Source organism: Gopherus evgoodei, chromosome 9 (genome assembly GCF_007399415.2).
Source record: "Gopherus evgoodei ecotype Sinaloan lineage chromosome 9, rGopEvg1_v1.p, whole genome shotgun sequence".
NCBI lineage: Eukaryota > Metazoa > Chordata > Testudines > Testudinidae > Gopherus > Gopherus evgoodei.
The window spans coordinates 21,817,527-21,889,615 of NC_044330.1; the positions used below are offsets into that span (position 1 = coordinate 21,817,527).

Consider the following 72,089-nt stretch of genomic DNA (forward strand, 5'->3'; position numbering starts at 1 on the left):
CAGGCTCCCCGCCCTCAGGTTGGGGTTCCTATGGGTAGGGTACCTGAAGTGGGGGGAGGGATAGTTCAGTGGTTTGAGCACTGGCCTGCTAAACCTAGGGTTGTGAATTCAATCCTTGAGAGGCCCATTTAGGGATCTGGGGCAAAAATCTGTCTGGTGATTGGTCCTGTTTTGAGCAGGGGGTTGAACTAGATGACCTCCTGATATTCTATGAGGGTTAAGGTTCTATGGGTAGGGTACTGGGAGCTAGATTCCTATGGGTAGGGCTCTCTCCATCCATTGTATAGGGAGCCTAAGCCCCAAATTCAGCTGTGTGTATCCTAGTGTTGTTCCTGGACTTTCTAGGTGCCGCGACACTCAGCGTTGCAACTCCGGTGCCTTTGTGGGTCCCACCTCTTCTTATATTTCTCATTAAATTGTCTACCCCCTAGTAAGTGCTATGTATATTATCTAGAAACAATGTGGATAGAAAGACAACTCAGCACCATGTTGTAACTATGTATTAGAGGGTGTTTGGAGGACATGATTTTTAACTGTGAATTTCCATCCATTTGTGAATGCAAGATGAATTTTCTTTTAAACAATAGCTTATCTCACCAACTCTACTTTTATACAAATTTCCCAGTATTACTTTTGCTAGGACACAATCCCAGTCTAAAGGTATGAAGAAACCAGATCAGTGAGCAAAGCTCTCTTAAATTCTCTTAAATGTACTGTGGTTTACAACTGGATTCATTAAAATCAGCTCATTGATTTCAAGCAGAAGCAAACTGTAGGTTCCTTTGAAAACCGAAATGTTCCTTTAATTTCAATAGTTCTCAGCTGCACATTTCCTAAAATCATAGGGACAGACATTCAGCTGGTGTAAACCATGGTAGCGCAGTTGGCTTCAATGGCGCTATGACAATTTACACCAGCCGAGGAGCCAGTCTATAATTTTGTTAGAACCCTGGAAGGTAGAGAGAGACATAAGAATGAATTAGGGCATTTTTTTAAAAAGTCATTCAGTTTTTATTTCCTGTTTCTGTGCTCCTAGGTAAGTAAAAGCAGCCATTTGTATCTCCAAGATAATAGCTATGTTTGTATAGAAATATTGATTATTGCATTGCTCACAGTGAGAAACTGAGTTAGTTTAGCTGTCTGGCAGGCTATAAGACCCCGGTGTTCAAAAAAATGTGCCTAAGCGTGTGTGCCAAAGTTAGGCATATCAGTCACTCCTTCCCCCATGAGACACACAATTGCATGTGTGTATTTAGGACCTGATATAAAACCACTGAAACCAATAGAAGATTCCTGTGCACTTCTGTGAAAATGTGGGCATCATTCTGCAGGAGAGAATGGATCCCTCCCCCACTCCTTAGTTGGTTTTAAGCTATTAGGGGTGGGAATTTCAGAAGTACTCAGCATTAGTCTAAATCTGCTATCATTGGCAATAATTTCAACAGGGACAGAGTGAGCCTGTTGCTGAACACTGAGGTTAGAGATTTTAGAATTTCTATTTGCTATCATTTTTCATGCAAATGTTTTTTTAAAAAATTAGTTGGCCTGATGTAAATAATTTTATACAGAAAGCTACTCTCTTGCTGAACACAGATGCATTTCATTGTAGTAAATAGGAATGTTTTCTCATTATATTGCTTCATTTTGGTTTTTAATGTTATTGAAAGTGTTCAACAGCTTGCTTTTAAATAATGTTCACCCAGCTTATCAAAACATAGAATAAGTAGTTCAAATACCATTTCATGCTAGGAATAATATTATAATGCATGAGGTGGGGGAGGGAAGAAATCATTAAAAGAAGATATTTGGACCAAACGTTGTTTCTGTCCAACAGTACGTTTTAGCATGTGGCTTTATTGGTCCAGTGGTGTATTTAAATATGAAGATTTGTCATTTGAATTCCAGCTAATCATTTTCTAATTACCCAGTTAAGCCCATACTATAATACAAGACCTACTGCATTAGATCAGGAAGTCAATCCCCTAACTGCAAATGAAAGATATCGTCTCCGCTAGAAGGTTTATTCAATATTAAATTGATACCACACTGGAATTTCGCTAAAGGCCAAGATGTTGCCAAATAGTAAGTGCTTTTCATGCAACAGCTCACAGGTATTTTAGGGTTTGGTATCTTTATATTATCCCTTCCATCAGTTCAGACATAGAAAAATCTGTTGTTACCATATCAGCATTACTAGCTGAATTTGCAGGAAAGGTCTTACTATCTAGATTAACACACCATCTCGCACCGGACAATGCAAGAGCAAAGAGAGTTTCAGTAGAGTCTTGCACAAACTCGTGCCTACAGTTCCCCCACCTGCCACGCTCAATAATATAGGGCTATGTGCTCAACAGCCACAGCCCTGAGTAATGGATGGTGAATAGTCACATGCAGGGAGATATTCCCATAATTTATTTCTAGTCCAATCCACTAGAAATGGAAAGTCCCAGGTATCGTGAAGAACAATGAAGTGGATCCTGTGGACCCTGATAAGTGAGGCACTTTGACCAGAGACCACATCAGAAAAGTTTCCCATCAAAATGAAAAGATACTATTTTAACCTTTGGGTCAATGTTTTATAGCCTTCCACACTTGATCTGACAGCATCATCTCCACAAGCCAGTATCAAGGGCTATGATTCTTTAGCCACCGCTGTCTCTCACTTTCTCATATATAAATATGCTTATTTAGAGAGAGAAACCCTAGATGTGTCAGGATTAGGACTATTAAGCCATTTTCTCCATATCTTCCCATGCTGGGAGTTGAGCTAGGCAAGGACAGATTTAAACTGACCCTGATTTTGGTTTTGCAAAACTCAACCAAATGACAAGGATTAGCTAAAAGAAAACAAGTTGAGTGTCTGCTCATCTCCAATTTTATGTTTAATTAATTTGTATGTGAAGAGTGGGCAATACACATTGCTGAATTATGTGAGTGGGGCTTTAAGAAATTCTGCAGGAAGTCTGGCTGCCATAGCATATTCAGCCTAGTTCTCCTCTCACACTTTAAAAAAAACACCAAGCTAATTTCACTTTCCCTATTTACATGCATTGCATTTTTTCAGACTGCTTGACTTCTCTAGTTTAATATTGCATTAACATTCCTATTTTGAAGAGTAGAGATGTAGACACATTGCTAAAGTATTTTGGGTCTCCTCTGGAATAAAGGTGACAGATATATGTACGTAAGAACATAAAAATGGCCATATTAGGTCAGACCAAAGGTCCATCAAGCCCAGTATCCTGTCCTCTGACAGTGGCCAGTGGCAGGTGCTCCAAAGGGAATGAACAGACAGGTTGTCATCAAGTGATCCATGCCCTGTCACTCAATCTCAGCTTTTTGCAAACAGAGGCTAGGGACACCATTCCTGCCCATCCTGGTTAATAGCCATTGATGGATCTCTCTTCCATAAATCTATCTAGCTCTCTTTTGAACCCCACTATAGTACTGGCCTTCTCAACACCCTCTGGCAAGGAGTTCCAGAGGTTGACAGTACATTGCATGAAAAAATACTTTGTGTTTGTTTTAAACCTGCTACCTATTAATTTCATTTGGTGGCCCCTTGTTCTTGAATTATGAGAAGGAGTAAATAACACTTCCTTATTTACTTTCTCCATACCACTCATGATTGTATAGACCTCTATCATATCCTCCCTTAGTCACCTCTTTTCCAAGCTGAAAAGTCCCAGTCTTATTAATCTCTCCTCACACGGAAGCCGTTCTATACCCCTAATCATTTTTGTTGCCCTTTTCTGAACCTTTTCCAAGTCCAGTATATCTTTTTGAGATGGGGTGACCATATCTGCATGCAGTGTTCAAGATGCGGGCATACCATGGAGTTATATAGAAGCAATATGATATTTTCTGTCTTATTATCTATCCTTTTCTTGATGATTCCCAACATTCAGTTCACTTTTTTGACTGCCGCTGAACATTCAGTGGATGATTTCAGAGAATTAGCCACAATGATTCCAAGATCTCTTTCTTGAGTGGTAACAGCTAATTTAGACCCCATCATTGTATATGTATAGTTAGGATTATATTTTCCAATGTGCATTACTTTGCATTTATCAACATTGAATTTCATCTGCCATTTTGTTGCCCAGTCACCCAGTTTGGTGAGATCCTTTTGTAGCTCTTCACAGTCTGCCTGGGACTTAACTGTCTTGACTAGTTTTGTATCTGCAAATTTGGTCACTTCACCGTTTACCCATTTTTCCAGATCATTTATGAATGTGTTAAATAGGACTGGACCCAGTACAGACCCCTGGGGGACGCCACTATTTACTTCTCTCCGTTCTGAAAACTGACCATTTATTCCTACCCTTTGTTTCCTTCTTTTAACCAGTTACCGATCCATGAAAGAACCTTCCCTCTTATCTCATGACTGCTTATTTTGCTTACATGTATATTCACTACCAGAGAGCTCTTGTGTCGTAACAACCTTCCATATCAGCCTTCACTGCACACTGTTGAACCAACGATCTAGAAGGAAACATTTTATGCCCTATTACCGATAACCTCAGCCATCCTCCTCCCAGCTTCATCTGTACAACTCCTATTTAAGTAAAAACATATCATTGAAATTGTTAAAGTATGTTGTTGGCAAATTAAAATGTTTACCATGCAAGGTCACGATTTTGCAAAAACTTATGTATGTGCCAACTTTCAAGCTTGTGAGCAGTCCTACTCAGGTTCCATTTTTATAAGTAATATTGAGCATTATGAACTTTAGCATTTTTCCAGAGAAAGCAACAGATCTCAGTAAGACAAAACAAAGAAGCATTTCCAGCTCACAAGCAAGTCATGTTTGCACAAACTTTCCAATCACAATGTATAAAATTAACTAAATTTTTTTCCGGCAGGAATATAGGATGAGAGAGCCACTTACCCAGGGATAAATTTCCCCCAGTTTTAGCTATGGGCTGAAACCAAATATGGAAAATTTCAGCCCGAAAGGAATTAGCTGAATGAAGTTAGAAGCAACTCAAAAAGGAGAATAAAATGGAAACAGTTTTCTAACTTGCCCAAAGTGGCCACTGCCACACCAAGTATAAACATGCAATGCAGGCACCTCTGGATAAAGGACACAGCAGTTGTTAAACTGAACCCAGCTATACATCAGTATGCACAGGAGTATTCTGAAATGACACATAAGATTATAGCAGTGCTCTGACCATGAACAAAGAATAGTGAATATAGCAAAACAACGTCAGCCTCCCCACCATTTGATAAATATTCCCTATTAAGAATCTTCTCCATTTCACAGACACATCTGATTAACTGAAAGTGATAGCCCTTGAACACATTTTAATTCACATTGAAAGATTCTCCCCACCCCCCAAAGACTGTTTTTGTCCACACAATTGACATTATAGCAAAGCTACAAATGTTTATGACATGTCTCAGTCCTTAAAGTGAGATAGTTTTATGGTATCTTCGAAACCATTATGAATTTATTTCATGAAATCACTGTGCTTTCACTGAAACACATTCATTTTTGTTCAAGCTGGTCTACAGCACTGGAGCTGCTTGCTTACCTGACTGCTTCCTATGCACCTGCAGTTTAGTCATGCCCTCCCCGATATACCTAGAAGAAAGAATGAAAAAAGAGGCCCCACTGAGCATGAATGTCTTGCTGATTTGCAGCTTAATGACAAATGGTATCTCCCAAAGGAGCGCGTGGTTGGTGAGAGATTACATCAGCTAGTCTATTAAGGCAACACCAGCAGTCAAACACCAGCTTTGCAGGTGGCCTTGGTCCCAGTGCATATCAGCTGATCAGGCTAGTGGGATGCCATGTCTGAACACAAACCATATTACCCACAAATACAACCCCCTGAATTGTATACACAAATCCAATCCCCCTGAACAGAGGATAAATGAGTAGCAAGGAACACAAGCAGAACCAAATTATTCAGTATCATCCGTGAAGCCTCCCTCATTGTGCAGAACAGACATTACAATATTGCAGACAGGATATGGCATAAACTGTGGGGGAAAGCTGCATAAGGTTTGGGATCGATTTCCCCCCTCATCAAACCCCACTGAAGCTAAAGGAGTCGAACCAGGGGTTAATTTATCTCTTTGTATGGTGACAATATTTGTATTGTATTGTATTGTATTGTATGGGGGGAGGGATAGCTCAGTGGTTTGAGCATTAATCTGCTAAACCCAGGGTTATGAGCTCAACCCTTGAGGGGACCATTTAGGGAACTAGAGTCAAAATCTGGGGATTGATCCTGCTTTGAGCAGGGGATTAGACTAGATGACCTCCTGAGGTCCCTTCCAATTCTATGAAGTCATTAGGAATAATAACTGATGGTGGGAAACTGAGAAGCATAAGCAAGTTAGAAGTAAAACATTTTCAAGTAAGAACTGAAAGACTTTGATAATCTCAGTATAGTGGATTGCAAGATGACTCATCAGCCTCAAGGGGTGGCATAATCAGGCCCTAACCTGTACACCATGTTTATTTTGGGCTGATGTGAAAGACATTGTATAAAATGAAACTGTTGCAAAGAGGTCTGATCCCACAGACACATGAATAAATACAGTAAATGGAAAACTGAACAGTGACATGAAATATTAACAAGATTCCTGGGGCACAGATTCATTTCAAATGATTTAGGACATTATTAATAGAAGAGCACAGACAATACAACCTGATTTCCATTTATTTTTATAAGTTTCTCTTTTTTAATGATCCAGATGTGCCCTCACTGTGGTGATGGGACTACATGAGAACCCAGTTTAGTTAGTTTAATGGGTATGAATTGTATCTAGCAGGTCCTACAAAAACATGTTATGCCTAAGTCTCCCTTTCCTTGCACTTTGTGTGGTTATTCATATTAACACAAAGTGAGTGCAGAACACTCCCAATCAGATTTACTAGCCCTTGCCACTAGTATAAGTGACTGCACAAGGAGAATCAAGCTCACTGGTTTTTTCCCCCCTTCTACTGCAGCTTGTAGTAAAAGGGACAGTCATTTAAAAATAGAGACTGAGAAATTGAGGATGATTTTCTTTTAGGGGAGCTTGCTTTATACTGTGGGATGGTGGCAAATCTTTGTGGTAAAGAGACAGGAGTGGATGTCAGGGTATCTGGGTTGTATTCTCGGCTTGTCCTACCTGCCCTGGGATGAGCCATTTCACCACTCTCTGTCTGAGTTTACCTCCAGTAAAATAGAGGGGCTATTGATACCCACTTCACAAAAGTGGCTTGAGGACACATTCACTAGTGTCTCTAGAGAACAATGAGGTTCTCAGATGGAGGGCACTACAGAAATGCAAACTGTATCACAAGAGGTGGTCATAGCCCAGAATCATTTTTCTAGGCTACTGAAAACAACTGCTCCTATATCAGTATACTGAGTACCTATTTTATTTTCTAGGTCAAAGAGTCAAACAGGAACATTTTGACTTAGAAAATAAGATAAGATGTTTCAATCTGATTACATATCAGCTGTCCTTACTATTTAAAATATATAAAATAGAATATTTCACTAATAAAGGACAACTTGAGACATCATGATGCAATACTGCTGATGTCATGACATATTAAAATGAAACAAGTTTTTAAATGAAATTTTATTTTCCTAAATGAAATTTCAAAATAAAAAAAATTAATTTCAAGATTTATGCCATCAGAATTCTTATCAGTCTACTGATTTTGTAAAAAATTTTAAAAAAATCTGACATGGTATTTTCCAATGGAAAACTGTTTCAGCAAAAAAGTTTTCTAAGCAGCTCTACTTATTATATATCCAGCCAAAATTCAGCTCTTCATAGAACTCCTCACTCACCTTATCACAGAAGCAACAGATGTGAATGGGATTTATTTAAGAAACAGGCAACAAAAAGATAAAGCCTAGCTCTGCAGCAGGTGTAAACAGACCTGCCAAGTGTCACTCATTTGCAATGTGAAACACACAGCAAGACAGCAAATCTGTGTATTTCTTTCAATGTCAGTCCTCCTTCCACTTTGCTTGGTTTAAAGAAATTAAGCCTTTTGATTGGGAAAGTTTTGCATGGCCTCTCAGAGATAGGAAAATACTAACAGGGCGAGAGCCCTATGAATCTCTGCTTACAAAGAGGAAGGAGCTGGGTGTGGGGAAGGTTAATGTGCATATTTGCACAGAAAATTAAAACTAGTTTTGAGCAATTTATAAACTCAGCTGTAGGTTGATCTGATCAAAGGCATTTGGACTAATAAACAAAACTTTATATGGCCAAAAGACTGAACTAAGAAAGATACTAAATGTAGAACAATACTTTTTAGAACATTGTTATTAATGTCATTTTATATTAAATAAGATCATTCCTTTTCTCTCTGAAGACATGTTTATTTTTCTCATTGCCCCCCCGATGAACCCTGACTAAAATCTTGCAAGAATCCAGTTTAGTTTATTTGAATTAAATTAAGTTATATGAGGAAAAATAGAATGCACACAAACATACCTCACACTCACTTTTTAAAAGATCACCAAGCAGGCCAGAGGTTCTAAGTTACTTACAAGTACGAAATAGTATCTACCACCTGGCTGTAACGAATACCCAGCCTTTGAGAAAGCTGCTTGCTTCATCAGTGACCCATCCAGTGTTCCTCTCTCCCTTTCCAGGAAGTGGTTCATTATGAAATTCATTCCACCTTCATAAAACCTGAGGCTAAAGACTCTGACCAGGTGGAATGCAGAGGGAGTGGAGAGGTGAGATCCACTATCCTATCCACAGGTCAGCGAGCAAGGCTGCTGCACTGCCCCTCCCAATAACAGTAGCTACTATTGCCTACGAGCTGCAGTACCAATCACAACCCCTTCAATCCATTTGCACAGGGGTTTTGAGGGCCAATGGATTTGTGTTAATGTGCATCCTGCAGCCTGTCCCTTTGCTTGGCCCAGCCCTCCCACATACTGCCTTCTGTGCTAGTCCAGACCCTTTCCAGAGCATGTATGGGTGCACAACACTCCTGCACAAATCCTCTGCTTGCAGTATCCCTACATAGTACCTTCAGCACGGCTTAAATGTATTGAAGGACTTGTGCTGCCCCTATGCACCATAAGTGAGTTTTACCCACAGAGTTTTGTAAGGAAACAGAGGCTTTATCTTCCAAACCACTCACAGGCAACACTTGGCCTGCGTGAACAACAAGTCATTTGCCATTGCATCCCTGTTCTCTTCAAAACTTGCATATAGAATTACTGGCTGCTGTTCTCCACAGAGAGCCAACCAATTTCTAGTGAGGATTATGTGGGCAGTTTCTTCAGAGCCCCCAAACCCTGATGAGCTGTTTTCCCCAGAAACTGACATATAGTTTATTCATACAGAAGGTTCATAACAGTTCAGAGCAAGAACAGAAAATTGTTGGGTGTCCAGATACAGCCATCTGTTACATGGACCATGTGTGTTGCAGTGGGCATGCACAAGTAACTAAGCGGTATTGTGACAGCAGAAGTCCAAACTTATAATATTTTTTCCAAATATTTAACAGCTGTCAAAGAATTTATAGACCATACCCTGCATCCTTTATATGGCTAGCACTCAATTCAAACCATATACTAACATACTCAGAATAAGTACCAAATTAGGTTGCAACTACTTGATAAAGCTGGTACATGTTATATTTGAATTACCAGTGTTTAAACTGAGCTGTGAGGCTGATGAGTTGACAGACATTTTTAATTTTGCAGGTAGATAGAATCAGTCTTTTTAAATTGGCTTGTCTTTTATCTTAGAATTTAACAGAAGTTCTCTGAAGTTAATTTTCTCAGTGAATATAAGAAGCATTGCTATGCTTTAATCTTGAAACAATATTTTAAAAAAGTAGAAATGAAGCACATGATTTATGGTGGTATTTAAAGAAGATATTGAAGGTATGATGACAATTTAATTGAGAGAACCAAGTGTGAAAAGACCATTTAACCTCTCCGATTCACTGTATTTCTGTAAAGTCTGATCCAGCATCCATTGAAATCAATGGAAAGACTGCCATTGACTTCAATTAATATTGGATCAGGACCTTGATATTTATTATAATATCACAAGAAAACTTTAACCAACCACAGCAAATGTCCTTAGATCAGAAGGAGCATCATCCAGCAGATAGAGTACTGAACTGGGAGTCAGGAGACCTGGGTTCTATTTCTTGCTTTGCAACTGACAGGCTGCTTGGAAAATTCACTTCAACTCTCTGTGGGTGTTTCCTTCCTATCCTTTGTCTGTCTTGTCTATTTAGATTGTAAGGGGCAGGGACTGTCTCACTATATGTTTGTGCAATACCTAGCACCAGGGGGTCCCTATCTTGGTAGGGGCCTTGAAGTGCTGCTGTATTACAAATAATAACAGTGTTAAAATATATATACAAAGTAAAGTCATAACTCAAAACAAGTTGGCACACGTTATCAGCTGTGAACAGTGAAATAGATTCCCTGTTGGAGGATCATAGTGGAACTGTTTGGGCCAAAAAAGTGCCCTACCCGGAAATGATTGTAAATGGAATCAGCAAAAAGTGTGTGCAACATTCCATCTATTTAAAAGACAGTCATTTGCTCCACAGATAAGAAACACTATGGAAACAATTCTCCATTTAGAGGGCTTTGAGGTGTCATCATCCTGATTATATGTGCACCAAGATCTTGAGCACTGGCAAAAATGCAAGAGTATGGACAGCTGTGAAACCCTGGTTGTCCTGGCTACATTCCATCTTCAGTAGCAACACTACATTGCATTTCTCATCTTCTGGTCTAAAATGGGATGCTGTGTTGGTGTGTGCTGTTAAAAAGTTGCCATGTTTAGCCCCAGAGCTGGCCATATTTTAATTAGGGGTGAAGTGGTTAGTATGTATATAATTTGTATATCTGTATGTGAGACACTTTGGATATACGTGACTAGTGGAGTTGCACATCTCTCCCAGGAACATTACATGTACAATTCTATTGGAAAGCTGACGGGGCCTGTTGCTTTCTCTTGGTGAAATGCCATTATGGCAGTGTTAATGCTGTTGGATCTGATTTCATGCTCCAGAGAATGCCTGCCTTGGGCAGAGAGTGTAGCTAAATTAATGTTTTGAAATTCTGTTTAATTTCATTAAAGCTGTTAGTTTTAGTGGATCTTTGTATTATTCATAAAGGATCTGTTCTGAAACCCATAAAATTAGTGAGAGCTTTTCCATTGACTTCCATGGGTTTTGGAATCAGCACTTATGTCAAGGTTGATCTCTAGGGGATTTTATGTGGTTAAAGTGATATGGCAAGTACAGTTTTTACTACTACTTCTTATCTAAAATTCCCCTTTTTGATCATTGAAATAGTCATACTAAATCAGACCCAAGCTCCATCTAATTCTATGTCCCATCTCTGATAGTGGCCAAAACCAGATGCTTCAGAGGAAAGTGAAAGAAACCCACAGTAAGCAGATATAATCTGCCCCTTCTTCATATCCACTGGTCTCATGCCATGGAAAATATTTTCCACAGGTTTGTTTTTGATGTTTTCCAGCTTTAGGAGGTCAAATCATGTTGTTGAATCTCCAAGGGGTAGCCATGTTAGTCTGGATCTGTAAAAAGTGACAAAGAGTCCTGTGGCATCTTATAGACTTAGGACTCTTTGTCATTGTTGAATCTGTAATTCTAGATCCTTTCCAGATTTTTGGTCTGTATGTCCATAAAACATTTGCTGAAAAGTTCATAAGGCCCTGATCTGAGAGCCAGGCTTCTGCCTCCCAAACAGATTCAGCAAAACAAAGTCTATACCTTAGTCCAGCTAGTCATCAGGAGCCTGAGACAGACCTTCACTAATGATTGCCTCCTCCCTAACTAATCTGCTCTCTCCCCTCTGCATGTGTCTCTTTTTTGATTATATAGGCCAACCCCAGGCCGGAGCAGCGAGCCCCCTTAATTACACACAGTCTGTTTTTATTGTGAGCTCCTAGCCAGGGGTGGCTCCAGGCACCAGCACGCCAAGCACATGCCTGGGGCTGTAAGCCACAGGGGGCACTCTACCGGTTGCCCCGAGGGCAGCAGGCAGGTTGCCTTTGGCAGCTTGCCTGCAGAGGGTCCGCTGGTCCCACGGCTTTGGTGGACCTCCCACAGGCTGCAGCCAAATCTGCAGGAACTGGGGACCTCCCGCAGGCAAGCCACCGAAGGCAGCCTGCCTGCCATGCTTGAGGCGGCAAAATACCTAGAGCCACCCCTGCTCCTAGCTGTGCCTTAAAGGGGTAGATTGTGGCCCTCTGAATGGTTGCCTTGGAATCCTATCACTCAAGAACACGGATGCTTTCTTGGTCATTCTTTTTGAAGTGTAATTTTGTTTGTGAGTGCAGGTAGTTGTTGAATTGAGATTTCCTAAGAAGTGATGGTTCCAGTACCAAGAACTGGGAGAGAGTGATGTCACTTTCATCGTAGCAAGAAAGTGATCAGATTTTCAGAACCATTCCATTTATCATACTGAATATGCCCAATATTGTTCTGAAGTTCTAAAAGGAATTATGAAGTTAATAAATGTCAGAGAAGGCACTGAATGGCCTCTGATACAGCATTATCTAAGCACTATCTGATACAGCACTATCTGATATAGCGCTAATAAGGACCTGGATCAATTCTGGTATCCCAAGATTACTTCATTTCTTATTTTTACTTCCCTAAATTTACTTCCCTAAATTTGGCTTTGGCAAAGGAATTCTTAAAAAGTTGTCCAGGGGTTCATTAAACATTCACTGAGTTATAGGACTTTTCTGATCATACAATGATATGCCACAACCAAACACCATTTACAGAAGTACTTTTCCTCTAAATCATTTGAACTAATTGTTCCATCAGTTACAATGTTGTCAACCAGCACATTAATGTATTTTTCCCTGTGTGTCATAGGAAAAAATAAATTAGATTAGGGAATCATCTTATTTTATTCTTTACCATTCCAAAGATATTCAGTTCTTGTGAATACAACAATAATTTGATGAACAGAGATGTTTGCACTGATTGAGTGATTATAATACAATCGCTAAATCAACCTTTTATTCCATGCATTACCACATATAAAGTAACACATAATACTGGTTTGACAGCAGACATTTTTAAATCTGTGAACATGATTTGAAGAAACCTAGTACTTGCAATTGTATCTGATTAATCTCTGAGTCAAATCCTACAATCCTTAGCTAAAATTTGAAACTCCAACTAAATTCGACACTGACTCCCATGGACATTTTGACTTGTAATTATTGCAAGATTTGGCCTTATCTGAATTAAACTAATATATTGACTTTCTCTGTGTAATTTTAACGATTTGATTATCTAGCCTGGGTCTGAAGTGTAAATAAAATCTCTTTGGGATCTATATCTTCCTGAATGCATTTCTGTAATATTTCCTTATATGATCATGAAAATTAGGCATTATCACAGACGGTGGTTGCATCTTTTGGGGCTCTTTAGTTAAAATTAATCAGTTTATTACAAATATAAATATTTGTATAGAACGATTATGACATCTATTTCACTAAAGTGACACTTTCTTTCTCCTTCATCCTTCTCCCTCCACCCCCTACTGACAATCAGAGTGAAATAAATGTTTCATTTCTTAGTAGTGTGTTTATTACCATATACTTATGCTAGGGTCTCAAAAATATCATCTGGATACAAAAGAAACCCTGTAAATATGCTGTCATCTTCAGCACTGACATAGATCCCATTCCAATCCCGTCCAACCTCCAGCCAAACCTGATCCCCTGCATTTAATTTCAAAATGATCAGGAAAGAAGCCTGGTCTATCTCTTGACCATAAAGTGTTTCACGGGTTTTGACTATCTTCTTGTTTTGTGCCACAATGCTGATTCGAGCAGGCCGCCCTCTGATCGTCATGTGATAAGCAAAGACATACGCTCCAGGAATGCTGCAATTGAATTTGCCTGTAGAAGGATTATAATCTTCCTGATCATTGTACAAAATCTTGTCAAATTTAATAGGGATATTTGGTGGAGGGAAAGGCTTTGACAAGCCAGCACTGAAAGCTGATCTTCGGACTTTTGAGTTATCACCCTTGGATCCTTTGATACCTCTGGAGCCTTTCTTTCCACTAGCTCCTCGGGCCCCTTTACTACCAGGATTTCCCTTGGGCCCAAGAGGTCCCATCACACCAGCTGGTCCCAAGTCCCCTTTTTCACCCTTACTGCCTGGCTCACCCTTTTCTCCCTGTTTTCCATTCATCCCAGGAATACCCTCAACTCCAGTGTCTCCTTTGCTGCCTTTTTCCCCTTTTATTCCACCTTCCCCTTTTTCCCCTCTCTCTCCTCTCTCCCCTGGCACCCCACAATGCCCCTTTTCCCCTAGGTCTCCCTTTTCCCCTTTATCTCCATTTTCCCCATCTAGCCCCTGTAAGCCCAGCTCTCCCTTGTCTCCCTTCTCTCCTTTGGTCCCATTCTCACAAGTGTCCCCCTTCACACCCTTCTGTCCCTTCATTCCAGGAAGGCCAGAGTTTCCTTTGTCTCCTTTAACTCCAGCTTCACCTAGAAAAAAAAAAGATAGAAATAAAGAGTCACAAGAAAGAATAAAAACCATGCAGCACTACTAACCTTGGGCTGGTCACTGTGCTAGGTAGGGAGTAGCAGAAGCAGATGTAAATGCCAGGTGATTGGGACTAAAAAGAAGACTGCATGTTCCATTCTCAAAGTTTTCTCTCTGCTTTCCTCTGGAGCGGAGTGAGTGAGTGGAGGGAGTAATTTGCATTGTGAGTGAAGGGGGAAGTGGATTTGGGAGAGGGGAGTCATTATGGGCTGAGTGGATTTAATAGGAACAAGTGGAACTGAGGCAAGAGGAGACAGATGTTGAGAAGAGAGGTTAGAAAAGGGAAGAAGGAGGAGGAGTAAAGGGCTAAGAAGGCTTGGGAAGGAGATTAGAAAACAAGAGAGAATAGAAATAAAATACGAGGACAGAGAGAGAGACTGGGAACGTGAAGAAGACCAAAGAGAATGCAACACTGGGTATGTAGGGAGGAAGCTGGCTTGATGGAAAAAAGAGAAGTAATGACATTAAAAACAGTTCCAAGGTATATGGCAAGAAAGAGAATGTGGAATCAAAGAAGAAAAAAAGGCAGAAATTGTAAGTCAGTTTTTTAAATGCATTTACCATAAAGTTGAGGGGCAACATACAATTGAAAACACTAAATCAACCATATTAAAAGCAATTGATAAAATACATGTATTCTATATAGGGCAAGATTATCCAATGCCATCTATATGCTGGTGTGATCTGGCCTTAAAGCCATCTTAACCAAAGGAAGATTGCCCCAGTGTGAGGGTCATCCTCTGGTGGCATAGTGCTAGTGTAGCAACTCCTACACCACACACTCTCCTGGCTGCCAAGGCAGCAGAGAACAAAGGTTGTGGTTTCAAGAAAGCAGGTGGTCAGGACAACTTTACACTATGCTGATCCTTGGATTGTACCCCAAGACTCCTCTAATGCACCCGAAGATTCCTCTAATGGAGCCCACAGATGACACGCGAGCAGAGTTTTAAACCACTTTTGCACACACATCCCTGTGCATTCTGTGCCATTGGGTTGCACCAGAAGATCTAATCTGTCTCTGATGAGATTTTTCCCACTATCTAAATATGGCTGAAAATATCACTGCCAGGTGTGAATTTTATCTCCAGCTCATAAAGTTACTTTTCACTGAAGAATAACTTTTCTTGCTTTCAGAATGCAACAGATTGCAACAAATCCCATCTCCAATACATTTTCCAGGTGGAATATACTCCCCTACAGGAACTCTCTCTCTCTCTCTCTCAAACACACACACACACACACACACACACAGTCTCTCCCTTCCCCCGCCCCCGCCCACTCCAAAAATTATTAGTTTGGTTGGTTGCTCAAAGATATTGCCTGGATGGTTTGCATCTGTCAGTTGGGCCCTGTTTCTATCATACACTAGGACAAGCTAAAGTTTATAGTATCTACGCACTTCAAATTAAATGATTGAAACTGCACCATAGGTAGACAGAAAGATAGACAGATAAATAACATAATTCAGTATGTAGACTGTGATCTAAATACTGAAGTCCGCATTCAGTTCTTACTCACGCACAGCTCCCACGGACTGTAGTGAGTTTTTCCTGAATGTGGACTGAAGTCCAGATTGGGAAAAAACAGATTAAATATTAGAAAACCAGATTAAAGAGGAAGAGAGATCAATGTTCTTGAGTACTCTGGTGTAGCCTTACGTACCTTGTTCTCCAGGTTTACCCGGATACCCTGCAATTCCATTTGTTCCTTGGTCACCATGTTCTCCTTTATCTCCTAAGACATTGTTACCATTAATATGCTGCTAGGTATATTATTTGCAGCAAAATATTCTTTATGCAGCATGGGGCTTACATCATTTGTGTGTCTGTCACTCTCTCTTCTGTAGTAAAAATTAACTTAAAAAATGACAGTCCTAAGAAGGTTCTTTGGGACTCCTTACCTGAAAACTCCAAAACACCAGCACCCATCAAACTACCCATCACGTTGTACTTACGTAGTTATCTGATCCATCTTAATGCCTAAGAAATAAGTAACTGTATAAAATCAGTAATGTTGGATAGGGAGGGCATTTACTGTCATTTAATGGCCCAATAGAGAAGCTGATAGCCACTAGACTCAGTATTGTCATTCTAGTTTGACAGCCCTAGAAAGCATTAGGCAAGAGGGGACATCGTAGCAGAGGACATCAGTTGAATCATACTCTGATGTCATTTTTTCCCCCTGTTAAAATGTTCAAGTGTATTCAGTACTTATTGGCTTTAGCAAAGTATGATGCATGCATATGCTGTGCAAGCAACCACTTATAGCTCTGCCAATACAATTCAGTCCACATGCGCTATTCTAGTACACTAAACCCTTTGGACAGAAACAGGCAATTGAGCTGAATTGTGTCCAGTATGTGGTAGTTTAGTGACATGCAAAGTGAGAACTCTGCGATGACCATCAAACTCATTTTCACTTGAGATTTGAACACAGGTTTCCGGGGCAAATGATTAATAGAACCAATAACCACACAGACAACCTCTTCATCAGAGGATGGCTTAGAAGAGGATAAACAACTTGACTGGGTATCTGTGGTTATTGCAAATATTCCGAATGGGGTCATGCTTGACTTTGTTCTCACTTTTGTATTGCACACAACTCTCTAAGTTTGTTTCATCTACAGCAACAATCCCTGGGACAAGTGATTATTCAAGTGTAGGTGCTAAGTGTTTAGGGATACTGAAAATCACACAGGTGCAAACAGAGAAGCATCGCTCTAAATAACAGTTAGTTTAGTGGACCAACTTTTTAAACATTTTAAAAATATGTTTTCTCCATGAGCAAGAAACTTCTAGGCCGTACTTAGAGTGATACATAATAGCAAATTGACCACTGAGGGCCTGGTCCAAAGAATATTAAAGTGAATGGGAGTCTTTGCATGAAGTTACAGCTAATGAACTACATTCTACTCTCTTGCTGGGTGCAGTCAATTTGGTCTGAGAGATTTAACTTTTAAAAGCTGCCTCTATGTCTGCCTGTTGCTTTCATGAAGATCTTTACTACACATGGGCCTGATTCAAAGCCTACTGAGGTAGAACTCCAATGAACTTTGGATCAGGCTTTTGTGAATATCCATTTTTATTTTGTGCTGTTATAAGCTATTAATTTTCAGTATTACAGGCCATGGGAATTACAAGGTATCAATTTATACCAAGACATTTCAATTGCTTTAGAAAATAATTTCTCCTACAATTTTGCTATATTGGACTGAAAAACATATGAGCAAAAAAAAAAATCACATGTGCTTTTGAAATGAGCAGCTACTGTTCCTCACCCTTGTCTCCTTTGAAGCCCTTTGGACCTTGAAGTCCAGGAATTCCTGGTAGGCCCTGAGGGCCAGCATCTCCCAGCTCTCCTTTAGGACCTGGAAAATGAGCATTTGAAAATTCATTAGACAAAGGAACTCTATCTTCATAGTATCTGAAAAGAATGAACTTTATAAAGTGATCTATGAATGTTAGTTAGGTAATAAGCCACAAATGATGGGGGGTGCCACATACTGATGGGTGTTTTGTGAAAACAGCAAAGAACTGAGTATTTTCCTTTGCACCATGGGAGTGATACAAAAGAAGCAGAGCAGGGCTCAGGACTGAGTCATATTTCCTTCACAGATGAAAAACACTGCAATTGTTCAAAGCCAATTAGGGACTTTAGACATACAGCTGAAATTAATGGGAACTGTGTGGCTAAACGCTCTCGTCAGCTATGAAAATCCCAATTTATATTTCCTGCTATATCTATTGACTGGTTCATGGACCTTTGTCTTTCACCTGGTGCATAAATCCCCATGCCATCTTTAAGACCTTATTTTTTGAGTTTGGAGGTCTCTTAGCTAGAAAAAGCTGAAAAATAGCTTCCAACTGCTATACAGCTATAGAAGCCCAAACGCGTAGATTACATCCTAATTTGGGTGTCCAGTATTTAAATGCACCTGAAGACATCCTATATCTAATTAACTCCACCCTTTCTTTTTTTTTTTAAACTGCAAATTCAAGTATGGTTATCGGGCAGATCAGATCCACACATTGTCAGAAACATTAGAAAGACAAGCAAGCAAGATACTCAGTGGTTTAATTTTACAATAAGCTTTAAAAACTTGGGCTAGCTCATGCACATCTGGCCCTGTTCATTGTCACAATACAAACAACTTGACATGAGCTCTTCTTCCATCAGTCCTCGGGAGATGTATGCATAGAACTCCCTCTATAGCTAATACAATCTTGTCCCTTATTAACAATGGGAGACTAGAGTCCCTTGAATACAGTATATTTAAAAAGGCATGATTCTACCACCCTTACTCAGATGAAAAGTATCTCTCTTCAAAAGTAGTGCTATTAAAATAAATGTGAATATTTCAGATTAAGGTCCTGCTCAATGCACAGGTGTCAGAGTCAGGCCCTATCTGGGTGTGTATTTTAATAATAAAAAGTGAGGTTACATAATATACAATATATTGGGTTACAAAATATATAGCTCTTATAAAATATTTATAGGGTACTTATAGAGACTCTGTTGAGCAAATTAATCATATTTAAAATGTGGCGCCTTTATTGTCTTTTGCATTTAACTTTCCTGTTTCCAATAAAAGGTCAGGGATTTTATTATTAATTATTATATAACCCTGTAGAAAAACACAAAACTACTTGCAGGTAGCTTGAAGGGTCACAAAACCATGCTAAAAGGAATATGTAAAACAATCTGCAACTACTAGAAGACTGTAAACACAAAAGTGCAGGGAGAGGAAATGTCTGTGGGGTTCCATGAGAATATGACAAGGACTAAAGGGATCAACATGAGCAAAGGGAACTTCAGACTGAATATCAGGAACATTTTCCTGGCTACTAAATCATATTTTCCTGTAGAGTAGTCTCCTAAGAGGTGGTAAAAGTCTCACTGCTTGGCAGATGTAAAGTCAGACTGCAGACACCATGGAAGAAAATATTGCATCGGCTAGTGGAGGGATTGGGTAGACTATCAGGTTTTATATCTTTAAAATCTATGCTCTAAGAGTCTGACAAACCAGGGAAATAAGGAAAATTAAAATTGGGGGGAAGGTTAAAGCTTTTTGGGGTTATCTGTCCTTCTCCGAATGGCCACTCTTTCTCTTTTCAAATCCCAGGTACAACTCCATTGTAAAGCAATAAAGATGATGTAAGTACAACCGTCTTAGTGCACTTTTTGTATAGTCTGTCTGTTATCGATTGTAAGCTACCCTCAGTGCAAGGACATTGTTTTCTTCTGTGGGTTGCCTGGTGCCCAGTTGCTCTATTAACACTCAGTTAAAGAAAATAATAGAACATATTAATCATACCCTTCTCTCTGTAACAACATCATATATGAAGTGTAATATTGCACAGTTTTCTGGGATTTCTAAAATACAAAGGGAGAGAGAGGCTGAGGAATACGGAGTATTGTCCAGGAGTTTGTGTGCAACAGTAACTCTGATTCTCCTTAGATTTGAGTGCAAACCTGAGACCTTGTAGGTCCTCTATATGCAGAACACTGATTTTAACTGGAGTTCCATATGTGAGGGACTTACAGAGCTGGGCCCTAGGTTACCATTGTTTTAATGTAGCATTTAAGAATAATTAGATTTTTATCTGATATTATATGTAATACGAATCCATTACGGCCAGTCCTCAGCTGGTATAAATCACCATAGCATGATGTTCCAGCCTGCATGAGAATTTATTCAAGAATTAATAAAACTGGAGAATGATTGCCACTTTCTACTTAGTTCATATGCTACAGCTGACACTGCTTCTTGAGAAATGAATAATGATAATAATTGCTTTCCCCTACCTGGCAGTCCATGCTCTCCTGGTTCCCCTTTCTGACCTGACACAGGGGTACAGCAATCACAGCAATTAAAAAAGAAATCAGCTGTGTCAAGAGTAAAATTTTCAAAAGGAAACAGAGTGGTGGCCGTTCTGAAGGCCGGGTTCAGCGAGGATAACTCCACTGGCATTTCGCTTGTTTCCGATATTTCTGTGAACGGACTTTCTTCAGAGGGTGGCACAATGGATGTATCCAAGCCATCAGTGACCTCCATCTCTGGAGCCTTTATCTGAGTAAACTTTTCAGCCAGGGCAGCTTTCGCCTCTGTGCGTACAGCAGCAGCAATAAGTATAATGAAGGTGGCGCTCTGCCAAGGTAAACGCCACATTTTTGTAGCTGAAAGAAAAGATTAATGCAATTATAAAGCATTGCAGCAGGTTTCTGGTATTAGCAATTTTCCTGTAAGGTTCACTTGTTTTGCATCCTTTATTGCTTTTCCTGCACTTCTCACCGTTAGCCTTTTCTTTTTAAATCCAAGAGAAGCAGCTTAACGTATGAACAGCAAAGAGTAAAAATGCAAAAGTACAATTTTTATCAGTAAAGCAGGTTTCTTTATTAAAAACAGCTCACAGCTCTGATCTTGTCAGTTGATCTATGAGGAGAGGCCCTTGTGTCTGTACAGAGCCCCATTGATTTCAGTGGGGGCCCTATGCAGCTACAGTGGCCCTCTACCTAGGCCAATTTCTCAGATTGGCATTGAGTGACGTGTGGAAAGCAAAAGAAGTTAAGAGTTCCTGCTGTGCAACCCCGCATTTTATAATGAGTAGGTATGTTCCTGTTGTAAAGAGACACAAAAAGACAGTACTGCTAGCTGCCCAGCTCTTGGCAATAGTTCCAGAAAACTCAGAGGTTTCAAGTGGGACACACCGGGAGAAGGTAGGCTTTGCCCTAATGCAAGAATTACATTTGTAACACATGAAGAAAGCATAAATGCCACAAAGTTAGAGAGGGAAATCTTTGATGTCCTGTTAGACACTTTCTATGCCTCTCTAATTTGAAAAGAAAGTTTACAGAAGGTTTTTACATCTCATTATTTTTCTGCTTAGCAACCTAACTGAAGCAATTAGAACACAGTGAAACATCAGTAATTTGAAACTAGCAAAACCAGTCCTTTCTGCTTGAAATCTAGAGTGGTCACACTAACAAAGTTAATGTTGCTTCAAAAGATTCTTCCAGAATGAGATATTCTATATTTAAAATGAGGAATATTGTCTGTGGATAGCACGTACCAGTAGCAACTCCACACCAGATGTCAAGTGGCATAAAGCTGGCGTAATGCAGTACAGAACCAGGTCCTCTAAGTGTGACCATGGCTACCAGTGTTGCCAACTCTGACAACATTCAGCACCTGTCATAGAATCCCAGTTCCTGGTATCAAGAGATAGCATGAGAATGTTGGCTTTTTAAGTATGTTTTCTAGCCCTTGTTGTGGAGAAAAGCCTGTAGGCAAGAATGAGTTGGTAGTAATGGTTTCAGGGCAAGAAGCTGAAGCCTGGCAGATATTTCATCACAGCTGGAGGTAGCTGGGCCCCAGCTCCCTGTAAAGGAAAGAGAGAGATGCTGGCAGAGCTAGGGAGCTGCAAGAGGAGAGGAGGAAATATATGCAAAAGCTCAAGTAGATCTGAAATTGTGACTTACCCCTGAAATGCTGACTCTCCTAGATGAATAAATATATTTTACTCTTTTAACTCCAATTGCAAACAGTTTTTGGCTTGAATAAGTTTACCATTAAAGCCATTGCATTCATGGAGGCTTCTGTATCTCCGCAGGTTGCTGGATAAAACAGCCTCCTTCAGATAACCAAAATGAGAAAGACAAATGGAGAAAGAAGCGGACACGCAAGAACTCTGCTTTTGTGTTATCTGCACACTTTGGACCAATTCTCTTCCCAATTATACTAGTGTCCCAATGACTTCAATGTGGGTTACATAAGCATACACAAGAGCAGAAATTGCCTCTTGGCTTTTTGTCTGCAGAAGATAAATCCACATATTTACAAAGGACTCATGGGTACTCCCTTCCTCCAAACATCAAGTCTGATTCTGCAAAACACCATCATTTGAGTTGGGACTGTTCCAGTTGAATTCCCTGGGATTCCAATAGGACTATTCTTGTCAATGGGGGTTTTCAAGATCTAACCCATAAACCCCTTTCCAAGTGGAGCGAAACAATGAGCTTAACCCCCAATTCTCTCTGCAGCTTTTCCTGGATGTAATAACGCCACAATATGTCTTATAAAGCTTGAGAAACATCTGGTGCAAGGGATGGACAATCAAGACCATGCAGGATGGCTCCAAGAATACAGAAAAGCCAGATTCTGAAATGTGTGATGTACTGAAATGATTAGAGAGAATTCAGTAATGACTTCAGAGTCAAGAACAATTACCCACTTTGAAAGGCTTTGCTTTAAAGGAATAAGTGGAAACAAAATTACACCCTAAGTATTTCAAGCTGTCTGAAGTAAATATTTCAAAAAAGGTAAGATTTTCCAATTACATAATCTATCTTGGTCTAAATTTTCATCTTTGTTTCCTTATCTTTCATACAGCTAATTGCTTAAACAAAGAAAGGGAGCCTAAATAGCAGGGTTGCAAACATTTTCAGAGTGTGGACCACATTTCAAAAGATGGATGGTCTTGTGGACTTCTGCTTTCCTTCCTTTCAACAATTGTGTTGACTACCTCACATCCAATTGGTTAATATGAAGACTATCTCCCCTCTTGCTAACTAATTTTATAACATTGCAGTGGCAACTACAGCAGTTCTTTACACTAAAAGCTAACACTAGGAAAGTGTTTACATATTTTTGCTGTCCTCAGTAACATAAGGAGTTGTGTCTACAGAAAATTCTGATGAAAACAAAATCAAAATTCCTTTTTGTCTAAATTTTCCATGGAAAATTATAATTTTCAGCAAATATTTGAAAACTGAATAGTTCAGCTGAAAACTAAAATATTTCAATATAAAAATGCTGTGTGGTACTTTATGGGAATTGTAGTTAAGGTGCCTCATGCTCCCATTCTCTTCTACAGGCTGGGCTCCCTGGTCAGACTACAATGCCCATGATTCACCCTCATGTCCCCCTCTGGGGAGTGGATGTTCTGCATCATAGGAGTACCTGTCAACAGTGCATCATAGGACCTGTTGTTCAACTGGAGAATCTGGCCCATACAGAACAATGGAGACACGAAACAACCGAACTATAATTGCCATAAAGCATGGCAGCAGCATCTCTAAATTTTGGTTTTCAGATAGACTCTTTCTATTTGTAGGTGTTTGGTATTTTTACAAAAAAAAATCCAGACAGCAGACACTTTTCATGAAAAAATTCATTTAATCAAAATCCCAATTTTCCATCAAAAAATAGTTTAGACAGAACGTTTTCAACCAGCCTTACTGTTTAGGTTGACAGGCTGTCTCACCCTTCCACTTGTTCTGTTTCTCTAGCTGCAAACCAGGAGAAGAACCAGCATCATGTATGCAGTTAGTGCCAGATCACCAGGCATCTGACAACAACCGTTTAGGAGCTTCTGGCCTATGTGATGCAATTCATGCAGAAACCCTAAACCAATTACATTTCAATATTATATTAAGGACAAGAAAGAGACTTTGGGTCTCGCTCTAAGGACTAGTGTGTAGCTGTACTGCCCCAGGAGCGGACAAGGAAGGAATTGTGAATTAGACTCCGTTCCTTCCTTGGTTCCTATTTGTTCCAGAATGGCAGTAATCTGTTGCTGGTTTAGGTGCGCTGGCTGGCATGTGGGCAGGTGGACATCAGAGCCAAAGCTCCACCCATGCCCCACTCTGCCTGCCCACCTGGTCTAGTGAAGGATTAATAGACACATTACCCTGTGTGTCACCGTCAGAGGTTTAGTAGGGAAGGATTCTTACTCCACCCTTACTTACCCGAGTGTTGTCTAAAAAGAGAAAACTGACTAGATAATGAAATGCTCAGAATGTTTATTTGGTGCAGTGAGTAAAATTCATATTGTCTGATCATGCAGCCATGGCTAGCGTGCATACCTCAAGGGGCAGTCACTGACTAACGTGTGAGTATGACCTGATCTGACAAGGTACCCTAAAACTCACATAACTTCAGCACAACTTGGGGCCACTCTTCACCTTACAGAAGGCGCTCTGCAGCTCCCGGCCCACAGTCACTCTTTCAAAACTTGCTCTGATCATCCCAGAGGAAATAACCTAGAACTGCAGAGCATAAGTACCTCTTAGTGCCCATCTAGTCACAATGCAGTGAGAGGCTTTTGAGCCAAGAGGCTGATAATAATATATTTACCTCAAAGCAGCAGGTTCAGCACCAGCCAAGAACAGAACAGAGAGAGACTGTTTCTAAGATGTTAGCAACAGATTAATGCAAGATGTGAAAGGTCATCAGCCTTTTCCTTTTTCAGGATATCTTTGCTACTTTATACTCTGAATGACTAAGAACAATCCATGGCTTTGTACAGAGCACTATAACTCAGGCAATTAGCAAAGTAATGGCTTGTGTGCTTCATTAGAGCAGAACGTCAATTTAAACACCCGGCAGGATGCTCTGGAAAACCCATAACTTACAAATGCTACAAATCTGCAACCAGAACTGCAAAACAATAGCATTTTACACTGTCAGGTTACTCCTAGGAGCTAGCAAGCAGAACACTACAGTAGTATCTGAATTGTCAGTTCATTTCTGTGCACATTATAGAATCATATATAAAACATGCAAAATAGTATCTGTAGGGTCTAGCTTCATCCCAAAAAAGTGAAGAAATACCACGTCATTTGGTGACAGTCTGTCTCTTAGGCATGTTCTATTGGGAACACAAAGGCTACAATGTACATAAAGCATAAAGCATTTATTTTAATTTTTAATTCCATGACTTTTTTTCAAGTTAGACATTGGACAATGTTTAATGTAGTTATTAAAACGCAAAGAGCAAGAGCTATTATAATAAAGATTAAAAACACCTAGCAGGAAATCCTGGTCCCCTGAAACTAGTGGCAAAACTCCCATTGATTTCAGTGGGGCAGGTTTTCACCCCGTAGCGTGTCGGAAGGTATATAAACCTTCATGCTTCAGGGCAAAGCCAACTTCTAAATATTGGACATTAGGAAGAAACTTTAACTTAGATGAGTTTTTTCCATAACTGCCTAAAGCAGAATTTCCTACATCTTCCTCTGAAGCAGCTGGTTCTGTCCACTGTCAGAGACAGGATACGGGGCTAGCTGGACCATGGGGCTGATCCACCTTGGCAATTTCTGCTTTCCTATAAAATGTCGGAAGTAGTTGAGTTTTATTTTTATTTCTTATTTAAAAATCTGAATGGCATGAAATATATTTAATTCATTGCCAAAATAGCTTAATTATTCCAAGTTGCTAAATTGTAGCCTAATTATCTTTAGGGAAAAAAAATATTTTTCAAATCAAAATCATTTGAGAGTTTGACAGGCACAAAGAGCTTCTGTGACTATTTCTAAACACAGAGATTCTGTACATTTAAGTGGCCAAATTCAAATGAATGGGTTTACATGATAGTATAACATAATAAAATGAATACAAATAAAATAAATTGCCTAGATGCTCTGAGCTTGTATATGTTTCAGCTAGTGGTGAATTTTAAAGTCCGAGTTTTACACTCTTGAAAATAGGGCTGATGATTAGACTGCTGAACCCTGTATTATAGTGGGCAAAGGTGTTACTAAAATAAAGACTTTAATATATGTAAATACATTTTAATAAATGTGAAATTGTTCGTTTTTCATTCTATTAGATTTCTTTCCAATTGCTCTAAAATTATTCACTCTAATATACTCACTTGATGTTTATAGTTCACAATAGACCCAAACTGAAAGCAATTATTCTTCGCTGTAATGATGTCAAGTTTAGTACATCTATTCTTTATTGGGTTTAAATGTCCATTAAATGTTAGCATATGTCTCACGGCTGTACACTCGTAATGCAACTGTGCTATTGTTTTTGTCCCTGAATAACTGAATTCAGATAGTCAAGATCACAACAGAAGTTTATCCACAACCAAAAGACTTTAAATAATGGGCAGATGGCTGTGTTTCTTTGCTGTTTGAATAACATTTTGCGCTTTTATTCTGGGGGTGGGGGAGTAGACCAGTCTTCTCACAGTTACACAGTCATTAAATACACTAAGATTTTTTGAGACAAATTATACCGACTGTACCTTTTAAACTCCACAATTTCATTGCAAAAGCCATACTGAAGATAAAGTGAAGCAATGTTTGTTATTGCCTACCTTATGAATGTTTCCTTTATCAGGAATACCCGCCCAGGATGGCACATTGGAAAAGCCAATCTTATTCTCAATCAGGCAGTAATCTGTTTTATTTCTTTAATTACTTTTATTGTAACCAATGAGATGGGGCACTGTGACAGAGAGGAAGTGGGATTGGTGAATTCTCCTCAAAGTAACTAGAATGACGCTGAAATTTGAGGAAATGCAAATGTTACCCGCAGGCTGGGACACTGCTCTTCAGCTGACCCTTTTCTGGCTGCTCTCCAGGCCCCCTACTACCAGCCTGCCGAGCATAAAGGATTCTCCTTGCACAGCAGTGCTTTTCGGTGATTTCAGAGGATGCTTGCACAATCCTTTGTGCTACTCCAGGCAGATAGGAATTTATGGCATGCTATTTGCTACACCCCAGGGTCAGATGAGAAGAGCAGAAGGGAAGAAATACTTTGAGATTGTTCATGATGAGCTGTGTGACAGATGCAACACCACTCCTCACTCAAGTCCCAGGTGAAAACCTGGCTGCATTGAAGTCAATGTGAATTTTATCATTCACTTCAGCGAGATGAGGATTTCATCCCCAGGATTTAACAGTCACTGAGATTTTCTAGTTAGGTATATGTAGGGTTTTGCAAATTAAGGGAATGGTCTTGTTTATCTTAACCGCACCATCTTTCAGTGTCTACAGGAAAGGTGAAGAAAGAAACTGTAGTGTGGATGTGGGTGTAAGAAAGCCAGTGAGAATAAGGCAGAAATCTCACATTTCCTAATGTGTTGGCAAGTCTGGGCTGGTGAAATGTGTCAGATTGACAGCTCTAGAGTATGAAGTACGCATCACAAAACAGGTGAGGCCCAGGTAGGTCTTTTTCCTAGTATCCAGTGGCTAACCCAGGAGGCTACTGAAATCATGAAACCTGGGTTCTATTCCTGACATTCCCACAGACTGGTTGTATGACCTTGAGCATGTCACTCCACCTCTTTGTGCATCAGTGTCCATAGACAGTAATTATACTTACCCTACTTTGTAAAGTGCTCTGAGATCTAGAGAGAAGTGTTCTATAAATGCTAACCAAGTTATGTGCTTTTGCCCTTAGCAAGAGGGATCACCTCTAGGGATGGAATGGTAGTATAGTTTTCACTCTTTGTCTCTTTCCTGTACATATACAAGCCAGAAATATATTTCCAACATCCAAATTGTGTAGAAGATCCATAGATAACTGTCATAAACAGGGCCTCTAAGTCTACTGTAATATTTAGAAAGCGTCATTTACAGCAGAAGCCACTTAAATGTTAATATTTGCCAATTGTCGTCATGTAGCAACTGCAAATATATTGTTAAGTATTTAGCAAAACTGTGTATCTCAGCTACCACTGTATACTCCCATTAGCAAACGGCAACTACTATAAATGCATTCACTTGAATACTTTTATGTTTGATTTTGGATAGATTCCAATTCCTGAAACTATTTGTTTTAGTTGAATTAGCTTGGATTTCTCATACAGTACTATCCTCAGAGGGTTTTTTTAAGATGGGGACTTGTGAGTTGTTTTTGTTTCTTTTGGTTTGCTTTGCTTTTTGCCTTTAATCACCTGAGCCTTCTGACTTTCATTCTGATAGAAGAAATTTCATTTGTTTCTTGGTACATGTTATGTTCCATCAGAATCATTTTACTTTGGAGCAGTTTGGAAAAATTTAACTTGTGTTTTTGTACTGGGATAAATTATTAGATACTTTTGGTCTAACAATGTATGGAAAATGTAATATGCAGTATATTCACTTTGGATTCCTTCTTGTACCCTCCTTAGTTTCTTCAGTTCTTATATTCACATATATTTCTACTTTCTCTCTGTAACCAATTTTCATCTATTTTTAGCAAAGTCAATGATTCTAATATAATCATTTTCCTGCTTAAGACTTTTTCATGATTTTCTCCAATAACACTTGTCAAGCTGACAAATAATAATACTAATTACAATAGCAATATATTTTATTGATTTAGGGCCCAATTTCTCTGTTGCAATAGGAATGGGATTGAATGTCAAGTCAAACTTGAGTGAAGTGTGTGGACAATATTTGATTGTAAAAATATGTATTTTTGGTCATGTCAGAACTCACATTTCTCCTTTATCATCAACTTCCAGGGCTCGAACCTGCTCCCTTTGTATTAGCTGAACATTTTGGCATTCACCAGGAGTAGGTTTGGGCCATCAATATTTGCAGAGAAAATTAGTTTTGAATTGGTTTAACGATGTTTAATTCCTTTTTGTTTTTCCCTCTCCAAACCCAATATGCTATTACAAAGAGTGGTTTCCCTTTCCCTTAACACATTTTGGTGCTCTCGTTGTTTTAAATTTTGGAAACTGCATAGTTCACCGATCATGTTTGTTCATTTTAAAAGGGAGCTAAAGGTGGTGCCTCATTGATATTATACAGCATTCTGCCTTTAAGTAAAGACAAGACAGACTTAGAGCAATGGAGGGTTCAGTGTGACTAGGCCAGGAGACTTGATGTTGGAAACAAACTCTGGCAGCAAGAATTGTTAGTTTCTCAGCAATGCTTTTAAACTGAAAAAGTCAGACTGATAAGAGGTGTAATTAACAGCCAGGATCCGAAAGGTTATTTCTTGTCTCATGATGTTTAGATTGCATGTGATTCACTGTTTTCCATAAATACACAACTAAAATTCATATAATTTTACATGCTAATTTTCGTATTTTATTTGAACGTTCTCACTTATCCTCATTGCCAAAGCCAAAAAGTCAGCTGCTGATCAGGCACCCGTTCTGAAAATAAAATGATGGCAGTGAGGAAAACCTCACCAGCATACAACAAATACAGGGCATGGAACACTGAATAATTGCCCTGTTCTGTTCAGTCCCTCTGATGCATCTGGTACTAGCCACAATCAGAAGACAGGATACTGGGCTAGATGGACCATTGATCTGACCAGTATAGCATTCTTATGTTCTTTTTACCCTTTGCAGCAGCTGATGCCTTTCATCATTGCTTCTAGCAAAGGAAATTAAGCAGCCAGAGCAACACACTCTTTCACAACTATTGTGCAAACCACGGGTCTAATTCTGTTATGCTTATTCACCCCGAGCATTACCAATCACTGGGGAAAATTCACCCTTCCCACATTAAAAATTGTGGGAGAATACTTTTTTACAAGTAAATTCTCATATGAATTCCCAAGTGAAGATTACTCCACGTTGTCCCATCAGACCAATCCCATGGGATCCATCCAGAAGCCCTCATCCCCTGCTTCTGCACCAGCTGTCCATTCCACAAACTTTCTAGCTGCATGGCTCTATTGGAGTCACTCTACACCAGGGCATAGTGTCTTCTGGGGATCCTCAGTGGAGCCATAGCCTTGAAATGTAATACCATTATCAGGTAAGATCTGCAGTACTGGCAGGGATGGCATGAGGATGTTCTGCCTACCCTCCAAGCCTGTGTGGTGTATTAAAAATTGTGTTAAAATTACAAGCTATCATTTTACGTTTAGAAGAGGTTTCCTAGTCCTGCTTACAGACTAGGAAGTTCAGTAGGGAAGTGTACAATCTGGGTTTTGTACAATCAGTCTGAAAAAAGCCAGCCTAGAGCAAGGCCAGTTTTATTATGGAAGTTGAGTTAGGGAGCAGCCTGTTTTGTCTCAATGTGTTGATGGGTGATGGTGTTTTTTTTTTGTGTGTAAGGATTCTGGATTCTAAGAAATAAATTAGTGTTATATTGCAACCTTCCAAAAATTGTAGCTTATGTTAACACCTGCCCCCTCCTTTCCCCAGTTCACATGGATAGGTCTCCAGGAGGTCTAGATGGTATGGTGCCAAAAAAGTGGCTGAGATCCACAACAGTGTGGAATGAGGTGATCTGCAATCTGGCCCACTGGTACAGCCCTGAAATAAAGAACTACTCAATATCAGTATGGCTGGTGGGATATTGTGTCTAAATTTTTATCTGTAGCATTAGCTCTTTGTATTTTTGTCCAGGGAGCATAGCAGGCTAACAGAGGGTATGTCTCCACAGCAAAGAAAATCCCGCAGCTGGCCCATGCCAGCTGACTCAAGCTGACAGGCTACTGGGGTGTTTCATTGCTGTGTAGACTTCCGGCTTGGGCTGGAACCCAGGCTCTAGGACCCGGCAGGGGTCCTCATCCTGGTGAAAATGAAACCAGAAATTAATTTCATTTACTGATTCCGCATTTACTGTGTTACAGTACATTGAAAATTCAGTTTGGCCATTGGACAAGAAAGAATGAGTTTGTTTCAGACCTTCTTAAAGTTAACAATCAATTCTCCTTTGATAAAAGCTTCTGGAACAGTAATCTTCCTCTATCTATTTGTAATTTAAACATTACCTTTTCTCTCCCCAACACTCACACTGTATGACTTTTAGCAATAGAAAAAGCGCAGCACGTTATTAAATATACCAGACCATATTGATTCATCAGTTTTTCAGATGATGTCTGAAAATCTTTGATGTCAAAAAGGAGTTTTGCTGTAAAATCCACTCTTAGCCCACACATCCTGACAATATCACAGAATAACCACCAGGAGTGACACTAAAAGTTAATGCTTACTAAGCTGAAAATAGGACTAAGATCCTCAACCCAACAAGGTCAGTTCATTTTTAATAGTATTGGTTTGTGTATCCATTAATCAGTCCCAATTCTGCATATTTTAAATTGAAATTCAAAATATTTAAAACCTGACGAGACAAAAGGTGTATGTGAACTGCAGACAAGCTGCATCATTTCACAGGGGATTAGACCTTCATAAAGGGATATATTCTGTTCTCAGTAACACTGTTGTAAATCCAGAATAACTCTGCTTAAGTGATTTTTGAAGGTAACTGATTTACACCAGTATAACGGAGCAAAATTTGGCCCAGAGTCTGCAACATTTTGTGATCTTTACATTCTACTTTTTTTGCTATTAAGTTTTTAGACTCTTGTCTGCTTACGGACAGCAGTGGACAGGAAGAGGATTGACAACATACTATGGGTCCGATCCTGCCAACTCTCACACGCCTCCTGAGAGTTGCTGAGCACGCTCAACTTTCATGGAAGCCAACAGGCAGGAAGACCTCAGCCCCTGACAGAATGAGATACAATGGTACCTGGAAAGTTTGTAATTTCTTGTTTTGCCAAGTATTTCTCATTAAGCACAATGATACATTTCCTGGATTAAGGAAGAAAATTACTTGTGTTAATACAGTCCCATTCTACAACTGGAAGCCAAATAAAATATAACAGATACAAAAAAAAATACAGTGTGGATACAAAAAGGGTAATAGGCACATGTAATTTGAAATGAAATTGTGTGCATTAGTTTAATCAACTGTATTACAATTACGAGTATTTGGGTCAAAACATTTAATTGTTTCTTGAATGCTGCCAAAGTTACTCATGTGTTTTAAATGTCTTGGAAAAGGCTAGGTTCAGCTGCTGACTCATTTCTTTCTGCTTCCTTTAAAAAAAAAATTACTTAGTTTAAATAACCTTACAGTGTCAGTGTCTAAAGGAAGGCAGGAGTTATAATTGTTTCTATTGTTTAACAGCTCAGCATTGTAACATCCTATGTATAATAGTGTGACAGTAAGCCCTTTCAGAACCTTTTATGTATTATTGGGAAGGGGCTGCACAGTACAATAGTCATAAGAGGTTGCTTTGTCTATTCCAGCCTGAGCTGCACCAGTTAATCTCTATTCTGTGAATTATCATGGACCATATCTTACAATCCTTATTCTTGCAAGCAGTCCCACTAATATCAATGGCTCAAACCAACACCTGGATTTTGGATGGGCTCTGATCCTCTAGATGTGGTCAGAGCATGACACAAAAGGCAAGATATCTTCCCCTGGTTTGATGATCATGCTGGGGCTGAGGCAGATGGGCATCCAGATGCTTAGAATGAGGCATTGTGTGCATGCCCAGAGGCAGAAACATAGGTGCTTAGGGAACTTTTACCACAACACCAAGTGAGTTCAGGTATCTACAGCATTATGCGGCAGATGAGCATGGGTTTTGAAGATCTCAGCAGTGCCTAAATCCGGGGTTTAGGCACCTAAATTCCTTTGTGGATGTGGGTCAGTGAGACTGCTTATATCAGTAGAAGATAGCAGCATCAGGCCTACACCGGAGAACTTGTGTAGCTCCCGACTGAACAGATGTGACATCAGGGAACGGCTATCAAATTGGTTGTAATAAAATCCTTATGTTGATTTCAAATCAGAACCTTCCAGAAGGAAAATAATTTATTCAACAGTGCAACTTTTTAAATCAAGATTATTGCCACTTACAATGCTACCTTTGTATTCACCAAAGCTACTCTTCCATGGTTTCCAGTTTAATGTCCTATTTATGAATGTTAAGGTTAGAGCATTATCTTTGCTACAAAGACAGTTTCAATTTCTTGTTGGTATTTGCTTAAATGACTTGAATGCTGTCTGTGTGGGAGCTGAAAGACTATTACCTGGTTCTGTGACAATTTCAGGTGCGTCGGTGAATGGGAGATTTTCTCAGTAAGTCGACTGCACATTACCAACAGCAACTGATATGATGCAAAACTCAGAATGTGTCTTTGTTTTCACGCTAAGCAGTAATTATTGAATTTTAGGCACAGTTTGGAGAGCACAGAGGCTGAGCATGTAAATTAATGTTTATCTTCATTTACATCACTTTCTTTATTAATATAATTTAGAATTCACATTTAACTTATATAAATGATGCATGCAGGCCATGAAATGCCTTAAAGTATATGCCCAAAGACATTGGTAGCATCATGCATTTCCACAGGGATAAGCTGAGATTTGTAAAGCTGACTAGGAGATTTAGGCACACAATTCCTATTTAAATGAGTGGTAGATTTGTGGCTAAATTGCCTATTCATCTTTGAAAAAATCTCAACCTATGCTTCTGTTTAATCACAAATATCCCAATGAAGAGACCTTTGTGAAGGAAACTAAAGCTACTGCAAAACAAGAAACAAATAACTTTTTCTTATTTTATCTAGTATGAAAAGAAATGGGTTTTTTTAGCTAGTTGTGTGGCTCAGTAAGAATTCAAGGCAGAACAAAAGAATTCAAACTACTGTTTATTTGCACAGCTAAATAAAGATCAAATAATGTACACAAGGTTATTCCTAAGTAACATTAAGAGCCACTCTGCATTACTTCCAGCCCCTAAGAGCTTTTGGTGCATCAGGAAATCAGGATCAGGTTAAAAGATTGTGACAGACCAATAAAAGCAAAGAAACACAAACCTAAAGGCAAAATCAGCTCTTTGCGAGCCCTAATACGCAAGCTGTCCACCTCGCTTGACTTTCAGATAGGAAGAGAGAAAGAGGGACATCCCTAGCAATTTCCAATTCTCCCTCTCCCTCCACCGGCAGATTTTTTTTCAGAGGTGTTTGGGGATGGTTGAACTTGAACAAAGTTTTCTGGATGCTCTTTCTTCCACTACAACTTCACATCTAACTCCTGTTAGTAGACTCATGGGGGTAACTGATGCCTTTCAGGCTGAAAAGAAAGGGCAGGACGTATGTTGCTGCCGGAGGCAGGGAACATAACTATCGGGGCTATTCACAGTACTAACCACTATGCCAAGGAGGAGCTGTTTGCAAGATCAGACCTATGGATGGCATTTTGAAACAGATTTGAACGGTTTGAATATATTTGGTATTAATGCCAGCAGCCAGATCACTAAAGGAGACACAGAAGGTTCCTCTAGAAGTGGTTTCACTTCTACTTGTTCCCTAAATGTAAAAAATGAAATTGGAAAATTTCATTTACAGGCACAAAGTCAGACAAAAAAAACTAGCACAAAAAATAGGAAAAAAAGCTGAATAACTGAACATCACAGAAAATAGGCTAGGATTTTTGTTAAAATGAATTAAACAAGAAGGTTGCTAAATGGACAAACATCAAGAAACAAGTAAATCCAGAAAGATAAAAAATTGAAAAGAAAATAGGCAATGAATTGAAATAACGAAAACAAAAAAAAGATGTTGAATGGAGAGCTGGGTGGTTAATTGTTTTCTGCAGAAAATTTTGAAATATTTTTATTTTTTTCAAAATTTCCCACAAAAATGTATTCATTTTTGACAGAAAACCCAATTTCAGTTTTCACAGACTGAAACATTTTCTGTTTTTCTGCCTTCCCCCCACACACACCTTTTCCTTTCACATACTCTTTTCCAGAGACAATGTCACAAAAAAGTTTTCTCTTTTACATTGAAAAACTAAAACATTTTGACAAAATGAAAATTTTCTGCTAAAATCTTTGATTAGAAAAAATACTCATTTGGACCAGCTCTCTGTGCACTCTTTCTCCCACTACCGTCCATATTATAGTATAGTATCTTTTAAGAATCTGATCCTAGATTCTGTGATTGTAAACGTCTTGGGGCAGGGACCAGTGCCTTTAAATTTCTGCAAAATGTCAGGACACATTTTGATGCTACATAAAGAATTCACAACAGTGATAATAATGCCCTTGCTGAGGTAGAAGAAAAAGAAATTACACCCATTTATAGATTCCATAAACAGAATTTGAAGTTAAATGAAATAGAGTGAAGTGTACAAATATGTAAATATTACAAACGAGCAATTTGTCTTTGTGATCTGAGTTGACACTGTCAATAATCAGCAGTTTATAATCACAGCATATGTGCCTTATCCTGCGAAGTGCTGGATGTCCCCTGATCCTATTTTTAAGTACTGCAGGAACCACATCTACAGTATTTTATATGATTTTGAAATTTTCTAGTCAGGGAATACCAGAAAACCTGAAAATACAGAATCAGTGGTTTCATCAGCTATCAGGCCATTTTGAGATGCATTCAAAATCTGGAGCCAAACTTTATCATCTTCATTAAGATGAATAAATATAGATCCAGAAACCTGACACACATTATATGCAGCTTGTTTGACAGGTCTTACACTGGACATTTGAAGAATTCTTTTACCATTGTGGAAAAGTGCACCCCTCAGTAATTTGCTGGAAACACTCATGTGGTAACTGAAAGAGTAGATACCTCCAGTGCTGGCTACAAACACACCTGACTCCACATTATATGCTTCATTTTCATTAAGGAAAATTTTATCAAATCTCACTGGAGACCCTGGTGGTGGGAAGCTATTTCTTTTTTGAAGACCAACAGAGAAAGCTGTGATGTCACTTTCTTTGCAATCTCCCTTCTGTCCTTTTTCTCCTTTTCGTCCTGGAAGTCCAGATGGCCCATGTTTTCCAGGATGACCCATTTTTCCATGAACCCCAGGATGTCCTTTAAGACCTGGAGCCCCCTGGACTCCTGGTGGCCCTGCATATCCCTTTGGCCCCCTCTTACCTGTTTGCCCTCTTTCTCCTCCATGCCCCTTTTCTCCAGGACTCCCACTCGGTCCAACATCACCTTTTGGACCCAATTTTCCATACTCCCCTTTGTCTCCTTTAAGTCCTTGAGGACCTCTAGAACCAGTACATCCAGCATCACCTTTATTGCTGTTTGGACAGGAAGAAGACCAACCTTGTTCTCCTTTCTGACCAGGAGGCCCTGGTTTACCTAGATCACCTTTGGATCCTTGATTACCCTTTTCTCCCTTTAGTCCTTGTTGTCCAGTTTCTCCCAAGGGCCCTTGTACTCCTTTTTTCTCTGGGTTACCTATAAAGAAAACAGTTGTATTTCAAATATTACCATCCTATATATGCTCTTTATCAAGTGTGAAATGTCCCAAACAAACATAAAATTCCATATCAGAATGTTCACTTGACATTTGCATTTTATAATGGTAATTCTAGACTATGTGATTATAAAAGCTAAGCTGTAAATTTCCTATGTGAAAAATTACCCATTTGATATATTTTACAATAGACAAATATTTAAAAGAATTAAAAGTCTTATCATCTCATGCTATTTGTCATTTGTACATTATCCCACCTTTTAAAAAAAATACAAAAAAAATTTCGTTGTCTCTTTCTATAAGTCTATGATATATAACTAAACTATTGTTTTATATAAAGTAAATAAGACTTTTAAAATGTTTAAGAAGCTTCATTTAAAATTAAATTAAAATGCAGAGCCCCCTGGACTGGTGGCCAGGACCCGGGCTGTGTGAGTGCCACTGAGAATCAGCTCGCGTGCCGCCTTTGGCCCACATGCCATAGGTTGCCTACCCCTGCTCTAGAGGCTTACACACATTAGTAGCTCTAAACATTACCTACTCATGGGATGACACATATGAGTAAATGTTTGTAAATTTTTAAAGCCTGGTCTTGCAAACATAGGCTCATCCTTGATTTTTCTTTTTAATACAACATTCGAAAAATGTGGTATATTGTGGTGACAAAAAAGTTACATTAACCAAGTTTTTTTAGAAAAAAAAATTATTTAGAAAAGAAATTACTGTTCATGTGGAGTAATCTTTAAATACAATTCCAAAAGGTTTCTTGTTGGCTGCAATAAGGATAAATCCTCTCATTTTTTATCCTATTGTAATTTGTTTATCAAGGGGAGAACAGAACCAGTACAAAAACTGCACTGATACAAAAGAATATGCCCCGATATTATCCTGTATTATGCCTAAAATTTTCTAAATTTACTTAATGGCACCTTAGTTGCTCCTAAATGTGGATTTATTACACGTGTTAAAGTGTAATTGCTAGAAAGATCCAAAAGCTACAATTTAGTAACTCCCTAAATGCTTGTTTACATGAAAGATTATAAACGCTTCATGATAGCCATTTCAGCCTATTGAATCAATAGCTCTAGTCTTGAAGAATCCCTAAATACATGTTTAAAGTATCAGTAAATTGTGTTTATTTATACATCAGATAGCAATGATTCCAAATGAACCATTATGACTCATCATGCTGAATCTCAAATACTTTAGAAAGGTTTGTACTTTTCTTAGCTACCATTAACAATGCTAGATGTGCTATAAACTACCATATGCGCACATACATGTGATCAGTGACACTATGAGTTGTGACACAAAAAAGCCAGTGCAATCAGGATGGTCCTCAGCTTGTCCGAAGGTGTCTATTCAGGTACAGCGAGAATAGCAAATTAGCTGCACATAACGTGATACAGTGGCTAGGCACAACAGGACAAGGCAGGTTTTGTTTTGTTTACATTCTGTAGTTTCATGCGCAGTCAGTGCATAAGCAAGCACAGAATCCAGATTTGTAGTTGCTGAGTATTATACTGATGCATCTGCTTTTACCTAGGAAATAATTTAGCTCATTTGAAAAATGTAGCTGACCAAAGGCATTAAGTGATAAAATTACCTGGATCCCCTTTTTCACCCCGTTCTCCCTTTTGTCCTTCAGGCACAGGACTGTCACAGAAGCACTGTTTTCCTGCTGCATTACTGTTTTCCTTTGGTGTATTAATGGAGAAAGAAGTAAAGTGATCATCAAATACAATGCTTTCATTAGCACCAAGTAATGGGATTAAGATGGTATTGTTTTCCTCCTCTCCTCTAGGATCAATTGTTACTGAAAAAGTGTTCTCAGTGTTTGTGTTGGTAAATACTTCTGAACTAACTGGTTGTTTAGGGCCAGTAGAAGTGGGCTTCAGCTCTTGAAGGTTAATGTTATTTTCCACTCCACCTGCCTCATTGTTAAAGAGAGAGGTTGCTGGGGGTGTTACAGCATGCTGGGAACTTACTTGAGTTCCAACATCTGCGACTGGATCGGTTTCATTTGTCCCCAGGTCTGGACCAGGGGGAACAGCAGATGCTTGTTTAGGATCTTCAGTTTCAGCAGCACCATTGAGGGCATCCATTGTGAATAACTGGTTGGGAGCTAGACTGAAGATAGTTGTAGATGCCACAGGACACCAGACACTGCACAGCAGAGCCTGTGTCAGGAGTGTAGAAATCATTCCGGCAATAGTCAGAAAGCACACTGTAAAATAAAAGTGACCAAACTATAGCCATGCTCTTATGAAAGACAGAGGTCTGAATAGATAACCCTGAACACTCACATTAATAGGAACATACAGTATTTAAAATGACAGTCTGAGTGTATTTCAGTGAAGTAATTTGCACTCTTGAGTGCACTCCTGAGTCCTGCCATAGGGCCCAGTTATGTAGGATTTCATTTAGGGGCATAAAATTTACATGTTTCTTATGTATTATAAGAAGACAAAAAGAGGGGGGACTTCTCTTTCACACATGCACACACACACACGTGTAATGTGAAGGGGACAGCTCAGAGAGGGAGAGGAGAGGGAAAGTGCTAGTGTAGTGTAATGGTATATGTCAGGGGTCCCCAACGCAGTGCCCGCAGGTGCCATTGAGCCCGCCGGGGCATCTAAGTGTGCCCGCGTACTGGCCAACCGACGAGCAACTGCTGAAATGCTGCCAACAAGCTGCGTCATCCAGAGGTGTCACCGCCCAAATGCCGCCGATTTTCAGTGGTATTTCAGCAGCTACACCTCTGGATGACGCTATTTGTCGGCGGTATTTCGGCAGCAACGCCTATTGACGTTGCCGCTTGTCGGCGGAATTTCGGCAGATATTCATCCGCCGCCACAGTCCTCTGTGACTCGTTGTCTGGCACCCGCCAGACGAAAAATGTTGGGGACCACAGCTATATGCGGTGGTCTTCACACAGCACTGATCTAACATGGCTAATACCCACAAAGGCAGGAAAGAGTGGCTTCAGACCACTGCTCCCCCCTATCCAGAAGCAGTGAATGTACCCAGGTAACATAAAGTGTCTTGGAGCTTCTTTCCAATTTTGGAGTTAGAATCTCTTCAGCTTCCTGGGAGCCTATGTGGGTAGATTCGGAATGGGGCCCATAGACCGCAACAGGTAACCAAGTCTCAAAATAAAAATATTTAGCGTTTACAAAGCATTTTCACTCAAAGATCTCAAAGTACTTCATAGACATTCACAAATTAAGCTTCACAACCCCTCCTGTGAGGTTGGTGTAGCAACTTTTATTAGCCCCATTTTCCAGATGGGGAAACTAAGACAAGTAAAGCACAGAGAGGCAAAGCATCATGTCCCAATCACACAGCAGGACACTGTCAGAACCATGATTAGAACCCAGGTCTCTGGAGCCTCAGTCCCATGCTCTAACTGCTAGACCTGGCTGCCTCCAACAATTAATCCAATTTGCCTCCCCAAATCATCTTCTCTTCCCAGTGCTAAATGCAAGAGAAAACTATCTGGGAGATTTCACCAAGTAACAGAGAGGTTTTAAACTTGCAAAAACACAGACTTAATGAACTTCAAAGTACTGTATCTTTCTACAGTATATTTATCTGGAATCAGAAAACAAAATTAAGGATTTAAATTGAACACACTGAAGAAACTATGATGAGATTAAGGTTTTGGTTTAATCAGCAGTACAGGAGCAAAGGAAATTTTAGTTAAGCATTTAACAGCACTCTCAAATGAGCCTGTAGGTATTATTATGTATATCAATAAGTACATTCTTCCAGAAAGGAGGGCTCAGACTACTATTTTGTTATTATCAGGATAACTGTTATGGTACCAAAATGGTTTGTGACTTGCAGTAATGATGAGGAGTGAGTCTTGTACATACACAACAAAAAGACAAAACAGCACTTAGGTTATATCTAAAACATTTTAGCTAACATGCTAGTGCATTTTAAAACCCTGATGTAGACTCAGGACAAGTTATATTTTAACATGGGTTAGCTTGCAGAGATGAACCCTAGCAGTTGCACTGCCTACATTATGGTGTTAAACATGTTTTCTAACAAGTTTTTAAAAGACACCTTTCAGCCTAGCCCAGACACACCTTCAGGGGTTAACAATCCCAAGGCTTGAAAAATCCACTTGCCCCTGAAGACAGAGAAGCTCTCCTGGGTGAATGTCAGCAACCTCTAAGCTCACACATTCAAAAATTTTATTTCTAGCGCTTATGGCTTTGATTAAAGCCTTTTAAACATAAGGCGTATGCACTAATCAGTCCACATGCAGTGAAAATTCCCACTGCAGCTAAAAGGATTAAGACAGAGCAGGATGAGTCCTTTCCTTGTGCAGACATAGCTTCCCCCCATTGATGTTAATGGGAGCTCTTCACATGGATGAAGAGGAAATACTGATCGCATAACAAGTTGAATTGTAGAAAAAGAGTCGTAAAGATACACTATCAAATTCATTGCAAGCTTCTTACCTGAAACAAAATCAGCAGATATATAGGCTTTTTCAGCATCCACAAAACTGAAAACTCAAACTGAATTAACAGACTTAAATACCAAAACGAAGAACAAAGACCATGTGTACAGTACAATAATTAAAGACACACGCAGGAAGATCAGTATTTCTCCATAACAAATAAGCATCTGTAGGAAAGGCTGCAAAAAGCAATGGTTTGTTCATCCTTGTATCCTCATAATTAAATTTTTTTTCTTCACAATTTCTTTTTTGATGTATAAAATAATACCTCAGAACTCAAAACCTATTATTACATCCAATAATTGTTATTTATGGGGATAATGGACAACCAGCCTCTACACAAAAGCATATGGAAAATGCATTTAACTGTTGAAAGGAACAAAGGCAAAATCCTGAATCAGGCATAGGTTCCACAGAAAAGGTAGTAATTTTGCCTGAATAAGGACTTTACTAATTTGAACCAATGTTAGAAAGTAATTTATGAGAAAACTCTAGAGCTTAAAGGGCCAGTTAGGTCAAATTTGGACAAGATGCAGCTATTATAAAAATAAAGTTTTAGATTAACAGAAATATTTCAGCGGCAAAGAGTTCTGTGGCACTTTATAGACTAACAAACGTACTGGAGCATGAGCTTTTGTGCATGCATACGACGAAGTGGACATTCACCCATGAAACCTCATGCTCCATTACGTCTGTTAGTCTATAAGGTGCCACAGAACTCTTCGCCACTTTTACAGATCCAGACTAACATGGCTACCCCTCTGATACAGAAATATTTCAATGACCTTAGAGTTTTATCATTCCAATAGAGACAGACACTGGAACAAATTGATTCTCAGCTGGTTAAAACAGCATGGCACCATAATTAGGCTGATTTATGCCAGCTAAGAATCTGACTGTGGTTTAAAAAATATTATTTTTCATACCCATGTCTCTTAGCCTGCCCCAAGAGCAAACAGTTCTTTTCACCCACTGGGTAACATTATTACATGTAAGAGAAACTGAGGCACGCATAGGATTCATAAAAATATTACAAAAATGCCCACTTTGATTCACCTCTATGATACAGACCTCCCCACTTCAGGCCCTATGGAGGACTCTGCACAATTCAGGGTGAGTGCTAGGGGAGGGAATGAGACTGAGTGAGCAGGGAAGGGAGTCATGGATGGGGCAGGGATGCAGATCATTCCCCATCTGATTGCCAAAATTAGACAAAAATGAACATAGATCTGAGGGCCATATCTTATACCCTTTCAAGGATCTCAGGGACAACTATTGGAAAGGGGTGCTCCTGGCAGCCTGGCTCCCATGCTGGCAGGGGGGTCTGTTGGAGCTAGAGTCATTGAGGAAGAACCAGGGATTCCACCAGGTTTGGGGTCAAGCCCTGCAGCCTTTTCCATGTGGTGGCAATCTGCTCCTGATCCCTACAGGGAACACTGGGGGAGAGCGGGATCTCTGTTAGGAGATCTTCACAGAGATTTAGTCCTTGTAAGAGGTGTTGTCCTAGCCCTATAATCTTTAGTGGCAGTTTCCATCATTAAAACGTTTTAAACCATTGCAGACATTATCTGTTCCACTAGGGAGCAATGTTAGACCACCTAGTTTTCCTTTGTTCCACATTGTTGAAGGAAGCACCTGTGCTTTAGCACAGACAACTATGCTGCACTCATTTGCTGGTAGCAACACTGTACCACAGAAGATATTTGCAATCAAGGTAAACAGTAGCCAGCAGCCTGTTCAGCACTTGATTATATAGGGAATAAAAACAGCATGAAGGTTTTTTTCCTATCAAATAACAACAATTCAATTACAACTTATATTAACTTATATTAGCATTTCATGTCCATTTGTGTTATATTACAGCACTGCATTTGAAAAGAAAAGAACCTAGCAGAAAACTTGTATTATTACCCTTAATTTTCTGAAGATGATGGAGTCTTTAACAAGCAGTGCATTATGAAGTTTTTAATAGTCTTTAATTTTTGTTTTTTCTCCAAACTGTCAGAACATTTTTATCCTGGCTGTTGACTCACTGATTCTCACAAACACACAGTTTGCTTTAGGAGTCACACGTCAGCATGTATGTGCACTATGTCCTCCCACATTTGTTGTCAGCTTCACAGATGAAGCTATTAGTGAATAGCTCCACGGGCTCCCCATCTACTGGGGTAGCCCCTACAGTATGGGTATTTCCAGGGGCAGGAGAAGGGTTATGACTGAATAATTTCCCCACCCTCATGTTCTTATGTGAGATTCATTAGACGGTGGAATAATTCCAGTCCATTGCCTACCTATCCCTATCACAACGGGCACCCTTGTTACAGTCTCCACACAGAGGCCATGCAGTTTTGTTTTTGAAAGAAATTCCTACAAAATTCCTACAAAATTCCTAAAATCAAAGGTTGATTTGACTTATGTCACCCAAAGTTCATGATGTCATCAAACTCGTTGAAATTAGAGACATAACATACAGCTACTTCATTCTCACTACGTTCCTCAGGAGACAATTTTAGTAGGATCCCAGTCATATTATTTACTAGGTTTGTTTGTTTGAAGAAGAATAATACAAACAAACAAAGGAATATAATTCAAATGTCTCATCCCTTTTCAGATATAAAAATAAGCATCAATTTCCTCTACACTAAATTCTGAAATCACAAACAACTTCTATAAAGATTACAGCTTAATAGATACCGTCACATTCTCCTGGGATGGATCATACAGTACTTGTTTTTTAAATAGCCATTAGTGTAATTCACAAATTTGTACGTACACGTATATCCTTTGCAATTCAGATCACTTCACAAGAAAAAGTGGAGCTATTTTCCTATATCTTTATTTAGATCCCTAATTATAAACCAATGCACTTATGTGACGAAATTATCAAATCTGAGTGAAGTCTCTATCAAGTACACTTAGAACAAGAAAGAAAGAAAGAAAGAAAGAAAGAAAGAAAGAAAGAACTCAGAAAGGTTAAAATGTGAAGACATTCATGAAGGCAACTATAATATTGTATTTCTCAGGAATCAGAAAAAGGATAGATTAAAACTTTACTGACCCTGAAAAGGAAGATCAAAAGTAAAATATCTTGAGAAAGTGATTTAATATAATACAGTCTCCAGTCCAATACAATCTAATTTAGTGAGGAGTGGGTAAAACTAGAACCACAGAGAGCTAACATTTCTCTGTTTATCATCGGACATAGGTTACATATGGTGTGACAAGTCAGTTGCAAGTGATGGAGTAAATTCACTTCAGTGGGAGAGTGAAGACAGTAAATAGGAATAAGTTTGTGAACTCTCCCTTCTTACCTCTCACATCTCAAACCCTACTCCAAACTTTAAAGCATGGGTTTGTTTAGATTCAGATTTCTACTAAATTTTACAAATTAAGGAAAGTATCTACATACAACTGTTATTGTACTTGGGTTATGTAAAGTTATTTTCATATATTTTGGTTCCTAGAAAATCCCACAGATGTGGATGGCTGCCAAGTTTTAAGAGATTTTGGATTTAAAATAGGCAATATTTACAAAAGGTAAACACCACGATTACTTACACAGTAGTGCCCTATTAATCAGTACAGGGCAGGTGTTGTTATTTAAGACTCTTTATTCCAATATTGTTTACTAAGCCAAATATGATCAGTTTTCACCTAATTATTACACACAGGAAAGAAGGTCTTTCTATCTCCATATCCCTGCCACTTTCCGCCAAGAAAGCCGGATTTTAATTAAAATAATGAGCCTATATCTTTACTACAGTCAGTGCAGACATCAGTGCTGCCAACTTTCATGGTTTTATCATGAGTTTTGAGATATTTGGTGTTTTTCAGGAAACCACACCTCCTGGAGTCCTGTGACTTTCAGCTTTCGTTGAAAAGGTAAGCTTCTAATCGTCATATTGTCTAAAGGCTTAAACACAAGAAGGTAAATAAAATATCTCTGAATTTATTATTTTTTAAAATCTCATTATTTTTATGCTACACTAATGATTTTGGGGGCCTGATTCGTGATCTTTGAACACCTAGAGTTGACAATACTTAGACATCCAGCAGTTTGATTTGAAGAGATAATAAACAATGTTTGTGGGTTTGATTACAGCAAGCTGTTTCCCCAGCCAGAGAAAGGAAGGAAAGCTCACAACATGATCAAGCCCTTTTTAAGTTCACTGACTACCACAAAGGTCACAAACACCACAAAATAGACAACTTAGCTGAAAGCACAGCTCATATTCTACAGAGGTCATACCTGCCTCAACCAGGTTGAGGGAATAGGGGATAAGGAAGGAGGACAAACCCTCCCACTGAGACCTCCTCATACCCAACTTCCTCTTCCTTAAAATACCCCATCCAGCCATACCAGGAGGCAGAGGATCCCTTAACCCTTTCCTGGCTATTGTATCTACCTACCAATAAGCACTATGGGTCCAAACCGTAACTTCAGATCTGAACCACCACCAGATTTTGTGGATGTTAAAATTCAGATCCCCTGGACCCAGACCCTGACCCCTGTAGTTTTTTAAGCTGGACCAAAACATGGAATTGGCTTGATTTCTGGATGTGGCACAGTTGCTACCCTAGATTACAGACGTTTTTTGAAAGATGTCTCAGGAGATTTCAACCCATGATGAAATTGTAGGCTGAAATCTTACCAGTAGAATGAAAACATGAATTATCAGTCACAAAATCTTTGACTGTTTGGTATGACAAAGCTATTTTTCTCTGTTCAGCTAATGAACATGTATTTGTTTCTATATTCATTCCTTGAGATATAGAAATAACTCTCCTCTACCTAATGGAAAAATGGCAATGCATTCTCACAGATGAACTTGTGATCACATGAAATACTAAATACAAGCTGAATTAATACATAGTAACTAGAAATATGTCCAAACAGTTCAGGTTTCTCCCACTATTAAAAAACAAAATCTGTGAAAGGGCACTGTCCTGACATCAGTTTTCATGTCCAATCTGCTTTGCCTCTGTGGACAATTTCCTTTAGTCCACACACAATTCCCTAGGTTTTATCTGTCCAACAGATGGCAATGTTAAACTATCAGACATTGCCTCATTGTTCAAGTCAGCCTTGCCTTTCACTAGCAAAAGCTATTGTGCTACCCTTATTAAAATTGTGTAATCATTATCTTTTTTAATACTGTGAAATCCAGGCTACTAAGTGTTTTATATCAGAAGGGAAGCCTTGTTAGTCTGGATCTGTAAAAGCAGCAAAGAGTCCTGTGGCACCTGATAGACTAACAGACGCATTGGATCATGACCTTCCGTGGGTGAATACCCACTTCATCGGATGCATGCACCCATGAAAGCTCATGCTCCAATATGACTGTTAGTCTATAAGGTGCCACAGGACTCTTTGCTGCTTTTAAAGATATTAGAGTAAATGTGAAAACAGTCCAGTAAACAATGTTAAACAAAATTTAGAAAATCTGGGATTGTGAAGGGGCAAAGAACCATGACTTCTCGTGAAAGGTACTTGTTTTGATGTTTTTCTTAGCATATGAATGAAGTAAAAATGTAGAAGAGCTTAAGTTCAACTATGTTTAGCTAATAGTTTAATGAATATTAAATCAAAGCTGAGTGTAAACAAGTGAGGAACTCTTTTTAAAATGAGAGTAAATGTGGCAATGAAGCTCAGCACAGATGTATCAGAGGGGTAGCTGTGTTAGTCTGGATCTATAAAAAGCAACAGAGTCCTGTGGCACCTTATAGACTAACAGATGAATTGGAGCATGAGCTTTCGTAGATGAATATCCTCATTCGATGAAGTGGATATTTACCCACGAAAGCTCCTGCTCCAATACGTCTGTTAGTCTAAGTCTGTAAGGTGCCACAGGACTCTTTGCCACTTTAACTGTTTTATGAGACAATGGCTTTATAGATCTATACAAGACCAAATTTCATTCAGCATGGATTCTTGTCCTGCTCATTCCCAGAACCATGTTGATAGGCAGTGATGTGGTTTCCCTTACAGTTCATTTTTTTACAGCATAATGATAGATGTGACAACCTTGAAATGAAATAAGGAAATGGGAATATTTTCCTTTTTCTATGCCACCCACTTCGGATGAAAAACAAGAGCATGACTCGTTATAAAGCAAGATTGTTAGTCAACTTAAACCCAATTTATGTTAACAATGTTGGTTAGTAAGCATACTTTTTATGCTACAACCATAAAACCTTAACTGCAACTATAACATCCTGACACAATAACATCTGTGTGTAGTGCTAAGGACTTGCCAGGAATTTGGGTAAGTTTTGTTGTTAAAAACAATGGGAGGATACATTTTATATAAAGGAAGTATCTATAAATGTTTAAAATATTATAAAGCATAGTGATATGAGAAGGAAATTGCCTGATAGAGTGGCATGCAATTTTAGGTCTGGGCTAAAAACCCATTGAAGTGAGTGGAAACACTCACATTGACTACAATGGGCTTTAGATCAGGTCCTTAGTGATGGTGCAAGTTATAAAATCAACAGTACTGGAAAGAGAAGTTCTCTGATTACCTTCAGACAAGGGATAGTATGGGCAATAATGATGTGACATCAAGGCTCACATTACATTCCTCACTCTTCCGGGGGTGAGAAAGTATAAAGGATGAACAGTTTGTTTCATTGTTGGCCTCTCCTAAAACTTCCAAAGAAGCAGGAGGTTTTATGAAAGAGTCAGGACCCATGGAATTGATTTCTACCTCTACCACTGACTTGCTGTGTGACCGCAAGAAAAGTATAAGGGGCCTACCATCAATCAAACTAGTCCTGCCCCTGGGGGTATTACTTCCAAGGTCTAGACGGACACATGACCGGAAGCAAAGGCTGTCATGTAATCCCTCTAAGAATTCCTCCCACTGCCCTCTATCAATGAGGATGGGTTTCAGCCACAGAGGACCTCCTCAAGAGGAGATCTGACCAATTGTGGGGAGGTCTGGGACAGGGTCACTCGCTCAGAAGAGGATCATGTGACCCCTCTAAGAGCTCACCCTACCACCCTCTACCAATCAGAGCACAGCACCACCCCTGGAAGTCCCAGTGCCATGCAGAAGAGGCCATTTCATTCCAAGAAAATGTGTTTTAGAAATTGTGGAAATGCTGATAGGAAACTTGGACTCCTTCACTACCCCCATGAGAACTTCAGACCCCCATGGAGGAAGCACTACATCAGAAACAGCTCCGAGGAGGATGAGGGGGTGGCTATGGGGAGCCCTGTGGCCCAGTCATTGGTGAATACACTGGAACCCGATCCTGAAACCCAAGCACTCATGAGGCAACCAACGAGCGTGATGGCCTCTCATTGTCCATCCCATGGAGGAAGATGACTGCAGCTCATGGGAGTCACCAGTGGACAAGGTGAACAGAAAAACGTCACTCAGGTAAATGAACAATTAAGAAGTGACGGTCAAGGATGAAGTGTAATGGAGTTAGGAACTGACCCACGGTTGCGTAAATCTTAAAAAAAAGCAGTGCGGACTTACAGTTGTTTCTTTTCTGAAAATCTCTCGACAGCTCAACAATGTCTTTCTAGAGGACTCGGAGGCCCTGGACAGCGTAGTATCAGACAGAGAAGATGAATTGGGCCTGCCTTGTTTTTGCTCAACGTTAATTCAAATCATTGAAGAGGATGCCAAGGATGACAGCTATGTGGAGTTTAGGAGGAGGCTTGGCATAGGACTAACAGAGCCAGTGCCATGTCATGAGCATAAAAAAGTCATGCGTTCTATAGTACATGTTCTGTTTATGCTGTCCTTAATCACTGCTTTAGGGAAAAGCTTTCTGAAGATTGTGAGGGCTGTGTCATAGACACACCAGCGCAACGGCACCATGACTGTGTGACTCGGACTCCGGAGGATATAAACTGCAAGCTCTGGGACCTGTGTGCTGAACTGAGTTTGGAAAGTTATTAAACACTGTTATTGCCATAGGCAGGGGTGGCAGGTTTGTATAATTTTTGGTAGTGCCCAGAATGGGGCCAAGTCATGCCTCACCCCCCAGCCCCACTTCCCTATGGGTCTGGGAGGAAGTTTGGGTGTGGGAGCAGGGAGGTGCTGGGTTGCATTTGGGTGCAGGCTCTAGGCTAGGCCAGGGGTGGACTCTGGGAAGGTGTTTGAGTGTGGGGGGTAGGCTCTGGGAGGGAGTTGGGTGTGGGGTCTGGGCTGAGGCAGGAGTGCAGGAGGGAGCTGAGGACTGGGGCTGAGGTGCAGGGGGTGAGGGCTCTGGCTGGGGGCACAGCCTCCAGGGTGGGGCAGGGCTGGGAATGAGGAGCTCGGGGTGCAGACAGACTGCCCCAGGGCTAGGGCCAGAGAGGAGGATTCCCCCAATCCTTTCCCCCACTGCTGCTGCCCCTCACCGTAGCCTCACTGGGGTGGGGGGTGGGGCTGCCCCTTGCCCAGCCTGGGGCAAAAGAAGTGACTGTGGGCGGGGGGGTGCAGGGTGTCACTACACTCACCCAAGCCCCAGCTACTCAAGTCCAAGAAGCCCCTCACCTCCCCTGTGGTGGGTGGGTGCTGGAGGGGAGGGGGCTGCCATCACAGGTGGCTTCCTCCCCTGCTGCAGCCTGCTGCCCCACACTGTAGCCTCACAGGGTGAGGCTGCCCCTTGCCCCATGGCTGCGGTCTGTGTTGTGGGGTGGGCAGGATCACAGGTTCAGACACTCAAGGAAGCCCCAGCAGCTGCTCAGGTGAGTGAGGTCCAGAGGCCTCTTCCAGCATCTCCTCCTGGTGGGTGCTGGGGAAGCGGAAGGCTGCCAATCATGTGTGCATCTCCACCCCTCCTCCGGTGCAGCAGCAGCCAGCGGCTTCAGCCTGCTCTTGTGCTGTAGCCTAGCTTTAGGCAGCAGCGCAGGCAAAGGAGAGCAGCACAGAGCGTCAGGGCAGCTGCCTGCTTTTAATCAGGCAGGGATGCTCCGGGGCCCAGGGGAGGAGCACTGAGGGTGGGGGTGGCGCTGGCTCCATACATTGGTGGAGCTGGGCCCCCAGCCCTGAATACTGCTGGAGCCTGGGCACCACGGGCCCATGTAACTCACCGCCGCTGGCCATAGGTTATGCTATGCCATGTCTGTGCTTAACTCAAGAACATTTAGCACAAGGGTTGACCTTGGTAAATGCTGTGCAATTCGGTCAAGATCCTAGCAATCTTTTAAAGAAAATGACCAAACCTGCTTACTGCGTTATATTGACCATTTGGTCCACACAAAAAGTTACAGAACCCTGCTTAAGAAAAAGATTATTTGTAAGAAATCTAAAAGGATTAAGTTAGAGAATGGTGAGGGGACAAACATGCAATATAAAACTTGGTAGCTATAAATAAAAATATCTATTGACAAGGGCTTTGTGACTATCTGTGTTTCTGTTAGAAGATCTATGTGGCCCTTAAGTAAGATAAAAATTTCAATGGAGCATCTTGGTTTGTTTTCAAGGGGCTGTCTGTCTTTTAAATAAAAAATAGTTTGTGAGAAACTAGCTTTTTTGTGTCTTTGTGTAAAAGAGACCCATTTACAGCAAAACGCTGAAACGTGTGTAGTAGAATCTTGTGGGGGAGACCCCAAAAATGTGTTTAAAATAAAAGCCAAAAAAAAAAGCTTCTACATAAAACAGAGATGTTTGAGACATGTGTTTGAATACAATAGAGCTGAGTCACCCTGTTGAGCTGATGGTTTAACCACACCCCCACTGAATAGCCTGGGTGTCTCTATTCAGTCTGTAGGTCTAGATGTGATCATGCACCCTTGTTCCCATCAGGGTTAAGGTATTAGTGATCATTAATTAAGTTTGATGTGTGCACACACACACAGTAAGAGAGGTAGGTGGGTGCGTGGGGATGGTGAGCTCTGATTAATATTAAATGAAATAAAACCTCAGAAGTTCGTAGACACTATTGGACAGTTTAAATATAACCCAGGAGTTGGTAGAACTCTATTGGACAGTTTAAATAAAACCTTAGGAGTTGGTTGAATGCTATGGGTCACTCTTTCTAACAACTCAAAGTCATTAAAATAATATATTTACAAAAATAAACAAGGGTCTAACTCAAAACTGAAATGTTTCAAAGATTCACAAACCTCCACCATACTTTTATAGAACAAGCATTAGCTCTAAAAACATTTAAAAGCTATAGGTATTCGTGCGGTGTTTGCTATGATTGTGGTACATCCATTTTATTTTTAAAAAAACCCAAAACTTTAAGCATGAAAGAAACATGTTTTAAAAAAAGAGACATTCACTGATATCAGTAACATTAAGGACTGTTGCGTATGGTGATTTACTGTTCAATACGGCAAGAAGGCCCTACAGTGCTCTGTTTTTTTCATTAAAACAGGAAAAATTATTGAAAGTTACAAAAAAATAGCAAAAAGCAGCCCAGTTATGCAGACAACTTAATTCCCCCACTCCTCAGATCACAAAAGGGAACATTTTTTTTTGGGGGGGGGGTGCCTATATTAATTAAATATCTATTAATTCAGAGTTTTAGTTATTAAATCAACCTGCTAACTACAGACTTTGAAACAAAGAGTTAGGATGGTGTAAAAACCTCAGTTTTTTGGAGGCTATCATCTTTTATCTTGAACATAATAGCTGCAAGATTGCAAGATGAGGTATGTTGTTTGTTTTAACTCTGAAAATATATATTATATAATGTCACTCTTTGTCTATGCAGTCCTTATTAAACAAGGGTGTTATCTTTATTGCAGTGTGTAGCATGGAAACAGCAACTTCAAAATGCTTTTCACCATGGCCAGCTAAAACCCCATTTTTAACTCTAGTTGTGCTTAATACTGTTAAATTAAAAAACAGCAGGTATAACACAGATTGCATAGGGATTTGATACAATTGGGGAATAATACTATGAAAAAAAATTTCTTGTTTTTTAACCCAAAGGTCCAAATACACATGGGGGGAAAAAAGAACAGCCATGTGTCAGCACTCCTTTGCTCTGTGGTGGAAGGTAACTTTCTGCAATTGGCTTTTAAAAGCGTGTGTGTGTTTTTTTAATTTTTTTTATTAGTTTTAATGTTAAAATTATGAATAAGGGGTCTGTGCAAGACATAGGTGTGGGTTTGGTTTTTTTTAAGTATATGGTTCCAAACGGTTGATTTGGTGTGTTTCAAACTAACAGAGATTTTTACTCTAAAAAATGTGATGTGTTTTAAAAGTAGGTGGTTTATCTTTTTAAAATTAGTTTTAATGTTTAAATTGTTGGTGATTCAGGAGGCCTATACTACAGATAAGTGGGGCAGAGGACTACAGTATTTTGTTTCAAAATGGTTTGGCTTTTACTCTGCAAAATGTGATGTGTTTTTAAAATGGGTTGTTTTAAAATTAGTTAGTGTTTAAATTGTTGGTGATTTAGGGGGTCTATGCAAGATATAGTTATGGTGGGGGATTTAAAAACGTGTTTTATTGCACAATTTGTTTTTGGGTGCATGGTGGAAACATGTGCTTGTATTAAAAAATGTCTAGGTTTTAGAGAAACACTAGTGGTAGAAATAAGCCAAAATCTGTGTTTGTTGTACAGCCTGAAATGGATTATTTTGTTTTAAAGCTATGGCTTTTTAAATAGAAAAACACCCTAATGAGTATCTTATTTTTTTAAGTTTACAAGACAGTTTCATGTCCACAGTACAGTCAAAACATGAGAGATCCTTAGATCAGAGGGTAAACAAGCTCAAAAGAAAAGAGAAAGAGGCAGCTGAAAAAGAAAATTCACCAGCATCAACGGCTGATGGATGGATGAAGCCCAGTAAATGTATTTTGCTTATTGGTTTGGTAATTTTATGAAGTTTTGTATTTTAAGCAAATACATAGGTGTGGGTGAGAAAGATGGTAAAGTTAAGTTTTGTAAAATGTTTATTTGATGCTGAATTGGAACACATGTTCACAAACCCAAAGCATGTGCTTTAGGGGTTACGAACGTAACAGCGGCCCTACTGGGTCAGACCAAAGGTCTATCTACCCCAGTATCCTGTCTTCCGACAGTGACCAGTGCCAGGTGCCCCAGAGGGAATGAATAGAATAGATAATCATCAAGTGATCCACCCCCTGTCGCTCATTCCCAGCTTCTGTCAAACATAGAGGCTAGGGACACCATCCCTTTCCATCCTGGCTAATAGCCATGGATGGACCTATCCTCCATGAATTTATCTAGTTCTTTTTTGAACTTTGTTATGGTCTTGGCCTTCCCAACATCCTCTGCCAAGGAGTTCCACAGGTTGACTGTGTGTTGTATGAAGAAATACTTCCTTTTATTTGTTTTAAATCTGCTGCCTATTAATTTCATTTGGTGACCCCTAGTTCTTGTGTTATGAAAAGTAGTAAACAACATTTCTTTATCTACTTTCTCTACACCAGTCATGATTTTGTAGACCTCTATCATATCTTCCCTTAGCCGTCTCTCTTCCAAGCTGAAAAGTCTCAGTCTTATTAATGTGTCCCCATATGGCAGCTGTTCCATATTCCTAATCATTTTTGTTGCTCTTTTATGGGGTGGGGAATTACAGGTAGCCCCCTACTTTCTAGACCAGAGGTGAGCAAACTACAGCCCATGAGCCACATCCAGCCCACGGGACCATCCTGCCTGGCCCCTGAGCTCCCGGCCCCTCCTCCCCTGTCCCCCTTTCCCGCAGTCAGGCTGCTGCACAGGCAGTGCTCTGTGCGGTGGGACTGTAAGCTCCTGCCAAGCAGAGCAGCAGTGTGTCTGTCTCCAGCCGGGCAGCACAGCTGCCAGACATGCTGCTCTGAGCGGCATGGTAAGGGGGCCAGGGGGTTGGATAAGGGGCAGGGGGTTCAGGGGGGCAGTCGGGACAGGGAGCAGGGGGCGGTTGGATGGGGCAGAGGTTCTGGGGGCGGTCAGGGGATGGGGGGTTTGGATAAGCGTGGGAGTCCCGGGGGGGCCTGTCAGGGAGCAGGGGGAGTGGATAGGGGCTGGGGCAGTCAGGGGACAAGGAGCAGAGGAGATTGGATGGGTCGGGGATTCTGAGGGGGGGAGTCGGGGGCGGGAAGTGAGAGGAGGCAGATAGGGGGTGGGGGCCAGGCTGTTTGGGGAGGCACAGCCTTCCCTACTCGGCCCTCCATACAGTTTTGCAACCCCAATGTGGCCCTTGGGCCAAAAAGTTTGCCCACCCCTGTTCTAGACTGTTATGCCATCGTTAACAAGGTATGCACAGCCTTTGAGTTTAACGGGTGTTTTTTCCATGACTGTGTCACCTGTTGTTATGAAAAAGCACAGAACCCTAGGACGGGGACAACTTCTGGGTTTCTTCATTATAAGATGTAGCTCAAGACTTGGTTTTGGAGTGAGGACCCTCTGGGAGCATGAGAGGGAGGTGATGACAGAAAGACAGGCAGCCTGCAGATTTCTTAAACAAAGCCCAGCTGCCTCAGCCTCTTATGCCTACGGATGCTCTTTTGGGGGGGAAGACTAATGCTGTATGCCTATATTACAAACCTAACCCTGGTGAAGAAATCCACTATTATGATTTTACCAGCCTGTACCCTGTCATAACAAAAACCAAAGAATACCCTATCAGACACCCCTATACAGTTCATGACAAATTTGGACCCCTTGGAAATTATTTTGGAATTGTGAAAGTTAAAGTGTACCCCCGCAAGGCCTCTTTTTCACATTGTTACCTGTCAGACTGAGTGGCAAACTTATGTTTCCGCTATGCTGAACCTGTGTGGAAACTGAGCAACGGGAGATGTGCACCCATACTGATGAGCAGAGGGCCATTCTGGTGCACGGTGGAATTGAACATGGCCATAGCGAAGGGGTACACGGTGGCTAAAAATCTATGAAATCAGGCATTTTGAAGAAAAATCTGAAACTTTTTTCAGAGTAGATAAAATTACACCTCCACTAGAAACAAAAGGCTTCAGGGTATCCCAGCTAGTGCACAGATGAAGAAAAACAAAATAAGTATGTTAATGATTTCTACCAGAAAGAAGGCATGCGTTTACGCCAACACGAGATGACGTTGAACCCCGCTAAGCACCAAATCGCTGAACTGTTTTTAAATTCTCTGTGGGGTAAATTCGGTCAAAGCCACAAACCTACCCAATACCAGCATCGTGAGAGACCCTGACAAACTCTTTCAGTACCTGTTTTCTCCCAATTATGAGGTTTCATCCTGTAAGTTTATCGATGATGAAACAGCGTGCATTTGGAACAGTGTCTTGGAAGCATGCAAAAGACCACTACTGGCAACACCAATGTCTTCATAGCCTGTTTCACCACCGCTTATGCCCACTTAGAACAATACAACCTGCTAGACAGGCTGCAAGAGCGGTGCCTGTACCACGACACTGACTCAGTGATATTTGTGAAAAGGGAGGGTGACTGGAATCCCCCTCTGGGGGATTATTTAGGGGACCTCACAAGCAAGATCCCACCAGATCAACACATCACCGAATCAGCCGGCCCAAAAACATACAGGTACAAGCTGTCAGGAGGAAAGACCTGTATGAAAGTCAAAGGGATTACCCTGAACGTAGCAAACTGTGAAAAGATCAACTTTGACAGTTTGAAAGATCTAGTCCTGGACTATAGCGGAGACCATTAGGGACTCTGAGCTGGTTCATTCTTCCATTTTGACCTTTTCCAGATTTTCCTCTTGAGATCTGTGTCTCAGACATGAGCAAAAACAGCTGATGCATGATAGATTTACTCCCACAGGGCTACCAATGTGTAAATTCTCAAAGGCCACTAGAAAGACATCGTCGAGCTGTTGAGAGATTTTCAGAAAAGAAACAATGTAAGTCCCCACATTGCTTGTTTTTAGATTTACACAACCTCGAGTCAGTTCCTAACCCCATTACATCCTATCCTCGACCATCACTTCTTAATCGTTCATTTACCTAAGCGATGTCTTTTCCATTCACCTTGCACCAATGACTCCCATGAGCCGTGGTCACCTTCCTCCATAGGGATGGACAACGAGAGGCCGTCACACTCATCGGGCTGCTTCACAAGTGCTTGGGTTTCAGGATCGGGTTCCAGCGTATCCATCAATGGCTGGGCCAAAGAGTTCCCCAATGCCACTCCCTCCTCCTCCTCGGAACTGTCACTGATGTAGCACTTCCTCCATGGGTGGTCTAAGGCCTCAGAGCTAAAACAAAGTCCGAAGTTCTCATGTGGGTGGTGAAGGAGTCCATGTTTCCTCTCAGTGTTTCAACGAATTCTAAAACTTGCATTTTTAGAACAAAATGGCCTCTTCCACATGGTGCTGTGACTTCTGGGGGCAGTGCTGTACTCTAAGTGGTAGACTGCAGTAGGAAGAGTTCTTGGAGGGGTCACATGACCCTGTTCTGGGCAAGTCAACCCACCCCGGAATTCCCCCCAATTGGTCAAATCTATCGGGGCAGTCCTAGAGGGGTTAAACCCATCCTGATTGGTAGAGGGCGATGGGAGGAGTTCTTAGGGGGGGTCACATGACACCCTTTGCTTCCGGTCATATGTCCATCTTGACCCGGAAGTAATACCCCCGGGGGTGTCTTAGGGTGACAGGTGGGTGGGGGCTAAGGGGTCAGGGGGTGGGGTCTACATTTGATTGATTGTAGGCCCTTTATACTACTCTCGAGTAAATGAGGGGCTGATCAATATCGCTTTGACAATAATGGAAAGACTCCCATTGACTTCAGTAGGCTTTGGATCAGGCTTCAAGAATCTAATTTTTGAAGGCATTTAAGTGCCTAAAGATGCAGATAGCCACTTAGTGGGATTTTCAAAAGGGGCAGGTGCCTTCTTGCACCTTGAGATTCCACTGCCACCACAACCACTGTTGCTTTTACCATCAGCCTCCCTTTTCTTCAACCCCTATTAATCTGTTTTTCACTGGTCTGTCTGCTGCAAGATTTGGTTTTGGTAGGATGTGAAAACCAAACTCACATTTTTAGGTATAACAATTTTGCACTACATTTTCTATTAGAAAACCATTTAAAATATTAATGTACTGCATCACACTTGCTACTATTCTTTCTTCTCTCATTTTCCTCCAGTTTTTCTCCACTTCTGTTTTCCTCCTCCTCTCCCCTTCATTTCCTCCTCCACTCCCTATGGCAGAGCAGCACTGCAGAGGCCTATGCTATTTCCTTGCCCCCCCCCCCCCCAGGGGAGTGAGAACAGCACCTGGAATCTCTTTCTCTCCACAAGCCCACACAGTCAGGAGGAGGGGTCACCAGCCACTATTTTCTCTTCCTCCTCCCCCATGGACAAGATGCTGGACTGTGGATCTTCAGCTCTTGACAACTGGAAAGAAAACCCCTCCATGCTGCCACCCAACAACAGATGTAACCAGCTTGTACTCCCCATCCCACAACACAGAAAAGAAAAGTGTAATGCCAACAATTTGTGGAGCAAGAGGAAAAGAAGAGGACATGGAGGGAAACCAGGACTTTTGGCCAAGTACAGAACAGGTGACCATGATCTATTCACTGGTTCCTCCCCTACTCCCAATAACATGATGGTTGTGATCTGTACCACCATCCCTTTTCAGGATCCCGATCAGGCTGGGCTCAGGAAAACTGTCCTCCCCAGGATAGCAGCTGCTGAGAGGGGCCAAATGGAGAAAGTGGCCTTTCTGAAAAGGATTTCTGAGGCAGACCCCAAAAGAATGGTGGCAGCAATCCACTTTTGGATTCAAAAATAGCAGCAATATGCCTACCACATGATAAACCTGCAGAGTGTGCGTGTCTGTGTGTTTTTGACAGAGCAGAGAAGCGGATTGCCACACTGGAAGATGGTGGCTGTGGAAGAATCAGATTCATAGACTCCAGAAGCTGAAGTAGAACCTTGTGGAACTGCTGCAAGAAAGATCAGACAATGCAAAAAGCCAGTCGGCAGGGCCGGTGCAAGGATGTTTTGCACCCTAGGTGAAACTTCCACCTTGCGCCCCCCCTGCACCTCCACCCTGAGGCGCCCCCCCCAGCGGTGGCTCCACCCCTCCACCCTGAGGTGCCCCCTTGGGGCAGCTCCCCACTCCCCACCCTCCACCCTGAAGCACCCCCCCACCCCAACTGACGCCTTCTCCGTGCATGACCATGAGCACTCCGAACATGCCGTTGCTGCTTCACTTCTCCCGCCTCCCAGGCTTGTGGTGCCTAAGCTGATTGGTGCTGCAAGCCTGGGAGGCGGGAGAAGTGAAGCATCTAACCCCTGCCCCGCCTCCTCCCCGAGCATGCCGTGGCTGCTTCACTTCTCCCGCCTCCCAGGCTTGCGGTGCCAATCAGCTTAGGCACCGCAAGCCTGGGAGGCGGGAGAAGTGAAGCGGCCACAGCATGCTCAGGGAGGAGACAGGGCAAGGGTGAGCTGGGGCAGGGAGTTCCCCTGCATGCCGCCCCCCCCTTACTTGCTGCAGGCGGCCCCCCTCCACGCTCCCCTGCCCCAGCTCCCTCCGCCTAAATGCCGGTGGCGACCAGGATGGCCGAAGATCCAGCCGCCGCGGTTGCTGTCAAAGAAAATGGCACCCCCCAAATCCCAGTGCCCTAGGAAACCACATAGGTCACCTAAATGGTTGCACTGGCCCGCCAGTCGGAGAAAGAGTCTTCACATAACAGATCTCTGAGAAACCACTGAGGGGCCCCATGCCAATATATTCTTCTAATGTTGGCCCCAAGTGTCAGATGCATATTGCCAGTAAAACCTATAACAAATTCTAAGCACAAATGCCTAGCCACTTTCCATCCCTACCACCCCTAGTCACCCACATAGTCGCTGAACATTTTAGGCAGGGAACAGAAACGCTACAATGTGAATTAGATGACCAATCACACAACACCAATTGCATAGACCATTGGAGGGAACAAATAAGCTGTAGACTAAAAATTATTTGTCTGAACAACGCTGGATTAACAAATACCTTCTTAAAAAGCAGGGTTCTCTCAAAGAAAATTTCACTAAACAAAATCAGGCTATGCCTTTCAAACCATCTTGATTCAACTGAAAGTAGAAATACCGGCTTATCCTGCCCATGGGAATGACAGGAAGTAGGGAGGGGGGGAAAAGCTAAGAATAGAAAATGGCTACATCTGACAAGGACAATTACCAAACAGGTCATGGAAAAACACCCAAATCAGAATAAGTAGGATTAACTAGTCCATACTACATCTAAAGAGATGTGGTTGTGTACATCTGATTGTGAAAGAGCACACAAAAGAATGAAACAGATATGGGATGGGAAACACCTGACATTATAATAAAGACTCAGACCTTTCCCAGGCATTGGGTGCAGTTCAGAGGAGCTACAGAATTAAAAGTCATAGTTGTTTGATGCATGATTGTTTCCAAATTATTGTGAAACACAAAGCTTCTTATTTCTTAATACAGCTTCATTGTTTCAAAATATATATCTATTAGCAGCACCCTGATTACTGACATTGCTGCAGTCTGGAGAAGGCTGTAGGCCCACCAGAGAGCAATTACACACTTTCTGGTGGGGTATTGTGAGCACCTGGGTGACAATTACTGCGTTACTAAGGTAATTGGGGAGACTATAAGGAGAGGAAAGAGGAAGCAAAGGAACCTCAAGAGGAGTTTAGATAGGGTTGCCAGAAGGTCTGGTCAAAAAGGGGATCTGGTAGCATCTGGTCAGATGTACTGACCAGACACCAAAAGACCTGTTACTGGGGTGCCGGGTCATCAACCTATACCAGAGCAGGCAGGCAGCAGGCTCTGTGTCCCATCCCTAGAGCACGGGGAGCCCAGCTGCAGGGAGGAGGGAGGTGGAGAGGATCGAGCGACAAGGAAGGGGGTGGCGGGAAGATAGTGGAGGTGGGGCTTGTGGGAAGAGGTGGGGCGGAGAAGGGGTCTGAAGAGAAAGAGGTGGAGTTGGGAGGTCTGGTTTTCAAAAATTAGAAAGTTGACAACCCTAAGCTCGGAGAGTGAGCCTGGGCTCAGGAGTGAGGGCTGCACGGTAGCCTGTCCTTGCTATAAGCCTGTGTTGCATGTTATTGTGATGTAAGGAAGAAATAAATGCACACCTTGGTGAAGGATAAACAGACTGATGTGTGTTTATGACTGCAGAATCATCTGAACTGGCCAGGCAGTGAGGTTCACCGGGTAGTGACAGAGGCGCCCTCTGACAAAGGAAAATGCTTAGCTCTAAAAGTAGATTTATTTTTTCTAGTATATTGATACAGCGATTTCCCGTGAAAGTCAAGGATTCCCACAGCTCAGACTTTCTCTAAAGGGAAGAAGCAAAGGATGGTTCTGTTAATAATCAGAGCTGGCTGGCTCAATACTTAATAACAGCAATAGCAAAGGTTGTGAATGTTCATGCCAACACAAGGCTTCCCCTTCACTGGTTTTGTGTTCATGTCCCTGTTGTGTTCACACTACACAAATGTCTAAGTGAACAAGTTTCATTAGCAAGCAGAAATATTGGGGGAAACTGACTTTTCTGTGAATATTCACAGAAAACTAATTTTGAACCTATAATTGCAAGTATTCACACCAGAGGTCTGTGGGTGTTGTGTGTGCTCAGCACCACCTAGTGGCTTCTCCCCTTAGGTTGGGGGGGGGCTTCATCTGTGGGAGGACTTGCTCCCACCCACCTTCCCATCACTGTGTCACACATATACCACTCACCATCAGGCCATTAGAGAGATACAAAGATAATAGTAACTAGAAAATCACATGTTTTGTTGCTTATGTAGGCTGAGCTATATACCCAATGAGAATGTTAAGCTGCTGCCAGTGCTATATGCAGACAAGCAGCAGGAGGCACCAGAGAGATGCCTCTGCTTGTGGCAATTTGGTGATAGGGAAGGGATGTGTATGCAGCTGGGGAGCAGTAATCAAGACAGAGAGGGGGGTTGTTTCCAGCTCCCCCTGCACTCGGCCAATGTCTACACTTAAAACACTAAAGCAGCACAGCTGCACTGCTGTAGTACTTCAGTGTAGACACGAACTAAAGCATCAGGAGGTGTTCTCCCGTTGCTGTAGTTAATCCACCTCCCTGAGAGGTGATAGCTAGGTCGATGGAAGAATTATTCTATCAACCTAGAGCTGTCTACACCAGGAGTTAGCTCAGCTTAACTACGTCTCTCATGGATTTTTCACACCCAAGAGGCATATCTGTGGCAACGTAACATCGGTGTAATTACTTTGCCCTTACTCTCCAGATATTCATTAATCTGTCCCCATCCCCTCCGACCTAAAGTTCACACACATTTCCCACCAAAACTCTCCTTTACCCTACAAGCCCTAGCCGGGAATCACTCCCCCCCCCCCACACACACACACACACAAAACCACAGCCCTTCTCCTTTCAGAGTTAATATATGTGGAGGTTGTGCTAATAGTTCCAGGGCTTATTATAAACAATCCCTGCTCCCCTTCCCCACACTCTGGCTCCCTACTTTACCCAGTACTTTTGCACTGTACTTGCATTTACATTAGGGGATCTTTCTAGTGCAGCTACATTTGTCAGAAATGACACTGCATCACGCCCCTGATGGACAAAGCTATGCCAGCACAAGTCTGTAGTGCCAACCTGGCCTAATTTTGGGGCTGTTTTTGTTATTTTCACTGGGTAATTCATAGGGCTACTCACATACAAGAAAAAGTACCTCTACTACCTGGCAGATAAGTAAAGGGAATCGTGCAAGTCACAGTAGGCAGAATCTCTGCAGTAAATATGAAATGCAGGTGGAGAATATGTAATGCTGCCAGTAACGTCAGCCCGCCACTCTGATATCACTTTGTAAATATTTGCAAATTCAAAGATTGCAAATATCAAATGCACATACTGGTTATGAAACCCATTTATTCAGCTAACAAACCATAGTCTTTATTCTTAGCACTGACATCTGTTTTGTGCTCTCAGAGAGCTGTTCATTAATCCATAACAGTCAGCCACATAGTCATGGTGCTTTAAATTCCAGGAAGCACAGAACTTATACAGGTGATAGAGAGACAACTACATGAAAACAAGGAAGATAACAATACAAACCTGTGGCAGCAGGCACGGCAAGAGCCAAACTACACACTGCCATGATAGAGTTCTAAAGATATATCACAAAGAACTTATAAATGAGTTGAGCTGTGGGTCCCAGACTCCTGGGAACCAACCCAACTCCTAATAATGTCAATGGCAGTCTTTCCACTGACTTCACTGACAGCTGGATCAGATCCTATTATTATTACATGTAAACTTCTGCATAGCAGCTAGGCCAAAGAGCAGTAATCACATGCATGATAAGGGTCATGGAAAACTGGTATAGAAACCTCTCAAAAACAGGCTGTGTCGTTAGATTTCTTGCATACCTTCCTTCCCTATGAATCTGATATGCCATGAAAAACGCCTTTTCACAATATTTCTGATTGCAGCCATAACTGCAGCCAGATCGTGCTGAGCTGTGTGAAAATGGAAAATAATGAAGAAAAACACTTAACCAAATACTGGTCATTTGTAATCTTCCAAGACATTCCATTTCATTTGTGTTCTAGAAATAAGCAAATGCTGAAGAGGCTGCCTATCACCCTTCCTTAGCAGTTGCATATTGTATTGTTAAATACTGGAAGTCAATCTCAGAGGGGATGTTAAAAGCACAGCCACATAAAAATGTCGAGGGGGAGGGGAAGCAGGCATGAGATTGCATGAGGTTTTCTTATGTAGTGCATAATTAGTCTGTAGGACCCACTGACACAACATTGAGGCCAACAACTTAGCCGAATTAAAAAAAGATTAGCCATTTATATAATAAGGTCATTCACACTTCCATAAAATGGGATTGACATGTATAAGGATTACAAACCCTCATGCTTTCAACCACTCACTGCCGGGAGTTCAGAAGAAACTCCCCCTAAAGACAAGTTTTTCCATTTTTGTCCTTTATAGCATTTCTTGGAACCAGGCAGTGTCAGATAAATGATACTAGAGTGACCACACATCTGATCTAGAATGGCAATCTATGTCTATCAATGAGAACTGCAGCCATGTTGAAAATACAAAAAAAACCCAACATGTTACTCATACTCATACACCACCCCTGTAACCATGCCTTAGTGGGTCACAACCGAGAATGCCAAATTCAGGACAAACTGCTGAGAAATAGGGCAAACACAACCCAAAACTGGTGGTTATTCTTTTACAAGATATACCAAATACCAAACCAGACACAAAAGTAAACGCCTGTTTCACCACACTGGCTAACATAAAAACATAAAAGCAGTTTCCTCAGGCATTCCAATTCTTATATCACCACCAAAGACATTGGGTTCAGAGATGAGTGGTTCTTTATAACCAGTCTCATCAAATAATAGGTTCTTCTGATCCCAAAGGACCAGCCACAAACCCAGGTCAATATATAACTTAGATCTTACCCAACAATCACACTGATGCCAATCCTTTAGTATCTAAAATCTAAAGGTTTATTCATTAAAAAAAAAAAAAGATGAGAGCTAAAATTGGTTAAAGGAATCAATTACATACAGTAATGGCAAAGTTCTTGAGTCAGGCTTGTAACAGTGATGGAATAAACTGATGGCTTAAGTCAAGTCTCTGGAGTACATCCACAGTTTGGATGGGTCATTCAGTCCATTGTTCAGAGCTTCAGTTTGTAGCAAAGATCCTCCAGAGGTAAGAAGCAGAACTGAAGACAAAGTGGAGGTTTTCCAGGGTCTTTTATAGCTTTTGCCATGCGGAGGGCATCTCTTTGTTCTTACTGTGGAAAACTGCAGCAACAAGATGGAGTTTGGAGTCACATGGGCAAGTCAAATGTTCATGTCAGTGAGATATAAGAACGAACTGAAGTGAAGCGACAGCCCAGTTGTGATACTGTGAACCTTGTTTTACTGAGTTATTGTGAAAGTGTACTTACATTTTAAGACTTGAAAAATGTAAATAGGGACTAATAAAAGAAATATTTAATGAGACATCAGAGATATCTATTGAACCCCTACCTACACAACAATATAAAAGAAATATTGTTACTTCTTTTGCTATGCTTAACACATAATGTTTGATGACCTTCTGAGTCTGCAGAACATAAGACTTTTGCTCTCCCTACTACTGTTTTCCCTACTGTAGCGCTATTTAATACTAGTCCATGCAATGCATAGTTCAATGTCTTGGTGTTAGTACAGCTCAGTTATTCTATAAGCTTAGAGGAAATGAATTTTGTATTTGCTTATATATGGTATAAATAAATATAGATTTACAGATACTAGCATGCAAATTTATTGACTGGGATAAATCATGGATGCAGATTGTGCATCAAAGTTGTGAAATGAAGTACAAATGCAATAAAAAAAAAGGTATTCAAAAGTTTAAAAAATAGCGGGGGCATCAAAGACACTCTGCCTGAGGCACCATTTGGTCGAGAGCTGACCCTGCTCTCAGGACCTGACCTTCTGCTGCCTTGCACCTTGTGTGGTCATTTATGCCTGTACAGTAAAAACAAAGTGCAAAGTGGGCCTATGATGCTACCTAATCAGAATGGTAGCATTCTACACCTAATTTACCTCAGTTTCAGTTGCTGCACATACTTATAAGGCACTAGAAAAATCAGGCTCAGGCATGTAAATTACACCAGTTTAAGTTTCCTCACTCTCACTTACTAACATGTAATTTATGCAATCTTATTCACCATGTCTGAATTTGGCCACAGGGCAAAGTGTATTCCAAGGCAAGATGAAAAAGTGTTTCATCATCAGAAAAAGGAGTGTGGCGTGAAAATAGCTACAAGTAGGTAAGCAATAAATCCACAACATGAGGTAGCAAAGTATATCAACAGCAGTCAGGGACTGAATAGCTGTGGCCTAGAGATGGTCCTGAGCTCAAAGATTAGAGCTCCATTTAGAGCTGCATTTTTCCAAAGTTTTGGAGGATGCTAGCTCAGAAGGTTTAATGTGGGCCCACCTTTAGTTATGGCCCAAAGCTTCAATCTATCGAGCCAACATACCAATGACATTTAGCCAGTTCTGTAGTCCACTGGTTCCCAGCTCTCACTGTATGCACCTAAGTACACTATATCCACTGGATCCCCCTTGTCCACATACTTGACCCCCTCAAAGAATTCTGGTAGATTGGTGAGGCATGATTTTCATTTACAAAAAACATGTTGACTTTTCCCCAATAAATTATGTTCATCTATGTGTCTAACAATTTTGTTCTTTACTATAGTTTAAAATAGTTTGCCTGATACTGAAGTCAGGGTTACCAGCCTGTAATTGCTGGAATCACCTCTAGAGCCCTTTTGAAAGGTTACAAACTACAGTTAGTAGTTCTGCAATTTCACATTTGAGTTCCTTCAGAATTCTTGGGTGAATACCATCTGGTCATGGTGAATTATTACTGTTTAGTTTATTAATTTGTTCCAAAACCTCCTCTAATGACACTTCAACTGAGGACAGTTCCTCAGATTTGTCACCTAAAAAGAATGGCTCAGGTTTGGGAATCTCCCTCACATCCTCAGCTGTGAAGACCATGAAGGTCCCACATACATCACTGCACACATAATTCTTAGGATGAATACTTACAAAGGAAGCTGGGGATGTATCATGTATGTACCTTTAGAAAAATTTATGTTAGGCCCCAATTCAGCAAATGCTTAGGTAAGATCTAAACTTAAAACTAAAGTCAGTATAATAGTGTTGATTAAGGTGTAATTTTTATGACATTTTAATACCAGCAAAAGCAATTATACCGGCACAAAAGAGCTTTTGCCAGTGTAGCTTACTTTGTACAGGGAACTGGTATAAGTTTTTACCAGTATAGGCTGCATCTATGCTAGGAAAGTGTCTTAGTACAGCGATACCAGTATACCAAACCTTTCCTAGTGTAAATTAGTCCTTATGCACAGGCTTAATTTTAAGCACTTGCAGAGCCAATCAGAGGCGGAGCCAGGAGGGCCATTTGGCCTGGGCCTCAAGCTCATAGGGGGCCTCAAAGTTAGACACTTGTAAATGTTTTGGCTTTTGATAAGTTTTGCAGCTTGTTTTTATGTGCATCCCTATCTGACCAAAATGTGACACAGTCTCTCAGCTTAGCACTGCAAATTTAAGCAAATAAGAGATGGGATTTGGTAAAAGACATAATTTTTTTGTTAACTGATATAGATTTTGTCATAGTAAAGAGTTAAAAATGTTCATAAATATTAATAAAAATATATAGGTTCTGATGGCACAAGATTAGACCATCATGAACATGTCCTCTCAGGTCAGCTGATTATATAAACAAACCACTACAAGTGACTGGTGCTGGATCAAGTGTGTGTTGAAAGGTAGAGAATTGTTACATTTTATTGTCTTTATAGTTTTACGACCAGTTGACTAAGGAATTATTTATGTGTGATAACTCCTAATTATTATCTTCATATGGTAGCTAAAAGAGGGGACTGGTTGGTTGGTTGAGCCCTAGCTTGGTAGCTTAGTCATCATGATAGGCTTTTGTAGTCTATAGGCCCAGATTCAAGGTGAAAATTTGCGAGGACAATCTTGTACAGGGAATTTCATGAGGACACACGTTTTAAATTTCTAGACATTATCCCTCTGTCTGTATCTGTGTCTGTGTTTACTATATATATATATGTCATCCCTTTGTCTTCAGCTCAACCTGTTATATTATACCTTGTGTACTTGAGTTTTGATTCAGTGATAACGATAATAACCTGTCTGACTGTTTCATGTTGTGTTCTTTTTAGTATTCACTCATCTTACGTCTTTTCAGCATTTGTGTACCATTTGGCATTTGTACATGCTTACAGTAGAAGATTTCAAGTGTAGATAAGCTACTTATTTACAGCAGAATATTTCAAGTATGGACAGGCTAGTAGTCTGTTCCTTGTGAGAACAATCTGAAGTGGCATCAACAATGACTGAAAAATACTTGGCTTTTCGAATCTCATCAAGAATTGTTGTTTGTATGAATGACCCACATAGCTCAGTAAACTCGTTTTGTATGTGTGTGGAGAGATAATGGGCTTGCATGCACTTTTGACTCTCTTGCGACAGATAGATCACTATGAAGAGGAGATTTGAAAGTGGTGCAAGCAAGAGATGGTGAAAACAATTGAGTGACGCAGCAGCTAAGAGCTCAAAGCCAATAACTTCATTTCTCAAACCACTGGAAAACACAGTTTACCCAACAAACAATTCTACAGATAACGAAAACTACGCAACTGCAACAGGTGATATTTCAATGCCAATACCTGACCATGAGGACAGTAGTCAAGAAGGAGATGTGCCAACAGGAATAGATGCAGCAGAAGATCCTGTGTACGATCAAGAAATTCAACAGCAACAGGAAGATGTAGATCTTATGCAGAAAGAGCAATTCATGAGTACTACAGGTGTGACTGACACTGGAATTATTGACAAGTGCAATGCTGCCCAAATGCAATCTTTTCTTCATATTAGTTGTTTTGAAATTCCAAGTAACATTCCATGAGATGCTGATAATCATGCTTTCCGTACTCGTCTGCTGACAAAAACTCTTCCAAATGGTGAGACCTGCACAAGAGACTGGTTATGTCTCTTGGAGTACGGAAAAACAATCTCCGTACTGTGAACCCTGCTTCATTTTGAACAAAAGTGCTGCAAATGCATCAGTTCTTTCTGATCAATCAGGAAGGAGCACCAACAGAGGTTGGAGGAAGCTGAAAGTCCGAATACCATCACATGAGAGTTCAACATCACAAAAAAAAAAAAAACTATGTTGCATGGAAATCAGCCAGTAGGGCAGCATCAGCTGAAAGTTCAGTTGAGAATTTACGCTTGAGTGAACTCTCTACAGAAACTAATAACTGGAAAAATCTTCTTGAGCACATCTTGAATGTCATCATTTTTCTTTCTGAGTGAGGATCGGCTTTCTTTGGTTCTAGTCAATGTACTAGTGATTGTGCAAATGGAAACTTTCTAGGTATAGTTGAGCTCCTCAGCGAATATGACCCACTTTTATCAGAGCATGTTAAATGTGTTCAAGAATAGCAAGAGAGTCAAAAGCATATGCAAGTCCATTACCTCTCCACGCGCATACAAAGTGAGTTTATTGAGCTATGTGGGTCATTCGTACAAATAATTCTTGATGAGATTCGAAAAGCCAAGTATTTTTCAATCATTGTTGATGACAGTCCAGATTGTTCTCACAAAGAACAGACTACTGTGGTTATTCGATATGTTAAGACTGTAGACAGCTCAAAATTTTCAATTGAAGGTTTATTTTGTTTGACAATTTCACAAGAAAAACTGGAAAAGAAATCACTACTCGAGTACTAGCAATTCTAGAAGGTTTTCAGTTCAATTTTCAAGTCTGCATTGGTCAAGCCTATGACAATGGATCTAATATGGTTGAGAAGTACAAAGGTGTACAAGCAGTTCTGCTTGAGCATAATTCAAACTGTATTTTCTCCAGCTGTGAAAACCACCCACTAAACCTTGTAGGTGTTGATTGTGCTGAATCATGCAAGGAGGCAATTACTTACTTTGGAACTGTTCAACAAATGTACAATCTCTTCAGTAGATGTCCACAAAGGTGGGAAATTCTGAAGCAATATCTTCCTGTTTCACTGCATGGTATGTCCAAAACTAGATGGGCTGCACGGATTGATGGTGTTCAACCAGTTGCGCAGCATTTGAATTTGGTGAGAAAGGCTTTAAATGAGCCTGAATCTCTCAATCTCACTGGACAGGCTCAAACTGAACTTCAGTCTATTCAGAAGCACATGTCCACATTTGAATGTATTCTGATGTCATCTTTGTGGATGAAGCTCCTTACAATGATCCACCAAACTAATCTGGTAATTGAAGCATGCAATGCTACACTTGATGTTGAGAGGGGTAACATTGAAAATCTTATCAATGACATTCAACAGATTCATGAACAACGGCAGGCGATCCTGAGTCCAAATTAGTAGCATAGAATATTGGCATTTCATCTGAGTTCTCCACCAATCGCAATTTACCTACTGGATCCAATGCCGAGCAGCATTATAGGGTCAATGTCTTCTTTGTCATCATTTACTCTATTCAATCAGGTCTTACATGTCTATTTGAGTCACTGCGACTAATTTGTACTCTTTTTTGATTTCTTTGGCAGTTCAACAGGCTGAGTAATGAAGATCTACTTTCTGCAGTTGAACAATTTCAGCAACAGTACAACAAAGAAATCTCATAAGATCTCAGTGACGAGGTCATCTTCCTCAAACGAATATATTTCATGCACTTTAAATTGGATTGCAAGCCAAAGTAATTGCTTCAAGAAATACTCAAATGTGGACTCTCTGGGGTGTTTCCTAATATCACAATTGCATTGCATATTTTTGTTAGTTTGCCTGCATCAGTGTCTTCAGGTGAACACACTTTCAACGTGTTGAAGCAGGTAAAAAACTATTACTATTCAACTATGAGGCAAGAGTGTTTGAATGGGCTCGCCATGCTTAGTATCAGCTGTGACATTGCACGAGACCTAGATTTTTCTGCAATAATTAGTGCATTTGCACAGAAAAGGGATAGAAAAGCATTTGTTAAATAAGAAAATATTCAAATTATGTCTCACTCTTTTTTTGTGCCTTACTTTGTTTTCAGGTGTCGTCATTTTTTATCTTTATTATGGCTAGGGGCCTCAAAAGCTGGCCTCTCTGGGCCTCTGAGAGGGCCTGAGCACTTGATTAGTCCCACTGAAACCAATGCAACTGCTACTGATATGCTATAAGTTAAAAATCAATAAGGCTGCGCAAATGCTGAACATGTACATAAGTGTTTTCAGGGGATAAGTGAACATCAATCCTCCAGTTAAAGACCATGAAAGAGAAAAGTTACAAGCAGCTGCAAAGTCACAGGGACAATGCTTCTGAGTAAAAGTATGGACTTTGAGTAAAAGAAGCTAGTTAATGGATTATATTAAACGCCTTTTTTATATATACGGCATGAGTCTGGATACTTCCCTTGCTGTCTGTGTTACTTTGTTTGTTCAAAGTGGCTTGTAAATGTGTTAAATGAATGGACGTATTTTTAAAACCTTCACTGAGACATAGTGAAAAATCAGAACAAAAATAAGAATTCCTGCCAAATGTGTGTACCATCTAAAAACCATAAAATGTAGATTACAAAGAAGAATGGCTCATTCTCTCACTAGAAGTGTGTTGCCCTTTATTTGACTTGGATCAGAAACGCTGGTTTTATTAAACATAGCACTGCTCACAATTTTGTTTCATTTTATTTTGCTCAGATTTCCTGTGTGATGTTTGCAAATGACCTTGCCAAATAAAAATGAATATATTTGGGCCCCCAATATCCAATGGGACTATTAACGTGGCTAAGTGCTTGTGAGATGGGTCCTAAATGTTCCCTTTCCTCATACCAGCACCAAACCTTCTATATTTTTCTTGTTTTAATTTTACCAAGCCCCTCTCTGATTATATCTTATATCTTCCAGGGCATTTTCAGGATTCAACTCACTCACCAGTATTACTCCTTAGAATCTACATTATATTTTAGGCTGCATTATATTAGTAATCAGTGAGGCTTGTGAATTGAGGATGGGGATAGGAACTAGTGACTAATGGCTCTACCACTAATATATTGTATAACGTTGGCAATTAACTTCATCCAAAATTTTCAGTGTTGGGTGCTGCGGTGTATAAGAATTGGCTAGTATCCCTTTAAATAATTTGTGAGTCCTCTAGTGGGCCTCAAAGTCTTCTGTGTTCCAGAAGACACCAGTACACTGCCAGATCAGCAGTGAGCTAGGCCTTGCATCTTGTATATAGTGGGCAAATATGGTCATATGGTTCCTCCCTAATATATCTGTTGTGTAAAGATACATGTACCCAACTACAGCTCTCTTACTTTAGGCACCCAAGTTTGAAATGTTTGGCCCTAATCTCCCATATGTACAAACGGGATATATACAGATACATTTTGTATTAGTGCTGTGACACTAAAAATAGTTAAACTTTGTACCGTGCTTTGAACATATCAAGCATTGCAGTGCATAAACGATAAATGTTGTTATTGCACTTTGATTTAGCTGCACTACTCTCCTGCAGGGATAAATAGTTTATCCTCCTTTTGGGGGAAGAGTGGTTTATGTAACTGCTGTGAATAAGAATTCTTTTTATAGATTTCAGATCATTCATTTTTTAGATACAGTTGCTTTTTATTATCAATATATATTGATAATAAAAAGCAATTTCCAGAAAGAGCAAGTGATAAAAGAACGGAGTGAAAATTATAACATCCTGAATATGACTTAGAAACTAAAGGCATTATCTTTGTTTTCAAAGTTTAAGTTAAATGTTGTAAAGATCAAGAAAGTTCCATTTTCCTTTTTTTATGTAGTCAACTTACATCCGAAAAATTATGGAAAAATTTTGTCATACTGAATCATTATTATAGGGACACAGTTCATACCCACTCATCTTCACATCCTAGCTTCACCCAATCTAAACTAATCCATTATTATTTACTTTTTGCAATATTGCCAACCCCAACCATTCAAAAATCATGAGTCATGCTGCAAACAATCATAGGATTATCTTAAAGCTCATGAGATTTTATTTGCCTTTTGGTGTTGGAGCCTGTAGGGTTCATGTTGTCAAGCTTTTCTCTGCAACTCTATGGGTTAGAAGCTTACTTTTTGTTCTAAATGAAATCTAGGATTCTGGCATATTCCTATGACTTCAGGAGCTGAAGGTTTAAGAAAAACACTAAATATTGCAAGACAATTTAGTTATGAAATGTGATTTTGTCATGTACATTATGGTCTGTGCAGATTTCTTAGGTCTGCCTGGTTCCAACTGGACCTTGCAATGTTGTCTGGCCTCAGAAACAGATAGCCATAATGAGAGGGGCAATAAACAGGGAAACACATATGAAGCAGTTTGGGAACAGCAGGAGGGAAAGAGAGCTGCCTAGTTCAGTATGGGAAGCAGAGGGGTCTAGAGACTATACTGAAAGTTCTTTGTCACCTATTTGTACAGTGCCTGGCACACAAAGGCCCTTGCTTCTTAGTGCTACCACACTACATACAATAAATAATAATAATAATAATAACCAAAAATCCACTATTTTCATGGTTTGCCTATGGTGGAGAGGGAATATAAAGTGATAATAGTGGATTTTTTGTTATTTTCCCTCTACTCTATAGGCAAACTATGAAAATAAAATGGATTTAATATGACTTCTTTAAATCCTTATTGAAATCTCTATCATGAAAAGTGCTTAATCCAGTGGACGAGAGGGGGTAGAATACGTTTGCTTGTGCATTCAGAATTGTGAATTTCCAAACTTCCTAATGTTTAGGGGTTTATAAAAATTGTAACCTTAAGT

The 72,089-nt window shown here is 40.5% G+C and overlaps 1 protein-coding gene across 1 annotated transcript; it reads right to left on the minus strand.

Annotated features, from left to right (window-relative positions):
* Nucleotides 1-12,978: 12,978 nt before the first annotated feature.
* On the minus strand, nucleotides 12,979-39,039 carry OTOL1 (otolin 1). The gene is made up of 8 exons (XM_030575685.1): nucleotides 38,991-39,039; nucleotides 38,326-38,564; nucleotides 37,944-38,034; nucleotides 36,184-36,318; nucleotides 20,363-20,734; nucleotides 17,835-17,924; nucleotides 16,220-16,291; nucleotides 12,979-14,499 (listed from the first exon to the last, which is right to left on the minus strand). Exons 1-8 carry the CDS (start codon nucleotides 39,037-39,039, stop codon nucleotides 13,601-13,603), a joined length of 1,947 nt encoding a protein of 648 aa, XP_030431545.1. The 3' UTR covers nucleotides 12,979-13,600.
* Nucleotides 39,040-72,089: the final 33,050 nt, after the last annotated feature.

Bases quoted from the DNA above. Each gene is read 5' to 3' on its own strand.
- OTOL1 (XM_030575685.1), bottom strand. From the start codon at position 39,039: ATGACGCAGCTTGTTGGCAGCATTTCAGCAGTTGCTCGTCGGTTGGCC. The intron at 36,319-37,943 runs GTAATTTTATCA...TTTTCTTTATAG, and splicing joins GGGTGAAAAAGGGGATCCAG to GTAACCCAGAGAAAAAAGGA. The intron at 16,292-17,834 runs GTGAGGAACAGT...ACAATGTCTTAG, and splicing joins GGGCTTCAAAGGAGACAAGG to GAGATAAAGGAGAACATGGT.